Raw genomic sequence first — 72,089 nt, forward strand, 5'->3', positions numbered from 1 at the left:
GCCAGGTAAGGTGTCTTCTGGTATAACAGAGGGATGACTCCTATGGAGTTACTAACTACTTTCTGGTTGGATTTAAAATCTGCTCTTCAGGAAGAAATTTCATGTCCAGTCCTCTAACCCTGGTCAAAAGCCCATAGCTGTGGAGGTCACATGGAACATACTATTGTATTTTGCTGCCTGACCACAATGTCCAATTGCCTTATAACTATTTATGCTTATACCTATAGGCACGGACTGTTCTTAACCTGGTTCCAAGGGGTTTCTCTTGGCAGTGGTCCACAGTCAATCAGCCCTAAAGGAGCTGGCTTTATTTATCTCACCACCACCAAGGCTCAGGGAATACTGTAGAAGAGGAGGTGGAAAGATAATGCAAGAGCTGGGAGATACAGAGCACACTGTGAAGTGCTGTCTTCTGGACATAACCCAGCTACCACCATCATGATCTCATAGCAGCTCTGGTTACCTGAAGAAGACCCACACAAGATCAAGCAAGCTAAAACTCTAGCATGGAAGTGTTGATAATCTTCCAGCCCTGCCATATACTGAGGATCTATTGGCAGTAGATATTTGCTGGAGGAGGGAGCATCGTTCTTTTTTGAGGATGTGGCTACTGATAAGTTTTCCACGCTCCAAATGTTGGCCCCGTACTGATATACATGAGGTTAGCACTAACTGGACTTTGTGTGTTAGTTTTAAAAGTAAAAAAGAAGAAAACCCAATCACACAAGACATGAAGTTGTGAGGGGTACAACCTGAGAGGTACATTTCAGGAATCAGAAGGGAGGAGACAGATATGATCATAGTTTATTGCATACATATATGAAACTCTCCAAAATGAACCTTTTCATTAAAAAAAAATAGATCAAATTGTGACAATTCTGTATATTATTTGGATATGGAATTAATTTTTAGAACTCAGTTACTTGATATGTACTAGAAATAGCTAAAGGGAAGCTATAATTAAAAGTAGAGAAAGTCTTTTAAAAATGACAATAAAGAGGACAGAAGGGATGGACTTAAGAGGCAGTGTATAAAGCTCATTTAAAGAGGAAAAAAGCAGTCCTGGAAAACATCAGAGCTCTTGGGCAATTGGGAAAACATTCCATGTGGTGATGGAACATCTTTAAAAGGTCAACTTATCCTATGATAATTTGTAAGTATTACTTTAAAGTCAGTGCAATAAAACAGGCCCTTTTCCCTGAGTTTAGCCAATTAACATCAAAGTTTGTAAGGGGAAAATTTGACATTATTTTTAAAAGCACTAAAAACAAAACCATAGATTGGGCAAATGAAGCAATGACATCATTCTGAACTTGTAAATAATATGAACATTTAACAAAACCCTCAGATGTCCAAGAGATATGTGGATAAATGTATGATCAAAACCTTTATCACACTGCACTGCGTCCAACTTCACCTAGCCAGACTTCCCACCTCCTTCTCCAGGGTCTATCACTGTGAGTCTCCCTGACCTCTCCATCGACAGTGTAGAGACTACGCCTTCTCCCCAGCCTGCCAGATCTAGCCTGGGTCCCACAACCAGTGCCACAGCCTGGTCTAGCCTTCCCTGCCTGTGCTCCAGCTGATCCCTAAGCTTCTGCTATGACCCTCCCTCTCTATTCCCCAGAGTCTCCTCATGCTGTATCCAGTCTTTCCACCCAGCCAAATCGACCCCCATACTCAAGGTTTGTACCAGGAGCCACATCCTGCAGACTAGCCCGGTGGCCTCTGTCCACCTGACTTCATTCCACTCAAGCCATTTCCAAACTCTAGGCACAACTCACTTGCATATCCTCTCTGCCCATCCAAGCTGCTCTGCCCAAATCAGAATTCAGGCTAAGAAAAGAAGTTCACGTGCCCAGATCTCATTGCAAAAATACAAACAATATAGAAGAACAAGCCATTATCTTGTCTCTAAAACCTGCCATCTATTTTCCAGGGATGTTTTTCTGTCAGCTTAGTGACTCTCCATGAATTTACTGATATTGTAATTATCATCTACAGTCCCACGGCCCTGCAGTCAGTACCCCTCTAGCCACTCAGGCTGGAGACAGGTTGAGTAGCAACTAGTGGACCTTGTTTTTTGGCTGGAGACACTGCCAGAGATGCATCTCTTCCTTTGTCTCAGAACCAAAAGGAAACTCAGACTCAAGTCCCTGCTCTTCTCTTCCTGTGTGTCTTCTCTAGCAAATTTCTGGTTTCTCTATGGCTAATTCAAGTCAGGTAGTCTCTAGCTCCACCCCCTGATTCACGGTAAACTTTATTGACAGTCTAGACTGTCACAGTGCGATCAAAATATCCCACAGCATTCCAGTGTGTATTTCTGGCTTCTTTATCAAATGTTAGGTGTCCATAGATGTGTGGATTTATGTCTGACTCTTCAGTTTGATTCCATTGATCAACGTGTCTGTTTTTATGCCAATATTATGCTGTTTGTATTACTGTAGCTTTGTAGTACAACTTGAAGTCAGGAATAGTGAGACCTCCTGCAGTTCTTTTATTGTTGAGGGTTGTTTTTAGCTATCCTGAATTGTTAGTTTTTCGTCATGAAGCTGAAATTGGTTTTTGAAGATTTGTGAAGGCTTGTGTTGCAATTTCAATGGGCTGACATTGAATCTGTAGATTGCTTTTGGTAGGATGGCCATTTTTACTATGTTAGTCCTACTGATCCATGAGCATGGTTGATCTTTCCATCTTCTGATATCTTCTTCAGTTTCTTTCTTCAAAGACTTGAAGTTTTTAAAAATTTCACTTGCTTGGTTAGAGTTACCCAAACATATTTTATATTATTTGAGGCTGATGTTAAGGACTAGATTCTAGGCAAGTCACTTGATTGCCTTCCAAGCAGCTGGACGACCTTGAGTTGTATGCTGAGGGGCACCCTCTGTTTCTGGCTCTTCTTTGTCATTTCAGGAGAGAAAGGTGAGGTAATTGAATCAGTATTCACATGGAATTAGAGTAATTGCAGGACCTCTACTGAGAATCTGTAATCTAGATTTTTATCTTCATTTGCGACTTTGGATTCGGGCATATTATGTCAGCCCACACTCTGCCTTTGCTTTCGTGGTTTTTCTCCTCTTCAGATATTGCAGAGAACACAATTCAGACATGGTGCCAACCCAAGTAGGGAATTTTTATTATGCCAGAATCCCTTAGAGGCAAATGCTCAGAGGCAACTAGCTGTTTATATCAGAGTACAATCAGAAGAAGAATAATTCTCCATGAAAAGAATCCCACACATGAACAATTTATTTCCACTATCCATCATCTGTCCTGGACTGACATTTATATATTATTGCATGCTCATGGGAAGTAAAGGGAAGGGTCATTAGCAAAGTAAGGGAAGAACTGCTCAGACTTCATTTTAGAAATCCTGGTAACACTCTATGAACGAATGAGGCAATGACTACCGAGGGTAGACCGTTATTACAGAAGCATTTCAACACAATTTAAGATGAGGAACCTTTAACAAGAGTCTTTATAAGGTACAGAAAATACAACATATGCCTACTAAGGATTCTTCTTATTTACTGGAAATAATGTATTAGGCTACTCTGACAGATAGAGACTCAGATCACAAAGACCCAGGCAGGAAACCTTGATGTGGTTAATCTGACCTTTATAAGACCCAAGGCTCCAGACATGTGAAAATCATTACAAAAAGCTAGACTAGGCCTTGGTGTGAACCTTTTCAATTTGTGAATATTGTTTTCAAGACTTTAGCAGCAGGAAACATAGAAGACAAGACATGGAACAAAGCTCTGCTTTTTGGTTGTGGTGCTATAGGTTAAACAGGTCACTGGGAAGAAAAGATTACCCAGAATGCAGCACTCATGGAGAAAAAAAAACTGTCTCCTCTGTAAAGAGGAAAGCCACTGGGAAAAGGAATTTCCCGCAGTGTTAAAATGACCCCAGGAAGCAGCCCCCCTACCCCCCCCCCAGTGGTGAGGAGCAATGGATGCACATAAGGACTGAAGAGGCCTGAAGGCTTCCATGAACTTGAAATATCTACTTGTACTTAATTCCCCACAGCAACCCCAGGTACAACTGACAACAGGGAATTGGCTCAGTGATTTTTCTCTTGGACCTCAATGCTACTCATTTGATTTAATGACAAACTGGGAGAAAGGATACATACCATGACCTTAGTTAAAGGAGTGTTGGAAAAAAAAATCAAAGACAGATTTGTTTTTCTTCAGCTCCTTAAATATCAGTTGGGGATATGATTTTAGCACACATTGTTCTTTAGGTGCCAGGGTATCTGATTCTTCTTCTTTGACTGGGCCTATTTTGCAAGTTAAATGCCTAGAAATGCAGGCTATTCTGGAATGTTCTCTGAAGCTATAGATGTGCTTCTATAAAAAAAAAAGAAAAAGAAAGAAAGAAAGAAAGAAAGAAAGAAAGAAAGAAAGAAAGAAAGAAAGAAAGAAAGAAAGAAATTTCATAGTTGCTTCCTCCCAAGCCTATGAAAAATTAAGGCACAACTAGACAACATGTAGACTGGATCGGATAAAGAATTCACACTTGTGAAGATAACATTAAAGGGACAACAGGGGTCTCTACTCTCAACCTGAATTAATATCTGCTAAAGCAATAAGCCCAAAGGGGTATTTAGCTGGTCTCTGAATCATCTATTAAATAGTTTTTAAATGCTATTTGATTAGCACCTGCTAGCGTCCATATAATACAAGAATTCTAGCTAATATTGATTTGCCTAGTACCTACAAGTCATAAATAAAAGTGTTCAGAATCTCCACTAGTAGTATTAAGCTCTAATACTTTGCTAGCAAATGTCTTGGGACTATATTAATAATTCTTTGTGCTCCCTCCTGAGGGCTGCCTCTTCTTTTTGCTGTTGGAAGAACAGTCTCCATTTTTATTTGTTTCCAAATGGAAATCCCTTGACATTCTATCACACAACAATTTCATTAGATTATGCTCCCATGTGGGTTAAACATTGTCCCCATTCTATCTAGAAAAACCTTAGCTATTGACTTGCGTTTCCTTGAGTTAGCAGAAGAATTAATATTGCAATATGTGGATAACTAACTGATTGCTAATATCGCACGTAAGTTGTACATTATTAATAATCCTTAAGGTACTGAATTGTCTGAAAGAGGGTAAATATATATTATCAGAGAAAAGGGCTCAAAATTGTCACCAGCAGATTGTATATAAGATTTACTATTTCAAAATAAGAAAAAAGAAATTCTACCAGATGTATAAAAGGACTGTTACTTATCTAACAGTATCTACTCTCAGTGACAATTATTGATGTTTGGTGAAATGGCAAGGTTCTATTATATCTGTAAACAAAATTTTGTCTCATGGCTAAGCCTCTGCACTAGACCCTAAAATAAGTAGCCTGAGAACATATGGGCTAAATGACCAAGTGTCAGCAAGCTGTTGACACTGTGAAGATTAGACTAGGCTAAAAAGCCACCTTTGGGTTTAACAAACTTGGATGACCTTTTTAGCCTAATGCTATGGAAAACATAGGCATAAAACTCAGTATTCTTTCTTCAAAATTGGGATTTACCTCAAGTCTCAGTGGCATAATTTTCAAAGCAATTAGACTAAAGTGATTGGATGACCACTTGGTCTGAGAGCAGTTGCTGCTACATGTGACCTACACAAGAGGCTGAAATGTTTCATTTGGGTCAGCCCACTATAGTGTATGTCTCTATAATGTAACCACTCAATTAGAACAACCATGTGTGATAGAAGTGGCCAGAAAAGACCTCCTTGCCTTATTTTGAACCATGGGTAGAAAGTATGACATAGCTCACCAGGGAATACGGTAGTAGTGTGTAATATCTACAGCCACCCTTATCAGGTAGATGCCTTGTATTTCCAGTCTAGATCATTGAGCATTTTTTAAAATTATACAAGAGTGTCGACTTTTTGCTAGGTGTTTTTCTACATCAATTGAAATGATAATATGTATTTTTAAATATTTATAAAATATCAGTCCTCAGATGTTAATCCCATCTTTCAATGCTGTGAGAAATGCATCTGGGTCCTGTTGTACAATATTTTGTGTGTTGCTGGATTCTGTTTGCTAGTATTTTTGCAGAGGATTTTCATTCAAATTCATAAGGGATACTGATTGTTAATTTTCCTTGCTAACAATGTTTATGGTTTAGCATCAGGTAATACTGGTCTTAGAATAGTTTGATAAATCTTCCATCATTTATCTTTAAGCTTTATTTATTTTTAAATGATTTTATTATTGAGAAGATATATCTCTATAACTCCCAACTTTCCTTCTACCCTAATGCTATTTTGTCCCCACCTCTTCCTCCTAAATTCACAATTTCTTATTTAATTATTATATTACAAATTATCTGTAATTTGCTGTTGTTGTTGTTGTCAGAGATGAAGCCAGGTGTATTAGTTCCTTTTCTGCTGCTGTGATAAACACCATGACCAAGGCAGCATACAGTAGGAAGGGTTTGTTTGGACTTACAGTTTCAAAGGGTTGGGAGCCGTAGTGACAGGGACAGCATGGCAGAGGACAGCCGATATGGAGCTGGAAGCTAGGAGCTGAGAGCTCTCGTCTCACACAGTGAGCACAAAACAGAGAGAGCAAGCCAGGAATGGTAGGAGTGTTTGAACTCTCACAGTCCAACCCTGTGACCTTCTTCCTCTTTCATGTATGACTGGCGACAAAGCCTCTGTTCTCTCTGAGTGAAGTAATTTCAGTTATTGCTCCTTTTGTGTGGTCAAACTCACTAAAGTTTGTAGATTTGTTTCTCTTTTCGAACAACAAGCGTTTGGTACAGTGGCAAAGATTAAGCGGATTAATGCTACAAGTGTATGTATTGTCTTTCTGTTCTGTTCATTAGGTTATAGTTGCATCGGATTTTCTCATATTTCAGTATCTAATATAGTTCATCTCATTGATTTCAGAACTTCATTCTTCCCCACTCTGGGCCTGTAGAGCTCTAAATCGCCTTGGAAATATGTTTTAGCTGCATGTTGAAAGATGTTTCGATTTGTCATTCATCTCATGGTATTTTATGATTTAAATTCTGATTATTTTTTTAACTCATTCATTATTTAGCAGGCAATAGAATAGTAGCAATTATCATGAATTCTGTTTTCTGGAATTCCGTACCTGACTGTACCTCATCTGCACTTTATAAACACATCAACCATCAGAACACATGTATTAGCAATCAGTTCACTGTAGTGTTCCTGGAGTGTTGAATCCATAGGCTTTAACATTTCTCTGGAAAAATCCTAATATATATTTAGTTTATAAAACTATTAAGGAGATCAAGCCTTGTTAAATTCAAATTTTGCTCTCTTTTTTTCCTACTTTATTCTCTAGCATGAAAAAAATTGTATTCATATTCCTTATCTATGTTAGGATCAATAATTGCACTCACTGACTTCTCTCTTCGTATTTCTAGGTACAGGAGATCAAATTGTCCCCACACCTCCTGCTGAGGGATGATCTATATAGATACTGATCTAGTTATCAGTATTGGGAAGCATTTGGTAGGTACCTCTCATGACCTATTTTACAGCCTCTAGGGAACAAACAGCATACTTAGGTGTCTTACCTGCCCCAGGCCACCATTTACCCTTTTCAAGTTCTCCACTCCAGGACCCGGAAACAAGAGTTAGCTTGAAGGCTATATTGAAGAAGAGTGAGAAGCGAGCCGTCTCCGGAGGTTTGTACTTAAATTCACCACCTTTCTGCATAAGGTAGGTGAGGTGAGGTAACAGGAAGGTGGCCACAATACAAGCATTGCTGTGATATTATAGAGGAAGACAGCCCTGGTATACTACACTGCTGTCACTATTCAGAGAAAGAGAGCCCCAGGACCCAGCACTGCCGTTAGTCGTGTTTGAAGGAGAGCACAGTGTACATCACTCACAGTTTTGCTCCAGCGGAAGATAGGCCCAGTGTGCAACCTCGACGTCAGTATTGTTTCAGATACTCTTCTCTGAAATAACTGTCTTAAATGTCTAAACAAAACCCAGTTTCAAAGGATCATGTCTACTTTTAATGCAGCCAGACTCCTCTTAACAAACATTCTGAATGATTCCTCCTGCAGATTTGGTCAAATGGAGTTATTTTCACTATGGACCAAAGCTGTTTTCATCACCTTGACTTTTGCTCTTTATTCCGGTAAGTTTTCACTCTTGGGTAGAATGCCTGATGTGCTGCTGTAGGAAGACAGGACTAGAATGTTTGTATGGTTGTTTTATTGCCTTTTCGTTTCTTTCTGTTTGTTTGTTTGTTTGTTTGTTTGTTTTGTTTTTTGAGACAGGGTTTCTCTGTGTTGCTTTGCACCTTTCCTGGAACTCACTTTGTAGCCCAGGCTGGCCTCAAACTCACAGAGATCCGCCTACCTCTGCCTCCCAAGTGCTGGGATTAAAGGCGTGCACCACCACTGCCCGGCCACCTTTTTATTTCTTAAATTGGTAAAATAAGAAAAAGCAGGTTATAAATTCCTTCTAAATACCATGTGAAAAGCTGCCTTTCTTTTTTCCTATGGTGGAGAAAGAGAGACAGAATGCTGGTTTACTGTGTACAGTAGAATTTAGTACTTTGCACATTACTAAATTCAGGAACTTTCGACTGATTTTTTATAGTTGATATTTTTGGGGGATTTTATAGCCTGCTTGTTAAATGCAAAGTGCAGGGAAGGAATCCTCTTTTCTAGGTCTGGTATGCTTCACCACTCTGAATTGTTGCTTTCAGCTCCCAACCCTGAAATCAAAGATATGTATAAGGAAAGAGCACTTGACACCTCGGGTGATACTACCGCTCTATCATTAATATTTCATAATGAAGTAGATTTTAAGTACTGACAAATATCCTGATAACAGAAGACAGAGTTCTGAAGTCACCCTTTGTACAGCATCTTCTTCTACCCTAATTAGGTGTATCTGCTGTAAATCTTTTAAAAGCTGGCATTTTCACGTTTGTTGGAGACTTCCCTAGAAGTTATTGAAAACATAAATAATTTTTCACGGAGCTGCATGTGCCTGGCTACTAATTGTTTTTCTTAATTATGTAGATACGTTTGAGAATTTTGATTTTTGCTACTAGCATAGAATTCTCATCCCATTGGTGGGAGCTCCTGGACTGGATCACTGAGGCACACTTCTGCCACTGTTGTGTCTGTGGTGTGCTTATTTTTAAAACTGTTTTTGTTGTTGTAGAAACCGCTTTCCCAAAATATTCCACGTTCGGAATGCAAGTAAGTTACTTGGAATTTGAAATATAATTTTAAATGTTTGTCAAGTTTTAGAATCTCAGTAAGACTGTCTAAAGTATACAGAGTTTCAAAAGGTAAAAAAGAAAATACTGTTTATGCGTGTATTATTATACCAAAGTCAAGTAACACAAGCAAGTGAGCAGCATAAAACCACATTGGTATGATCTAGGTATGATTGAAGTGATAATGTGTATAGAAATGTATCTAGAAAAGCCATTGGCAATTATTAGCTGCTCTTTACATAACTGAGATGCTCTTTACAAAACTGATGCTCTTTACAAAACTGAGTAAAATTGTTCATCCTAACAAAGAGAAATAAAGTAGCATACCAATTATCAATATTTAGGAGAATAAATAGTAATGACCTCTATTATATATATATATATGTGTGTGTGTGTGTGTGTGTATAGATGTATCTGTATACATATATATATACATAATATATCATATTATGGTAGAAATAAACTCTACTTTTAAATGTCAGCATATATAAAGGTCACAAGGTTATGTTAAAAACAAATAATATACAAACACAACTAGCATTCCACCACACAAAATTGTCAAGATTTCTAAAGCTATATAAACTAAGTAAATGTAGTGAATATATGAATATTAATTAGCAAAAATTTGAAGAGAGATGGAATAGTAAACAACACATCTGACTTCATGCTTTTGTTAAGGTGGTGGGAGTGATGAAGATCTAACCTGAGAAGGGGAGGCCATTGGAGAAGGGGGGTGGCCACAACATTATACAAACACAGAGAGAAGCTGCTGCCTTCGCCCACACTGGTGACAGCACTTCATTAAATAAGTGGGAACTGAGAGCGAGCACTGGAAAACCCCTGCTTTAGTAAGTACAGAACAGAACTCTTCAGGAAGGTTCTTCATTTAAATGGCAATTTCACAATGGCCGAGTTTATGACTTAAAAACATTAGTGAACTTCATTTCTCAAAGATTTAATAACATCCAACTTTTTAGTTTTAGTAAAACTTAGTTGGTCATTTTAAAACTTGTCAGGTTGTAGAGAAAAAAATCAGTTGATATTATTGTTGAGGTCTTGACAAAGGATAATATTAGCATGACTAAAGGACTCGTGATAATAGTGTACATATTTAATACCCATATACCTAAAATATGATTAAAATAGGTGTCAGTGCTGTAGAACACCCACACTGGACCCACTGGCTTCTCTTTCATGCTTTGTTATGATTAGAATGAATGGTGTGCTGCAGATTTTCACTATCCTGCTTTATAAATAAATATCTGTAGTCACAAATTTGAGACTTCTTTACTAAGTTTCATAGCTGGCCAATGGCCAAATTTGTACGGTTCCCTAGGCCGAGAATAATTTTTAAAATTTGTAGATAGAAAAAAATACAAAAGGTTTTTCTTTGTATGTGAACCTTATAGGAAATACAAATTTCAAAGTCCAAAAATGAAGGGTCGAGCCACACTCCCTTATTTGCATATTATCTGGATGCTTTCCTACGTCATGGCAGAGTGGAAAGCAGCACCGAAGACCACTGGCTCCCCAAAGCCTGATTTTCCTACCTATCCCTTTATAGAAATGTCCACTCAGCTGCTCTACGGTTCAGATAATAAGCACATATGGTTCATCTCAATATCTACAGTATATGACCATATGTTAATATAATTCAAAACATAATAAAGACCAACAACTTAAGGTTTGGCTTTATATATCTCAATACATTTATGTTTATTTACCTGACATCAATTTTTTAACTTTTCTGTTCTAGTTTGTTTTTAGAAATTGAGTAGTCTGTGTTCTCTAAACGTTGATAATATTGCCAAAAGAATAGAATGCCTTGGAGGACTTCTACAAAAGTATTGAGACTACTTTATTAGTTAGGATAGTGGGTGTGTAGATATTTGTTTTTGATCCTAAATATGCATTATGCTATCTCTTGTTGAATGTATGATATATCATATTTCAATAATATTGTAACCAAATGCTCACTATTAAATAATTTTTACTGTATTTCTCTTACAGATAGACTGTCAACCCTATGCAACTCTTCATGACATGTGTACCAAAGAGTATTATCCAATCTGTGCAAGTAATGGGAAAACTTATTGCAATAAATGTATCTTCTGCAATGCACTGAGGTAAGAATGCAGCAGTAAATACTTGGTCTTCCAGTCATGAATAAAGCATTACACAGTGATTTAAAGATTCATGTTGTTGGTAATCTAGGCATATGGGATGTAGCAAAGTTAGCTATGTTTTATAAAAGCCAAAGAAATGTACTTCTAGCTCCTCTTAAGAGTATTCCTCGTTAACCGTCAACATATATGTGCTAAGTGTTCTGCAGATGTGTAAATGGATTAATTTAACTTAATTTGCTGAACTCCTGTCCCTCTGTCCTTTGTTCTAAGTGTATGCTGTCTGAAGGCTTATCAGCCTTCTTTTTTTGTTTCCTTGTGGGTGTATCTCCTCTTGAAAAATTCAAATATTCGCCTGTTTGCTTCCAAAGTTATACATGCCTCTTGGCAGACCTGGAATTCTCTCGAGCTCTTCTTGCATGGATCTGCTGTGGCTTTTGACTGAGAGGTGTCAAGGACCTCCACAGTAGCGAAAGGGCATATGAAGGAGCAAGGAAGCAAGCTACACAGCCACTTTTAGAATAACTCATAATCTCCAACTTGTCCCGAGTTCAAATCCTCACTTATAAATATTTATATAAGCATGTAAATTATCCAAAAAGTGTGATTAACTTTTAATGATTTTTTCCCTTTTTCCTTTTGATTCTCCAGGAAAAGTGATACTGTTTTCTCATTTTCTCATTATGGTAAATGCTGACATTTTCTGGAGCTAAACAACCCAATGGCCATAATTATGGTACCTTTCTGCAGTGAGTTCTAAAATTAGAATTTCTTGGTCAAAGACTTCCATGCATAGAAGACCAGATGAATCACACTATATGACAGAGGATTAAATACTGTGCATTCAAGGTTGCTCTCAACAATAGGAATCTATAATTTCAGAATTTCTATTTTCTATGTTCATTAATAAAATGACAATTTGAAATCTCAATGTCCAAGCGGGGTGTGATACTTACACGTACAATCCTAACACTTGGGAGGCTGAGGCAAGACTCACTGATGGGAATCTGAGCTTGAGCTACAGAGAAATTTGATCACAAACAACAAAACCCTTAGCCTAAAGTTATGTTCGGTAATGTAAGCCCTGATTCAATTTAAAGCTCTAAGTATCTAAATATTTTGCTGAATAAAATGTTAAACACTTTAAAATAAAGTGTTATTAAACGTATTAGAGTGGTTCTTTTTTCATTTGAGTGTATAATGACTTAAGATACATTTTTTTTTTTTTGGTTTTTCGAGACAGGGTTTCTCTGTGTAGCTTTGCGCCTTTCCTGGAACTCACTTGGTAGCCCAGGCTGGCCTCGAACTCACAGAGATCCGCCTGGCTCTGCCTCCCAAGTGCTGGGATTAAAGGCATGCGCCACCACCGCCCAGCCTCTTAAGATACATTTTAAGGCAGGGTGGTGGTGGTGCACACCTTTAATGCCAGCACTCAGGAGGCAGAGGCAGGCAGATCTCTGTGAATACGAGGCCAGCCTGGGCTACAGAATGAGTTCCAGGACAGGCTCCAAAGCTACACAGAGAAATCCTATCTCAAAAAAAAAAGACATATTTTGGTACCCGTTATCTTAGAGATATTCCCAAATATCACATTACTTGAGAAATTTTTAAATAAATGAGACATCTTAGATTCTCTTCGTTCTCAAGTTTCAGAACAACCAGAGGGGGATTTTGAGCAGTTAATAGTCTGAGAGGTCTCTCAGGTTAGCTTCTCATGAACCTTGGAGAATCATGATGGTATGAGACATAGCTTCATCTCAGTCAAGGTAGAAAAGAAAGAGGCAAATAGCATGAACTCACTGGCAAAAAGCTTTAGTTAGAGAGGGACGGAGGTTCGGGTTGAGAAAAATGGGACAATACCGATTTGAAGAGATTCAGGCTGCCAACTAAAAGGATAAGAAATAGGTCCTTTATCTGATCACTTATGTTCTCTGAGATCTCATAATTTTCCACTCATCCTCAGCATAAATTTTTTAACATTAATAAAAATTAGTCTAAGGTAGCTCTTTCTTGAATATGGTAAGTACCAGGGCCTGTTTGTCCTAGAGACATGATGGTGTTCCCATGTTAGGGGTGGTTTCTTCCCTGGGGTCAGAGTTGAAAATAAAAGGAAGCACATGTCACAGACTGGTAGCAAAGCTGGTTAGACAGATGCATAGTTAGTAACTCTATGTTAGCAGAGTAACTCTATGTTAGCAGAGTAAATCTATGTTAGAAGAGTGGATAAGTGCCTGAAAATTCTATCTGTCCCTTGTCCCTGTGAGGGTTTCTGTTTAAACCATTGATTTAGCCTCTAAGTTTTGGGGGATATATCTACTCACAAATGCATGCAGTTGCCATAAATCAAAATGAAAATATAGCAGATAGAATAGGAATCCAATCATGAGTGCTCAGTTCTGGTGAAGATTGGGAAGGGCTGTTGTGTTATTGTATGGGGGGGGACTATAAAAACGACAGCTGGGTACTATGTATTTCAAAAATCTAGGAGCACTCTGAAGATTTTCACCATAAAGTCATTATAAGTATGGTAATATATGTTTAACTGATTTTAAAATTACTCAATATATAGATGTATTATGCAAACATCGCATCATATTCCATTATTTTGTACCATTTTATATTTTATTTATATTTCTGTTTAAAGGTAAATTAAGAAAAATAGAGAAATTATAAGAGAAATTGTCTAAGGGAACAGTAAGAACTTATGGGAGGGGAAGGAGAAAGGAGGGCCAGAGGTATGAGATAAAATACATTTTTATAGAGCTATCCTATGCAACACAGTCCCATATACAGCGAGTGCACACGATGAAAATTTTAAATTAATTAACAGATACATATGTGTGTACTCATGGGACTCACGTTGGCTTCTTTTCTTAGTGACTTCTACCAATCAATCCATGTAAAGGCTGGGTTGGCCATGGTGTTGTAAGCCAGTAACCTCAGTAGTCATTAGGCAAGGACTGTGGATTTAGCCTAGCCTGTGCTACATAGTGAAACCATTGTGAAGCTTGGATATGGCATAGTGGTCATTTGGCCAGAGACAGGGTTAGAACTCAAGGATTTCAACTGCCAACACTTTCCCCAATGTCAGGCTGTGAGAAACTTCAGTAAAGAACTCCACGGAATCCCAACTTCATGTCTCACTGTGCCTCCCACTTAATTCGAGGACTTATCAGATCATTAACTTTTATAACTTAGGACACTGCCCACTGTGGCCTCAATCCCCCCTCTCTCCCCTCCCCACCGCCACTACCTTGTTATCCTATCTTCATCCTCTAGCCAGGATTCCCTCATGCTGAGTGTTTGGCGACTCTTCTGGGACGTTTTCAAGCATACCACAGCCCTGGCTTCTTAGAGAGACAACAGATTTTCTGTTTGGGCTGTGGAAATGGACATTGGTAAAAAGTCTCCAGCGGATGATTATTCCTGGACACATTGGGTCATGTTGTACTTAACTTTCTGCTGAGAGAACTATTAAGAACGAGTGAGGTGCATCTCATGAGCTATTTTGCCGCCTCCAGGAGGAACACAGCCTACTGCTATGATTGATCTGCTCTGGGCTTTTGATCTCGTTCCTGAACAAGGTTTTCAAGGGAAAAAACAATCTGAACTGCAGCTGGAGAGAAGCAGCTGAGAAGAGAAGACAAGTGAAACATTACTGTCCAGAGCTGTTGGTGTCTCTCCACTGTCTTTACTGTTCCAGGCAGGGGACAGAGAGGTGGCTGGAGACTGTCCAGGAGCCTAGAGTTCCAAGGTCTTTCTTTCTAAAAGAATTCTCAAAATCTGGGGTTCCAATGTGGGTATTTCTTGAAGTGCAGCAAGCCTTCTGCTTAGCTGAGCCGGTGGCTGGGAGAATAGGTTCCGTGAGGGCATTTCACGTCTCCAGGGGGACTCTGCACTTCTCTTACCCGTGTCTTATTGATTTTGAGGATTGGTAAAGGAATGGAGGAAGATTCGTGTTAACCATATTAGGAATCTGGGATGGGGGTGGAGGGGGTGAGGGGGAGTGGTTCCTTGGTCTGTAAGAAACTTTCCTTTGGAAATGTGTTATAGATGCTCTTAAATGATTGTTCCTCAGACTTGATAAAATGTCTTCCTCTTTATTATGGATCAAAATCGTTTTCATTCTGGCCTTGGTGTTTCCTCTTTATTATGGTAAGTCAATTTTGTGCTACTCCCTTCCCAGGCATATAATGCTGGAAGCATCCATTGCAATTCAGGAACAGATGGATTTTTACACTGGGGTTAGAAGCACCAAACTGGTGAAAGGAAAATCATTATCTTACGAATTTCTTTAGAACTTATGCCAATGAATCACTTTTACTCCTGTTCTGCCTTAGAAGACTGGAGCATAGAACCTGAATTAGAATATGTAGCAGAAGCTGAGCATATCCATGTGTGCCCATAAAGCCAGTTACTCAAAGGCACAAGGAAAGACAATTGCCAGCAGAGGTCAAGGCCAACTTGGACAAGACAGTTAGAGAGACGACCTCCTTTAAAAGCAAATCTTAAAAATAATACTTTGGATTTTTACGTTGGTGTTATTGATCTTTGGTTAGAGATATTTACACTCATCCCATTTTGAAGGACGCATTCCAGCATTGCTAAATGTCATGTGTGAGCTACATGGTTGTCTTCCAGATCTGGTGTTCCTTGACATTTTCATTGTTGTTTGTCAGCTGAGTCCTGTAAGTCAAGTTCTGTGCTTACAGAGAAAACTCATTGATTCTTCCACTGACACATCCTAAATTGCAGAATAAATAAAGGAATTGAGGAAGATTTAGATCCAAAATACTAACTCTTAATAATTATTAATCAAATTTTTTACATGTCTTTTACGCAAAGCAAATTAAGTGACTTTCTTACAAGGCATTTTCCCTCTGATTAGGCTACTTTACATAGAAAGGAAAACTATGGTATCTTTAAAAGGAAAGTTTTAGAAATTAATAAACAATAACAAACATTTTCAGATTTGAAACCATTCTGCAAATACATTATTTTACTGCTACCACAATTCCTCACCTTACTTTGAAGATCATGAATAAGCAATTTGTACAGGTTACTTCTGCTAAGTACTGTATTTTTCCCTTCTTCTTATTCTTGACTTTTCTTTTATCTGCTGGTTTCAGAAACTACTTGTGCATTTTCAACAGAAGTCCGTCATAAGGTAAGTTAACAGTGATTAATTTGTCAATTTTGTAGGAGCCAGAGGTGTTGAGGACACCATGAGAACTTGGCCCATAGAATCAACTAAACAGGGCTCATAGGGGCTCACAGGGACTGAAATGAAAATCATGGACCTTGCATGGGTCTGCTCTAGGTCCTCTGCATATATATTATGCTTGCTAACTTAGCATTTTGTGGAACTCCTCACAATGGAAGTGGGGGTGTCTCTGATTCTTTTGCTTGCTCTTGGGACCCTTTTCCTCCTAATGAGTTCTCTCGTTCAACTTTGATATGTCGTTGTCATTACACGAAGACAAGAATGAGTCTTGCCAGAAGCTGGAGAGATGACTCAGAGGTTAAGAGCACTTACTACTCTTGCAGAGGAACCATATTTGGTGCCCAGCACCTACTTGACAACTCAAAACTATCTGTAACTCTGATTCCATGAGATCAACTGCCTCTTCTGAATTTCGTGGGCTCTTGCACATGTGTGGTGAACATATATACACCCAGGCACATATGCATACACATACATATACACATATGCATACATAATAAAAGTCTTGCCAACACTTTGCATTGTTTAGCATTATAGACACGATAAAATATCCTATTATCCAAAAATTCCATTAATGAACCAAATCCTTATTGTATACAAGTATCTAACATATTTAAAAAGATATTTAAAGTAGACTTGTTTATTCTAGCAAGGAAAGAAGATTGAAAGTAATTGAATGATATATTTAAGGGTGGATTAATCATAATTTTTCAAATATTAACACTATTATGTTATATAGATGTGAGGAAGAACTATAGTCCTAAACAACTGAATAGATAAAAGTTACAAAGAAGTTGAAAGGCAAATTCACCAGAAAAAAAAACTATTGTCTATTTCTGCAAATCACCAATACTTTCATTATCTATGTCTGTATAAGATCTTACACATCTATACAAAGGCTCATATATATGAGTGTATATGTCTGTCGTGAATGGTTCAGAAGGGCAAGAGACTAAAAGGTAAATAAGTTTTATGATCTCTCATGACTTAAAATAATGAGAGATTTGACATAAATGTGAAGAGAAGTAGAGACAGGAAAACTCTATTCTAAAATTCAGATATCCAAATGCACGGCTTTTTAAAAAAATCAGGTTTACCCTGTCTGTGTCCCACCAATGTGCAACTGGATGCCCTCGCCGACCATGGCTATCCAGTGCAGCCTTGCCTGAGCTCAAAATGCCCGGCACTATATGCCCGACACTGCCAGGCTCATTGAGGACATGGACAAAGAGCACTTGGTCCTACTTTGATGTGGAAGGACTTAAAGGTTTTTTTTAAAGAAGCATTGATCAGTTTGCTGCATCGGTCCTGCATCAGACTGTGGAGTGCATCCATGTGGGCAAAAAGAATGGTGATATTCCTCGAGGGATTTTTGTAGTCAGAGGAGAAAATGTGGTCCTACTAGGAGAAACAGACTTGGAAAAGGAGAGTGACCTGCCCCTCCAGCAGGTATCTATCGATGAAATCCTAGAAGAACAGCGGGTAAAACTGCAGGCCAGATGGGAGGGAGAGGAGCTGAAGGTTCAGGCCCTTAAAGATCGGGGCCTCTCCATCCCTCGCGCAGACACTCTGGACGCATACTGAGGCCTTTGCTCTAGAGAGCGAGGGCTGTCACCTGGTCACCTCACACATTTGACCAGAGACTGTTTAGTGAAAGTGGTCTTAGTCATTCACATGGGCCACCATGAAGAAATCATGTGATTTGTTTTTTAAACAAAATCATTGTATGTTTTGTTTTGCTTTTCTGTTTCAAACAGTCTTGTTATATAGCTCTGGCTAACCTGAATCTCACTATGTAGAGCAGGCTGGCCTCTAACTTGTGGGATTACAGGTGTGTTCCACCATGCCCAGCTTTATTGTTTAAAGAAACAGTGACATGACCCTCCCTCACACAAGTCACTGTGGAGCCAAGAATCACGTCTTTATATAGCTTTTCTTATCTCAGAGTTTACATTTCTTTCTAAAAGATATTTCTTCATTTATTTGTAAATAAAGAATGAATCCCATAAAAAGTAAAAATAAAAATCAAGTTTATAAAAAATATATCAATAATATAATGTATTTGGGTCAGCAAGATTGTTTAGTGAATAAAGGTGCCTGCCTCCAAGCCCCATTTCCTGAGTTCAATCTCCAGGGCCTATATGGTAGAAAGAGAGACTGATACCAGCAAGTTGTCCTCTGATCTCTACATTAATGTCATGGCATGCATGTAGATATGCATGCACGAACACACACACACACACACACACACACACACACACACACACACACCTGTGAGCACACACGCACACATAACACAAAATAAATAAATGTAATTGTATATGTATAACATATTTAAGTTTAGGCACCTCAGTGTTTATATTTAAACTATTCTGTTGTGTGTCTTTTTTTCCCCACAAAGATCAGTATATGATAAATCTTGTATTGTCTCTTTATCTCTGACAGCCTGACTGTGAAATGTACAGAAAAGTCCCAAATAAGTGTACCAGGGAGAAGAATCCAGTTTGTGGAACTAATGGACATACTTATAGCAATGAATGTGTTTTCTGCAATGCCATGATGTAAGAACACATGATTAAATATTGGCTTTTCCTAAGTAATGAGGAAACTGTAAGGACATGATAGAAAACCCTGTTTCTGATAACCCAGATATAACATACAGACAGTAAACTCTGTTATTCCTAAGACCATAGGAACTCACTTGCACCCTTCCTTTAATTTCTCATTTGCAAAACTTGCTTTTTTATTTGACCCTTCAGTGTGACTCTGAAGAATACTCTGCAAATGTATCCACTGGTTAATTTAAATGAATTATTGATGAGCTGCTAACAGCATACTGGTAAACAAGATAACATAATTCCAAATGCAGATGCTGAATAATAATGATCCTGCTGTATGAGCAGAATATTCAAGTATAGAACTCTGAAATCCATCACAATTGAATTTAGTACTAAGGAGGGATGTCTCTGGTGATCCACTTTGTCTACTGAACTTGGGGACAGCTTCCTAACGTTCCTAAGGACCAGGGCAGTCTGGTAGCACTTCCTCTCTCCTTCCTCCCTGCCATATCATTCTGAATCACATTCTTTTATCATATAAGGAGCATGTAAAAAATTGCTTAATGAATGGTAATAAATTCATACATTTTTTAAAACTTTAATTCAGCTGTATTCCTACCTCACTCCACATTTTCTCTCTCCCAAGTGTTTCCTTCCATAAACATTTCTGTGTAGTTTATCTCCAAAATGTATTCAGCTTCTAGAGGAGAACTAAGACAATTTCTAGTCCTCTTCTCTTTTGGATTGAAGATAGTTGCAAGGCAGAGTCAGGACTGGGCTTTTAGGAAAAGTCAAGAACTCCAACATGAGAGATAGGACACGTGCGAGGGTGGAGAATTGGTGAGCTGTAGCTGCTGGTAGGTGGCAGCATCTCTGTGTCAATACATGCCAGAGCCTCCTTGTTGTAAAGCAATGAATGCAACAAAATCTACAAGTGTTAACTGAAAATGGTAGCTCAACTCTGTATTTTCCTTCTGACTTCTTTATTTCCAGATCTGCTAAAGATAAATTTGATTATCTGCATCATGGTCCTTGTTGAATTTTGTATGGGTCACGCATACATCATCCTTTTCCATAGTGGATCCTGCAATCAAGTAAAATTTTCTCAGTTGGTGCTTCAGATTCCTAGCAACAAATGAAGTCTTCGGTGGTTCATAGAGTGGAAGATAGGATATTAAAGAATTTCTCCAACCTGTGATGGAAGGATTTTATTTCAGTTATTTGACGATAGTGTTAAAAATTGTTATCTTAATTTTGTGTTTGATAATATTCAGTGTGATTGTAATCATAAATGTTTCGTTCAATAAAATGTTAAATAAATTTCATCTTTATTAGGAATTCTTTATCTTGGAGGCAGATGGTTAAGGTAAATAAATACTTTTAGTAATCATAATTTGTTGATGCAAAAAAAAAATAGCTCTCACCTTGAAGGAAATAAGAGATATTTCTGGAGTCCTTTTGGGTAACTGTGAACACAGATTTAGATTACCCCAAATTCCATGATCCAACATGGAAGCAATTTCATAAAATTTACAGTCTTACAGAACAAAAAAAATCACAAACCAAGGCAAGTTTAAAATAAATTAGTGGGTACATCAGAGAGATGGCTACAGCCAGCAAGACTGGAGAAGCTTTTCTATAGGCTTCTGTGGAGGTTTGGATAAGAACAGCCTCAGAGGCTCATATGTTTGAATGGTTGGTCCACAGTTGGTGGAACATTGAGGAAGGGTTAGGAGATGTGGCCTTGTTGGAGGAGGTATGTCACTTGGGATGGGCTTTGAGATTTCAAAAGCTCATACCGTTCCCCTTAGCTCTATCTCCCTTTCCCTCCCTTCTTCTCTCTCTGCCTCATGCTTGTGTATCAGACTCAGCTCTCAGATATCGCTCATCATCATGCCTGCTTGGTGCCATGCTCCCCACCATAAGGGTCATGAACTCTTCCTCTGAAACTGTAAGCAAGGCCCCACATTAAATGCTTCATTTCACAAGTTGCCTTGGTCGTAGTGTTTTGCCACAGCAACGTCAGAGTAATTAAGTCAGCCTCAGATATTATCTGATGACATTCTTAGTTTTGGGGTTGGTGGAAGCTACTAGTTGGTTAAGTTAGCAGATTTGAAAGGGGTTTCATCCATTAGTCATAGGATGTTAATTCTGGCACAGAGGTGGGCAAGGAATGGGTATGCAGGTGGCTAAAACTACCTGATATAAGGTAATTAGCCTCTGGACAGATGACATCCCAACCTCCGTACATCACTGTTTTGAATCAGTATTGCAGACACAGCTTCTTTCCAGGAATTATCATTCACAAATTCAGGAAGCATTTTCAAAAATGAATACATAAAGCAACATGTGAGTATTCATCAAGAGTGAAGATCTAGAATCTTCTTTGTACTTCACGTGAACTCTAGTGAGATATCTGGAAACTTGAATTCTAATAAGTACTTCCTGGTTAGTTAGAGTGAGAACCTAAGAGTCAGGCAGATCCCTGTTAGGCAAACAGTCAAGGAAAAGAGGCTCCATGTGGTTTCATGAATATTCACTTAAACATTTAAGATGGCCATCTTCCTGATTCTTCTATCTTTCCAAGACAAAGGCTTGGTGAGATGTATCCCCTCTTTGGTAGGCCTTCCTTGGGATAGCTCTTGTGCTGAGAACCAATCAGCTTCCCTTTCTTTGTATGGATTATCCAACCCCCTGTGACAGCCCACATCAGCCAATTCTGAGGGATTAGGAAACCCATTGCATCATCAAACATACTATTTTGGCTTTTTTGGACACCATAAGAGGTCCCATCTCCACCTTGGGGAGGATGCATCTGTGTATTTTGCTGTGCATTTGTATTTCAGCTTTCATTAAACTCTGGCTAAGTGCTGGGACCTGCTGTATAATATTATTTTAAGATGTGTTACTTTTGTTTAAGTTGCATTTGTTTAACTCTGTGAAGCTGTGTTACTTTACCTGTCTTAAACACCTGATGGTTTAATAAAGAACTGAATGGCCAATAGTGAGGCAGGAGAAAGGATAGGCAGGGCTGGCAAGTAGAGACAATATATAGAAGGAGAGATCTGGGAGGAAAGGGAGAAGTAGCCAGAGAAGGAGGAGGACCCAGAGGCTAGCCACCCAGCTACACAGCAAGCCACTGAATAAGAAACAAAGAAAGATATACAGGAATAGAAAAGGAAAAAGACAAAAGATAGAAGGGATAATTTAAGAAAAGCTGACTAGAAATAAGCCAAGCTAAGGCCAGGCATTTATAATTAAGAAAAAGCCTCTGTGTATTTGAGAGCTGTGTGGTGGGTCCCCCCCCAAAAGAGCCAAAGTAGAAAGAGTAAAAGAAATTCCAATGAGAGACCTTTCTTTTTCCTGCCTTTTTTTTTCTTTAAATCAGTGGAGAAGAATACCCTGTACCCCTAGGCGACCTCACCATGATGGAGTCAGTTGGGAGCCTGTTCTGGGTGAATACAGGGTCAGTTCTTGCTAAGACAAACAACAAAGGGTTTGGAGAGTGCCCTTGTAAACTTCCAGGGCCCCTCCAATATCTTGGAATGAGGGGAAGGGAGACGTTAATAGCAGAGCCCTAGGCTGATTTTTTTCCTTCTCCTTTCTTTGAAAGGCTAGCAAGAAAATGCTCCCATGGGCCTCCCCTTCTAACTCCAATGCCTTGTACTAGAGAGCAAAAGAATTCTTCCAGACAGTTCTCACTGAAATTAATTACTGTAAGAACTTACTGAAAGTTCTTACTGTCCAACTGGCACCCAGCCTGTGGGCTGAAATTGGTGATGTCCTAGAGCTGGTCCCTGAACTCTGGCTTCAGGGAGACTATACAAACATACACCAAAGGAGAGTGAATTTTATTATTTTACCGTAGTACACATAATCTTTTTAGATTGTTTCAATCTTCCCTTTTCACCTCAGTAGTTTGAATCAAAATGAAAGGGATTATTAACAAGGAGGTTAGGGATGTGCAAAAGTTCTTTAAGAAAGTCAACCATTTAGTGATATTAATGTAGTTTGATATTCCTACCAAAGACTTGGGACAGAGATAGAGCTAAGGCCTGGCTTACACTTGGGTGTGATCACACTGCACAACCTGACTCAGGTGCTGGAAGGAGAGGTACCTCAGATCCAGGGCCAAGGGTTGGATGGCTGGGAAGGCACATTGCCTATATCATAAAGGGGGAGAAAGGACAAAGACAAACACCCAGTTCCTTTTCTTAGAAAATGAGTGGGAGAGCACGTTGCCTAAGATGGCATTGGGTCAATGTTCTTTGAGGACTCCTGAGCAGTCCTTAAACAGTCCAGAAACAGACATACCTTGGCTTTCTTTTAAGGTTCCTATATTCCTCTATCCTTTCTGCAATACTGAAAGAGAATGGACACAAGATCCAGGAGACCCTAAGACATCAGACTCTCTCTGTTTCATTTCACCTGGGGCACCATGTACAGGCCAAGAGTAGGGTACATTCCTCCTTCTCCTCTTCCTCTTCTTCTTCTTGATATTATAATAAAATTACCTCATTTCCCCTTTCTCTTTCCTCCTTCCAAATCCTTCCATATACCCCTCCTTGCTCTCTTTCAAATCCATGGCCTCTTTTTTTCCACTAATTTTTTGTAAAATGCATATATATATATATATATATATATATATATATATATATATATATATATTCATGTGCGTGTATTGTGTATACATGTATATTCTTAAATATAAACTGCTCAGTCTGCATGATGTCATTTGTGTACATGTTTTTATGGCTTACCATTTGACATTAGATAAACAATTGTTGTGCTTTTCCCTGAGTAAGAATACTTCTCTTGTTCTCTGTGTTCCTTAGTTGCCTGTGTAATGAGAAACCAATGAAAATGGTACCTCTGGAAGGCTGGCCAGGATGAGCCACTAAGAGATCATGCCATTTGTAGCAGATCTAATACAAGAGGTTTATTGAGAGAGGGGAAAGAGAGAGGCTGTCTCAGAGTGGGGACATAAAAGAGAGAGACACAGATGCCCCAGCCAGCAGGGCTTCAACGGGTTCTCGACCACCCTAAGGACGGAATGATAGGGACAGGAGACACAAAGGAAATACACCAAGACCAGATTCTGATCAAGGTGCAACTTTATTTTTCTCCAGGAGGGTTTATATAGTTCCTGCAGGGTAGGGGGAGCAGGAAGCTGTTATCTGCATAGGGTGGGGCAAGCTAACAGGATGTTTATGTAGGATGTTTACAGGGTGAAAGATCAAGGGCTCTGACTCAATGTCCTGTTGCTAGGCAACCTGACTGTAAGATGATCTAGTTCCCTGTCTTATGGGGGTCTGTATTTTTCCACTAACTAGAGATTCTGTCCTTGTCCCTGACATGCAGACAGACAGACAGACAGACAGACAGAGAACAAGAAATCAAGAGAGCAAACTGTGACTGTTGGACCCTTTTAAGAGGTGCACTTGTTGCATAGGGGATGCACTGCACCTGGAGGGGGCAGGTGATGACATAAGCTGCCCCCTCCACCACGGCCTCTGCCACCTCATCACTGAAAGGCAGGCAGGTGGGGGCTAACCACCTGTAATTCTTACGTAATGTTGAGAACTCATGGTCTTCCCCAGTCCACTTTGTCATGTCTATTGTTCTTGTTCTTGTTCATCTCACAGGGACAGTCAGTTGTGTTGATGAGACTTTATGGCTGTTGTTACTGACATGAATCTAGCTAAGGCCATGGAAGTTATGGATATTGGAGATGAACCTACGACTACCACCCTACTAAACCAGCATACCCCCTAACTACATTCTAAATATCTGTTCTTCCACCCACAGGTGATTTCTTTGTCTCTTTTTTTTATTAAGAGATTTTCTATTTATTTTACATACCAACCACAGATCCCTCCTTCTCCCTCTTCCCGCTCCCCCAGCCTTCCTCCCAATGCTTCCCCCATTCCCACCTCCTCCATGTCAAAGTCTCCCATGGGGAGTCAGCAAAGCCTGGCACATTCAGTTGAGGCAGGTCCAAGCCCCCCTCCCTGCACCAAGGCTGAGTAAGATGTCCCACAGGTGATTTCTTATTGGCTGTTGTCAGAACACAGTCCAGGGATGGATTTGTATGAGGAGAATTATGAGTATTTGTGAGAACACTCCAAGAAAACAAGAGTCTTATGACCTCAGTTTCTTCAAAACATGGAATAGTTCTTGGGACAGGGTTTCATGCTCCCCCAGGTGCAGCCGATAGTGGTGCGTTTACTTCTAATGACTCATTATTGCTTGCTGCTATTATTCAATTAAATGTTCAAACTATCCTTTATATGCCTCTATGGAAAAACATGTTCTTGGCATGTGTGGCATATCCATGTTACTGTATACAGCTTGAACTCATGAGAATATTACTTATGTGATTTTTTCTTAACCCTCCAAGTACAAATTGTCTGATGTTCTGAATAAAATTGGCTACTGCATAAGACTTTAGGCTGCTTCATTTACAGGCTCCATCCTCCCAGGTCCCACTGCATCCAGAGTGGTGACAGGCTATGACTTGTTCAGGCTACCATTTGTAATGCCCTAGAATCCCACTTCCCTCTTCACGAGACAGGAGGTCACTTTAGTCTACTTTTCCTCAAATATTAGGATCCTAAACTACTACATAGCTTCAGGAGAAGGGAAAGAGTTCTAGCTGTGAATGAAAATTCCTGGAAAGCTGCTGTGTCTGCAAAGGCAGATTGATTGATTAGAACTGCAGTGATGTGGAGAGATTGGGGGGCTGCAGATGCAAAGCTAATTACAGTTTACCTTCGGCCATCTTCGCCCACCTGTGTGTCAGACCCCGCCCGTGACTAACAGATGAAAACCTCCTGGAGTGTATTAACTTAACAAAACCACAGTTTCTACCAACCAAAGACGGAGATTCATCTGATACAGCATCTGAGGCGTAGAGCTGAGGTTTCTCTAATGTCTTATACCCACCCATTTAGTGTTTCCACCACTGTATCTGAACAGCATCTTGACTGATGACTTTCTGTTCGGTTGCTATAGAAATGTCACAGAACTATCTTCATGTTGGATTATGATGTTGTAATAATTTAAATCTCTGTACCCAGGCCATGGTCACTCCCATTTGGCTCCAGCATAAACTACCTCATCCTCTTTGAGGTGAGAGTTGTGGTTTTGCATCAATGTATCTTTCAAGCATCAGGCTCTCCTTTCCGTGATCTATCCTTTCATGGAAAAGGTTAGGAGGAAATTCATATGCTCCCAGGAATGGAGGCATCAGAGATATCTATGTCACAAGTGAAAATGTCAAGCATTAAAACCATGGGATGGGTAAGTGAGTCACTCCCATCCTGGGTACCAGACCTGAGGAAAATTCAACCCGATCGTGATCATGACCCTCTTCATAGATGAAAGCCCCAGCTCCAGACATAGGACTGAGAGAGTGCAAAAGGCATAGGTGACCCTCCAGAGATCTCTCCCATCTTAGTTTCACTTCACAAGGGGTATAGACAAAGCTGTTAGTGACCAGGGCTGTGGGCCACAGGTAAACACGGACCAATCTTGCAGCCAAAGCTGGAGTCCAGAAGGTACAGTCACATCAGTTTGTCTTGTGATCTTCCATACCCTAAGCTTGACCAAAGCTGGAGTCCAGAAGATACGGCTACATCAGTTTGTCCTAAGGTCTTCCATACTCTAAGCTTGAAAATGTCTAGAGACAATGGGCTGGGAAGGAGAAAGGGAAAATAGCACTCAACTCCCCACCAAATTCGCCCACTTGCTTTGGCTTACAAATGGGAACTAATGCTTCCCTGGTGGTTTCTGATTTCCTGCCAGCCTGCCTCTTAAAGAACTGGAGAAATTTATATTCTCAGATCCCCAAGATACTAGCTTCTTGTCCCTGCAAGTAGAAACAGTGGGAAGTTGGGATGTGGTGTAATGGCTATTCTTGGTTGTCCACTTGACTACATCTGGAATTAACTAAAAACACAAGCAGTTGGGCACACCTGTGAGGAATTTTAGTTAACTGGGTCGTTGGAGGTAGGTGGGTCTTCCTACCTCAAATGACCCACACCTCCTTGTGGCAGCCTATATAAAAGACATGGAAAAAGAAACTTTGATTTTTGCCTGCTTGCCCTCGCTCTCATGGGCAAGTTCACACATCCCGAGGCTGAGGAATTCCTTCATTGGTATTAGAGCATACTTCACTAAAATTCCGATGTATAGTGAAGACCAGTTGATGCATCCGGTGTAACTGGAGTTTTCCTGCCAGTCCCACAGTCGCTCAGACCCGACCAAGTAAACACAGAGACTTATATTGGTTACAAACTGTATGGCTGTGGCAGGCTTCTTGCTAACTGTTCTTACAGCCTAAATCAATCCATTTCCATTAATCTATACCTTGCCACATGGCTCGTGGCTTACCGGCATCTTCACATGCTGTTTGTCATTGTGTCAGCTGGCAGTGTCTCCTTCCGCCTTCCTGTTCCCTTAATTCTCCTCTCTGTTAGTCCCGCCTATACTTCCTGCCTAGCCAATGGCCAATCAGTGTTTTATTTATTGACCAATCAGAGCAATTTGACATACAGACCATCCCACAGCAATCCGGCCTCATAGATTGAACAACTATTGGATTATTGAACTTTCAGTCAGGAAATAACCATTATTGGACTAGCTGAACCTCAGCCTGTAAGCCACTTTAATAAACCACTTTAATAAGACAAAATGGAAAGGCATGCTGAGCATAAATGGTTATTTCTGAGGAAGAAGAGGAAAGCTGAGATTGGGAAGTGCAGAGGCATTTGACATTTTGGTAATGTTCTAATTTTTTGGGGGGGTGGGGTTTTGGGGTGTTTGTTTGTTTGTTTGTTTTGGTTTTTGGAGACAAGGTTTCTCTGTGTAGCTTTTGAAGTCTGTCCTGGAACTCACTTTGTAGACCAGGCTGGCCTCGAACTCACAGAGATCCACCTGGCTCTGCCTCCCGAGTGCTGGGATTAAAGGCGTGTGCCACCACCACCCAGCAATGTTCTAATTCTTAACCTGCATATGTGTGTAGCACTGCTCTATATAAAGTGGAAATACACTGTACACTGTGTGTATTTATAAAGCCAAGCATGGTGACACATGCCTATAAGCCCAGCACTCTGGAGACTGAAGCAATATGATGTGAGTTTAGGACAAGCTTGGACTACATGGCCAAACACTGTGCAGAACAATAAAACATCCTTCTGTATATAAAAGCTTTGTGGTCCGAGGCTTATTTGAAGCACTGATTTCATAATATAAATGATGGATATAGTAGAATTATTGGAAAATCATTATGCTACACTTATGGAGAATATTTGCCCATTAGAAAAATATATAATTTATCATGCAAATTACGAAGTTTCTCCTACAGTGTTTGTAGAAACAAAAATTCTAAGAAGAAGAAAAAAAGACAAAGATAATTGTGTGTGTGTGTGTGTGTGTGTGTGTGTGTGTGTGTGTGCGTGTGTGTGTGTGTGTAGAAGTCTAAGAGGATATACTCGATGGAATTTTCTGTGAGGCTCTGAACTGCCACTGGACACACCGGACAGGTGATGGTGGATCTTGTAGAAGAGCACCATCTGCTGGCAAGGCTCCATTGCATACTCAGTCTTAGCATCACCTGATAAAGGATTGAAATTAAAATCAAGTCAGTGGTAGGAGAAGGTGCGAAGTCAGTAGTAACGTTTGCCTTTTACTGCCCTCTCCTTAAGTAACACTGTGCAGTTTTACTCTATGCTTACGCTCAGCACTTTGTGGACGTGGAAAACTCTGAATGTTAGAACTGTACGGATTGATGGTGGGCTACTTGCCACCATAATGATTAACAACAGGTCCCGTTCTAGAAAGGCTTGTGAAATCTGTGTTTAGTATGCCCATTGGTGTTTATATAACTACAAATATCTCTCTCTCTCTCTCTCTCTCTCTCTCTCCTCTCTCTCTCTCTCTCTCTCCCTTCCTCCCTCCCTCCCCCTCTCTCTTCCCCACGCCCGCCCCTGTGTACATATGTATGTGTGTGTGTAATGTTTTAAACCTAGAACTACTTTGAAAGAACATCTGGGAACTCCTGTGGGAAATTTTCCATTTCTGTAGTATTCGTGGGTAAAGTTTTTGCTGTGGAAGCTCAGACAGTTATCTTTCCTCACATTAAATTAAATAAAAGTACAAGCCTATTTTATTATAATTGATTTGTTCAATTAAAATATTTCCTGAACTAATGATACAAGAGGTTGTTAAAGCCTTGTTTGCCAGGCATAGTGATACATGCCTTTAATCCTAGCACTCAGGAGAAGCAGGCAGATCTCTGTGAGTTCGAGGCCAGCCTGGTATAGAGAGCAAGTTCCAGGAAAGCCAGGGCTACACAGAGAAACCCTTTCTCAAAAAACAAAACAAAAAAAAAATTTACCAAATAGTCTTTTTTATAAAACTTTAAATAATTACCTTTATTCTGTGTATAAAATCATGGATATTTCTTATTACTAACTTTACCAAAGTCTGTAATAAACTATCATTATTTAAATATTTAATCACTTGTCTTTGGTAAGAATATTAAAACCTTGATGTTCCAAATTTGGTGTATTTCTTTATTCTTCATTGTAGGAGAATCATTGAACATGAAAATATGGTAAGATGGAAGACTCTGGAATTCTCAGTTTTTGGATGGTCTTCTCTGTACTGTTACTTATTATTTAACTGTTTTTATATGTGAATGGCCACAGTTCCAGTTTCTGAAAATATGTTTTCCCCTAAATAAGTAGATACTTACTAAGAAAGATGTGTAGTTTTAATTTTTATAAATGACTTGTAGAATTTTGATCTTGTGGCTTTACTATTCACAGGTTCATTCTGATTTACCTCTCTAAGCTTAGAGACCCTTCTCTTCAGGTGCACTCTTAATCACTTGACTACTTTCAGTTATTGTAAATAACACTTGTCTTAGCAGTCTGAATAGGAAAGCTATGCCTTTCACTTGTATGCACATATAGAAGACTGCAGAAATAAAATTATTCAAACTAGATGAAATTTAGTACTCTAAACCTCTTTCCATCTATTTTTAAAATTTAAAGTACCATTTTTTTCAGTGTGAAGATAAGTAGTAAAATGTAATGTTCTTAAAGTGGAGGTCTTTGAAAATATAGTAAATTGTAAATGGTATCATCATTACCCCTCTTTACCTGGTACACAGTCAATTCCCATTTGTCTGATGCTGCCTCCTGAACTGCTCCTGGCATCTTTGAGATTCTGATTGATTACAACTCTAAACTGTTGGTAGAGGGAAGAGATTTTTAGATCCAAGAACTTGGGAAATATTCAGAACTGGAATGAACTTGTTCAAATTTTGAAGTGCTCTTTTGGAAAAAGTGACTAGGAGTCAAGGATCTTGGTTTAAATGACTAAGGACTCTGAAAGTCATAGATTCAGATCACATTATATATAATGCACATATATAAATATTCCTAAAAACACCCTGTGTTGAAGTAGTTGTATTTATCTTATTCTAGTGCAAGTTATAGCATGGCTCGAAGTCTACCACAGAAGGCTATTGACTTTTTCTCCATTTGATTAAAGCATCTGCATTCATGAAAATAGGCAGAGGTTCTTGGGGAAAGATATTTGAATAGACGATATAAAGGAAATAACAGAGGCAAAAGGGATAACTTCATTTTCCTGATGTCTTTCCCACCAGGTATTCTTACTCTTTTGTCATTCCGGAGAGAAAAGGCAAATAAAACTGAAACCATATGAGGATAAAAGACATTTGTCTTTGTTTTTGTCAATGATGGAAAGAATGTGGGAAGTGTTTTGGGTGTAGGGATCATCTCATTGTTCCTTACAAAAATGTGCATCTCGAGTAGAAAGTGTAGTAAATGTCAGTGAGAAGCAAAATTACTCGTGATCAATATATTGGTTGTGCTTACAGTTAAAAGACTTTGAACTTATAAAGATATTTTGCATTTTTAGCAAGACTTGGACTTTTAAGGAGACTTTGGACAGTTTAAAGAGATGGAACTTTTAAACTGTAGGATTTCAAAGTTTATAATATGTTTTATATTGTGATATTTATTAATATGACGTATTGGGGACAACAAGAAATGAATGGTTATCAGTTTAACATGGATGTGTTTGCATGTCAATTTGACAAGGAGTCAATTGTTCTGGATAGATAGGATTAAGTACTGCAGTAGCTTTTTCTGTAATTTGTTGTACTAATGTCTAAATTATGTGCACTGAAATTCATTGTAACTTCAAAATTTATGTGAGCATATCAAGGTACTACTATGACTTTTTTGTTTGAGCTGCATAAAAAATTCTTGCATGTTTCAAGGGTATCGATTCTTCAACATTATTTTAAATACTCATTAAGTGATTGCCTTAATACAGAATACCAAGGAAAATGGGGGGGGGTGACTTGTGTCTTTGGCTGGAATCAGCACCACCAATGCAGCAAAATAAGCTGTTGTTAAGGTAAGTAAAATATTGAATGTGAGCAGAAAAGTATTTAAAATCTTAACATAGGGAATGGGTATGGTGGTCCATACCTTTACTCACAGCATTTTTAGCTTAGGGCAGATCTCCTAAACATAAACAAAGCCTTGCCTTGTTTATGTTAGAGTTTCTAGACCATTCAGGGCTACATAGTGAGACCCTTCTATCTATCTATCTATCTATCTATCTATCTATCTATCTATCTATCTATGTATAAATATATATGTGTATGTGTGTATAAATATATATATATACATATATATATATCAGTTGCAATAAAGTACTTTTAAAAATAACCTATAAAAATATAAGGTCAGGTTATATTTAATGAATATTGGAAAAATAAGTTTCTATTGCTAAATAAAAAAAGATCATGTAGTTTCTTTGTAAAAATGTTGACCTTGCAAAAAAATGTGACTCACAAAAGGTACATGGTAATACATAGAAGAATACTTCAGACATATTGGCATTAGAAATAAGTCATTGTTTTTATATTCTCAAAATTCTGAGCTCAGGACTCAGGAAGAATTTCTATGCTGTGGTCTCAGGAAGCATTCCTCATTTTTTCATGGCATCACTGTCCCTAGTGAAATGTGGGTGCCTCTTTACATAGTACCCTATGGTTTAGGGTGAAAATCCAGCTTCTCTATGTTCCACTTCTCAGATTCAACAAACAGATGCTCTTGGGATGCAGTTTTCCTCCAGGAGGAAACACAAATTGATAATTAACATGGGTCTCATGCTACTATTTGCTTAATTATAAAGAAATAATTTTGCAAGTGAAAGGAGAATATTTATTTAATTTGAAACGGGTGCTTGGGCTGTAGTAACTGTGAATTCTTTCCTTTTTCCTCCAAACAAATACCACGTATGGGTGGCTTTGGGATTTTTTTTAATGTCTTCCAGCTTTGAAAACTGTTATGATGAGCAGAGCTGAAACTGCGGCAGTAAGATAAAATATTCATTATAATTTGAAATGAAAGAAACATTTAAAAGTTACATTCACATAAGTTCTGGCTCATCATATAGCCGGTTTACTGGACAGGAACAAACCTTCCATGTGGCAAAGGAGCAAAAAGACCAGAGGCCAAGATTGGTTTCACGTGTAAATGAAATCATTGCAGACTGTATGCAACACACATTTTTACCGTGAAAATCCATTTTCTTTTTTAAATGAAAGAGATTTGATTTTTTTTTCTTGGAAAATGAAGATGTTCTTGACTTTTTCAGAAGGAGTTGGAATTTTTGGTATTTAAAAAATTCTTTTTGCTGGGCGGTGGTGGCGCACGCTTTTAATCCCAGCACTGGGGGGGGGGGGGAGGGGGCAGAGCCAGGCGGATCTCTGTGAGTTCGAGGCCAGCCTGGTCTACCAAGTGAGTTCCAGGAAAGGTGCAAAGCTACACAGAGAAACCCTGTCTCGAAAAACAAAAAATAAAAAAAAATAAAAAAATAAAAAAATTTTTTTTCATTCTTCTAGGGAAGCACCAGCAAGCTCTGGGAGCTAAGTTGAGAGAGTGGTAAGAGAAATTACAAGTTGAGCATGGTGAGTCTTGGCTTTAATTCCAGTACTTGTGAAGCCATGGCAAACCAGAAGTTTAAGGCCAGTTTGTGCCATATGGTGCTACTCTATTATATATATATATATATATATATATATATATATATATATATATATATGGAGAGAGAGAGAGAGAGAGAGAGAGAGAGAGAGAGAGAGAGAGAGATAGATGGGAAACACAATTTTGACCCTAGTGACACAACTATTGGTAAACTGTTTGGGAAGGATTAGGAGGTGTGGCCTTGTTGAAGGAGGTGTATCACTAGGGGTGGGCTTTGAGGTTTCAAAAGCCCATGCCAGGCCTAGTCTCTCTCTCTCTCTCTCTCTCTCTCTCTCTCTCTCTCTCTCTCTCTCTCTCTCTCTCTGCCTGCTCCCTTCGGATCAGGATGTTAAGCTCTCAGCTACTCCTCCAGCACCATGCCTGTCTATCTGCCGTCCCACTTCCCACCATGATGATAATGGACTGACCTTCTGAAACTGTAAGCAAGCCCCCAATTAAATGCTTTCTTCTCTAAGAGTTTTCTCAGTCATGGTGTCTCTTCACAGCAATAGAGCAGTAATGGAGACAGACTTCTATTTTGTGGGCACCTGGCTCAAATGAGGTTCATAGAAATAAAAGTAAGGAACACCCATGCACATAAAATAGAATTTTTAAAGAGACCATGATAGAATACAAGTCCCAGTTGTAAATGATCCAAAAAGCATTCCCTAGGAAGAAGAACTGGGAAGTATAGAGGAGGGGAGATGGGGTGTTTTCCTTTGCCTAACTAGAGACACAGAATGGCAGAATTGTGCAGCCAATCAGAATTACTTGCAACCCCAAACCACAGACTTGTCCTCATTTACATAGCTGGAATTGCTTGCAGGGAAATTAAATGCACAGCAACTCACCCTAACCTGCAGAGGACTCTTCCTGTATGAATGGCAATGGATCCTGCCACACTGGAAGTAGTTTTTTTATTACCGTCTTGGTCCTTCCTATGTGTTGTGCTCTTTATTATTGGGAACAATCAATGTCATTCTTTAAGTAAATAGCAACCCTATTTCCTTATTTGAAGCTAAGTGGGCAGTGGCGTGTTCATAGGTTATGTTTCTAAGCAAACACATGAAAATTCTCTAGTCTGTTTATTTCTGCTTATATTATAAATTTAGCTGATGTGGCTTAGGAAAAGACTGTATGCAATTTTTTTAAATTGAGATAAAGTCTCAACTACATATTTCTGGTTGTCTTGAACTCACAGAGATTAATCGGCCTTTGCCTACAAGTGCTGGGACTAAAGAGTGGAGCTATTAAGTTCTTCTCAATTCTTACAAAGCTTTACATTCTTATATTAATGTGTTGTCCACCTCTGGTGGATGGGGGATAGAACTGACATCAAAAGAGGTCTGGTTGTATTTCTGCCTACAGTGAAGTGATTGCTAGGTTTCTAAATGTGTCATGAATGTTGTCTAACTTCAGAGATGAAGTCCAGTCTCTCTGCCTACAAAGGCACCCAGTTCTCTTCACGGTATCTGCAGTGACGAGTTCATCTGTCACTTACTGAAAATACATCCTAGAGCAGAAGGACTTCCTTTTTGTTTGTGTTCATTTTTGTGACTGATCTGAAATGTGTTACATAGATCAGGATGGCCTTGTAATCCCGGAGATCGGCCTGCCCCACCTTCCTCCCTGAGAGCTGGGGGACTAAAGGTTTGTACCATCATGCCTGCATGGAGTTTCTTCTTAGTGTCCCACAGCCACAGATGATTAAATTTTTATTGGACAACTCAGATGAAATTTGTAAAAATACTTTTTGAGGTGAAGTGCTGTTTATGTACTTCCATCTCCTGTGTACAGTGAAGTTTAAGAAATAGAAAACTCATAAGCCTCCATTGTAACTCATTATAAAATACGCCGTCTATTTGTGGGATTCGGGATAACTGACTTTGTACTGAACACTGTGACTTCTGGCATGGCTTGTAGACGTGAGAAGGTTAAGTTGGCTATTCGGAGGTCAATGTCCCATTGGATTTCACAGAAGACACTGCCTTAAGTTCTCCAAAGCCTACTGCCCTGGGGCTCCCTAGCCTTATCTTTGAACTTTTGGCTGACTAAGGGGTGAGTGTAGATCTCACTAGAGAGCCAGTGTGCCTTTGCCTCTTGGCCAGGGTTGGGTTTCTGGATGTGAGAGGAGCTATGTGCCCATGGTGAGGGTGACCCAGCTCTACCCTGACTCTCAGCTTTAGAATGGACTAAAGCCAAGTGTGGCAGCACTGTCGAGGCGCACTAAAATCTTCCTTCCACAAGGTGGCGAGCGAGGCCTGCTTTGCACATCCCGATACTCGTGTGAAGACCTTTTGCCAAAAGAGAGTGCAAGAACACCACTCTGAGTTCTCCCACCTGTTGCGTGAGGGATGCTCTTTACACGATGCACAGACCTGTGGTCAGGAGGGAGGAAGGTGATGTTTTTAAAGCCTCATAAATAAGCATAGATGAGATGCTGGCGTGGCGGTCTGTTCTATTACACAATGTTATAGTGAAAGTTTTAGCAAATATTCTCTGATAGAGAGGCATAAGAATAGAAAGGGAATGGTTGGATTATTTCTATCTGCAGGTAGCATGACACCATTTCTGAAAAACACAAGGACATTCATGAAAAAGCCACTGTCAACAGTAAGGAAAGGTTGAAGCTGATTGGGCATTACTATATGTTAGTTAGTTGTACAGAGTTGCTTTTTTGTTTGTTTGATTAGTTGGTTGGGTTTTGTTTTTGTTAAGGCAAAAGGACATCATAAAAAATATCAAACAAGGACTCCACGTGTTTTTGTTTTTAAAATTCATTTTTGTTATTACTGTCTGAGTGGCACACACACATGCAAATACATGAAGTGCCATGTGATCTTGTTCCCAAAGTGTACTGCCACCTGCAGGCAAAACTCTCTCCTTCCCAGGTGGCATCCCTGGCCCCTCTCCAGGGAGAGCACAGTGAGCCATGTGCTTCCCTGTGGAGAAGTTGCTTCAGCTGACAGTGTTCCATGGTTTGTTTGTTTGAGTTTCATGTCTAATTCTAAGTAAGATAGATAGATAGATAGATAGATAGATAGATAGATAGATAGATACATAGATACATAGATACATAGATACATAGATACATAGATACATAGATACATAGATACATAGATACATACATACATCTATCTATGTATCTATGTATCTATGTATGCATGCATGCATGTATGTATGTTCTGCAACTCCCCTTTCCATAATATACCTTTCCCTTCCATCCTTCCCTGCTCCACGGATCATTTTGGATTCTTCCTAGGAACCCCTGCCATTATTCCACAGACCCAAGCAGACCTGTAACTACATACATCCCAACCTCTCTCCACAAGTGACAGCACCCTAGGGACACTGCTTTTGCTCCTGGTTTGCTCACTGCCACTGTCTCGGAAAAGCCCTCCTCGCGGCCTCTGCCTTGACAGTCCCTGTGATGTGGGTCTTTGCCATTAGGGGGCAGAGGAGTATCGCTTTCAGAGCAAGGAGGCCGTGAGTCTGTAAGCTTGCTTGCTAGACTGATGACCCTGGACATGGGGGATTTCTTCTTCTGCCAGTAGCAACCAGCTGTGCCCTGTCCTGTAAACCAGTGTGGGATTCAAGCTAGCTAGAAACAGCCCTTGGTGTCATGCCTGCCAGCCACCACTTGGAGCACCTGGGGAAAAGACAAAGTGAGAGGTATTTCGGGTAGATGAACCTCCCCTCCCCAATATTCTTTTTAAAGGGGTCAAAGATGAAGGAGAGTCCATTATATCAGAGTAACCCAAATCCTTACAAACACTGAATTTAAAGTGGATTTCACAAGGTAACTGATGACTTTGAATGAAACAGATGTACATGAAATCATTCATGAAAAATGGCCGGATGAATTCACTGCTTGGACACGTAGATCAATGGATGGAATAGACTAGAGACTGGAATAGAATACCGAACTACAAATACAGTCACCTGATGTTTTATGAAGAAGAAAAAATACATATTGAAAACAATACAGCATGTGGTGGTTTGAATGAGAATGGCCCCCAGAGACCCAAATGTTTGAATGCTTGGTCCCCAGTTGGTAGAAATGATTAGGGAAGGATGGTGAGGTGTGGCCTTGGTGGAGGAGGTGCATCACTGAGGGTGGGCTTTGAAGTTTCAAAAGCACATACTATCTCCGTTAGTTCTCTCTGCCTCCTGCCTGTGGATCAGGACGTGAGTGCTCCGCAGCTGCTCCAGCACCATGCTTGTCTGCCTGCTGTCATGCTCCCTGTCATGATGGCCACGGACTCTAACCCTCTGGAACCATGAGCCCCAAACTAAACACTTTCTGTGAAAACCAACTCAAAATAAACCATAGGCCTTAACATAAGGCCAGCCACTCTGAAACTGTTAGAGGGATAACAAAGAAAAACATTTCAGAATGTAGTCATAGGCTAATAGCCTTCAGGGTGGCCTCATATTTAGCATCTTGCCTATAGCGTAGTCCGGGGGCTCTCCTGCAGCAGCACATGTTTGTATGAAAAATACACATGCACACACACACACACACACACACACACACACATATTTATACACACATATGAGTGTATACACACACACACTTGTGGGATATCAGCAAGATGGTTCAGCAGGGAAAAGAATTTGCTACACAGATCTAATACTCTGAGTTCAATCCTCAGGACCCATGGTGGAAAGGAAGGACTGGGGGTCATCGTACATTTGCACATACACAGTAATAAATGAAAAATTTTAAATTAATAAGCATTTCGAAGGAGGGGGCACAATGCATCAGGAATTTGAGATAAACTCCTCCAATTACCATTTTCCTCCAATAGCCCCAGAACTCAGCCTAGGCTCCATGAAATCCTATTAAAAACAATGACTACTGCATCGTATTAGAGAGTTGAGACTGAAAATTGAACCTTGTAAAAGTGTTTGTCTTGCAGAGGCCACAACAAATGTTAAGTTAAACAAATGTAATTACTGCTTCTTTAGTTTAGTAATATTTACATATCCATTCCTAGAAACTGTGTAAATGGATCTTACAAAACCAGAACCTTGTAAATATGGGAATCTAGTCTATAAAAATATGGGAATTTGGTCCATAAATTAAAAATGTATTTCATATTGTTCAGGGGGAGATGTAGGGGAGTAGATTGCTGGGAAGTGTCCTTGAGGGCCTGTCTTTCCTGATCCTTTCCTGTCTCCCTCTCTGATCCTCTCTGTCTTTGGCATGAACTACTCTGCTCTGTCCCACTGTGCCCTGCACATCATGATGGACCAGAACTTTCAAAACTATGAGCCTAAGTTGATTCTTGCTCTATTAACTTGTCATCAGGTATTTTGATAACAGAGACAACAAAACCAACACGTGTATATTGAATCATCAAATTGTATTTTTGAATGTGCAGCCTTTAAAACAATGGAAATCGGGGCTCTGGAGATAGCTCAGCTGGTATGGTGTTTGCTGTGTGAGTACCAGGACCCACGCATCCCCAGAATGCATGAATGGCATGCCCTTGGAATCCCTGGGGATGTGGAGACAGGTAGATCAGTGGGAGCAGGTTGGTGAGCTAGCCTGACCTAATATTCAAGCCTAGGCCAGCAATGTATTTGGATTCATAAAAGAGAATAGAGGCACTTGAGTAGTGGCACCAGGGGTTGACCTCTGTCCTCAATACATATGTGAACACTGTTGGACCCTCTCACACATCAACACAAGTACAAATAAATACTCTTGTACTCACACAAAACAAGAAAAAAAAAGAAGGAAGTCCTGCCTCTCAATTAAATCCAATTTTAACTGTAAAATATACTTAAATAAAATTTAAAACATTTTCAGAAAAAGAGAATGCATCTTTTCAGGGTCATGGAAAGGGTGATGTACATTGGATACATACTCATATAAAGATTTCAAAGGTTATGAGGCCCAGGGCTCTGGCTGAGTGGGTAAAGGCTCTGTGTTGGAAGCTCCAAGAACATCTCTGCTTTCAAAAGAGTGGCTGAGCAGTGGGGTCCGTTCTCCCTGGACACCAAGTACTTCTCACTCCAGCTCTCCAAGATACTAGAACTGTTTAGACACCAGGCCAACCAGCAGATTCCAAACACACCTCCCTCTCTCATTCCTCAGCCACACTCCCCAAGATACAGCCTGTCAACCCTGTTCCTTTAGGAACCATGCAAAAAGAAGCCCTGTGGCAGCTCTAGAGATGGCTCAGCCTGGAAGAACACTTACTGCTCTGGCAGGAAACCTGAGTTTGGTTTCCAGCACCCATGTCAGATGACTGAGAACAGACTCTGTAACTCAAGCTCAATGTGATCCAAAGCCTCTGGCCTCCTGAGGTACCTACTCTCACACGCATCTTCATAAACACACACACACACACACACACACACACACACACACACACCATATAAAACAATATCATTAACAACAACAATAATAATTACAAAACTGTGGCCAAGGAAGAGCAGCACCATTGGCTTAGTAAGGGGATCCGTTGTGTTGACCTTGGAGAAGGCTTTTCACTGTATGAGCACAGTTTGGTGCCGTGGGAGGAAAGTATTATTTCTGTTTGCCCCCTCAACTCACAAGAGTCAACAAGAAGATAGGCTCTCAACTTGACATGCCAGACTGTGTTGACTCCCCATGAGAGGCCTTACCCTCTCTGAGGAGTGGATGGGGGTGGGGTGGGGGGAAGGTGGAGGGTGAATGAGCAGAGGGAAGGGAAGGGGAACTGTGGTTGGTATGTAAAATGGAAAAAAAAAAACCTTTTAAATAAAAAAGAAGAAGAAGATGAGCTCAAAAGTCCAATCGTCTGGCTTTTTAGGATTTTGCTTCCAATTGTGTGAAGTACTGGAGGTGATGAGGCTGCGGTTAGATCGTGGAGGTAAATGAGTAATTGAGGACTGGATAGATATAACAAGAACTTGCAAACAAGCACAAAACACTGCACATGTGCACACACTACATACACATGCACACATCACTCACAGGCTAAGAGACACAAATCTTTTGTAATATATGAACAGATACCTGGTTTCCACACATTAAAGGGCTAAGAACGCTGTCAAAGCCCCCCATAGCATCAAAGGCCCCCAGCAGTTTCCTCTGATTTGCTGTAACTGCCTACCTAACGTAGCCACCAATACATTTTAGAAAAAGTCTTGATTCGTGGCTTTCTTTGTCATGTTACCATAAAAACAGCAGAAAACTGCATTCACATTGGAACATGGAATTTGAGGTGTGACCCTAAACCTGTGGTTTGAGCCACAGTCCCTCACGTTTGGCTCCAGAATGAGCTATCTGTCATCCTCTTTGAGATGACAGTTGTGTTTCTCTGTCACCAAGCTCTTGCGCAATCGTGGTGGCTCCAGGTTTTATCTTGGGCCATTGTGTTCTCATCCAAGGCACTCCCAGGGCCACCCTGTGATCTCACTTACCAAAACAGAAGAACAAAGAGGAGGAGAGAAAATGTCTCACCAACCCTTAAAGATGGTGACGGGAGGGCTCTAGAAATGGCGCACGTGGCTAATGCTAAGCAAGAGAGCCCCTTCTTCGAGAAGCCACAGTCATGATCTCAGGCTGATAAATGCCAACTCTGCTTCCTACTGGCTCTTACTGAAGTGATTTGTATCAAAGTCAAATGTCTGGATTGATCGGAGTCCAGGTCCACAGAGGCTGCTGCGGGCAACAATGATAATAATAAAAATGTTTTTAAAGGAAGAAGAAAGAAAGAAAGGAGATGTGGAAAAATCAAATATTTGCAAAGAGAAAAAGAAGGCTTCAGAATTAAGGCACAGAGCAGAAAAGAATGGGCTGGGGGTGGTCGTGTGGAATCAGTGCTGTTAGTGTGATGCCCAAGGTTCCATCCCAAGCGCCGAGTGAACAGTTAAAGGAAAACAAACAGAAAAATAGAAAAGAAAATGAAAATATAAAACAAAAATAATATTAGTAGCTACATAGAAATATGTACATATATACCCGTCATTGCAAACAGTGTGCCTGTATGCATATGTGTACACACATATACATGCAACCATAAGTATATATACAGGTTTTTGAGAGAGTGTAACAGCCCTAGCTACCTTAGAACTCACTCTGTAGACGAGGCTAGCCTCCAACTCTCAGAGATCCACCTTCCTCTGCCTCCCAAGTGCTAGGATTAAAGGCGTGCACAACCACTGCCTGGCAACCAATACATATTTTTTAAATTCTTGCTATAGTTTATTCTTTTGCTAACATTCTTTTCTTTTTAAACTCTTAAAAGTTAGGATAGAAAGTAACAAGTTTCCTTGTGTCATTTTCTTTCTTCAAAAACCAATATATTCCTCTCTCTCTCTCTCTGTGTGTGTGTGTGTGTGTGTGTGTGTGTGTGTGTGTGTGTGTGTGTGTGTGTACACCACATGCGTGAAGGGGCTCTAGGCAGTCAGAAGAGGGCATCAGGTCCCATGAAACTGGAGTCACAGGCAGTTGTGAATCACCATTTGGGTGCTGCTGGGAAGCGAACCTGGATCTTCTCCAAGCACAGGAAGTACTGTTACAGTAGATCTTCTCCAAGCACAGGAAGTACTGTTACAGTAGATCTTCTCCAAGCACAGGAAGTACTGTTACAGTAGATCTTCTCCAAGCACAGGAAGTACTGTTACAGTAGATCTTCTCCAAGCACAGGAAGTACTGTTACAGTAGATCTTCTCCAAGCACAGGAAGTACTGTTATGGCTGATCTGGCTCTCCAACCCCTCACTGTGTTTGCAAACTCTTCCTTCTGGCTGCTCCTCCACCTCCCTCCTCCCTCCAATCTTCCTGCCCTTCTCCCCACAGTTAGCCTTCTCACTGGTCCTCCCCTTTTCACTTTCATGTCACGTGAGATCTACTGCCCCACCCCTTCTCTTCCTTAACCCCCCCTTCCCGTTCCTTTACTACTTTCATGACTTAGAAACCACACTCGCTACTGTGTAAATACACACGTACAAAAGGGGGCAACCAGGCATATTAGAGAATGTGCTGTATTTGTCTTTCGGAGCCTGGGTCACCTCACTTATATGTTTTCTCTTTCCATCCACTACTGTGCAAATATCTTCAATCCAATTTGGGGAATAAAATGAATAAAATTCTGCTATGCTTTGTATCAAATTCTCGGAGTGCTGGGATTTCATTTTAGATCTTTACTGGAGTTCTTTGGATATTACATACTAGTTGTTTTGGCTGAAAGCCTGTTGCTTAAGCTGTCCAAGGAAGGACAGGTATTTTGCTATCTGTGCTGTGGCACAGAACTGGTCACCAAGCCGCCTCCACAGACTTCTGCCACGTTAGCTTCCAAAATGCCTCAGTCCCTCAAGGCTGGACAACAATGAACAATCCTGACCTGTCCGAGGGGATCATTTTCTTCTCTGAACATGTACATGAACCCACAAGATGATGCAGCTTTAGTTAGGCAGTGAATATTTGCTGACTAAGAGGAGGAAAGGATGCTCCATGTAGCTGTGTGTTGTTGAAGCTCCTGGTACCCAATGTAAAGGTATTGGGTGGCCCTTTACACAAAAGGCAGGGAGGGAGGGAGACTTGTAGAGAAGGGCCAGCGCCTCTCATGAGCACAGGTGGTTTGTTGGATGATGTCATCTTAAAGCTGTCCCAGACCTGCTTTCCTTGGCAGGTGGGTGGATCAGCCATTTCTCTGGGATCTCATGCTGTGCCAAGGATTGAAGAGGATATGAACAGCCTGTGGAGGATTCAGATTCTACCCCTGCTCCTTGTTCCTTGGTGCACCCTGGCTCTCCATGGCCTCTTCCACACTCTCCTCCCTTCCTCCTTTCTTCTTTGTGCCCCTCCCCATCTTTCTTTCTGTCTCTCTAGTGAAAACAGGACCCCCGCCTCCCCCAAGCCAGAGCATCTGCCTCCAGTTGTCTTTGTTCGGCCTGAGAAATCCCGAAGTTGGTCTGTCTTTCTGCTTCAGCGAAGATCACACAGATCTGAGAGCTGTCTCTCTGGATGCCAGGTTGCCGTAGGACTGAGGAAGGCTGTGGGGCCCTTGAGCTGAGCAGCCCTGCAGAAGGATGATTTTGAAGGTGGAGTTGGAACTTCCAGACTGGTTCTCCTCTGTTCTTGGTATGGTCCTCTCCTATCTGGACCCTAAGAACCTTCTGCAGGGGGATTCTAGAGTAGTAGGTACCTAGGGAATTTGGCCAAGCTGGAGACACCCAGAGAACGAACTCTGGGCAGCGTTCGGGTCAACGGTACCCCTGCCGCTCCACAGACACAAAAGCCAGAGGGAAAAATCAGGCCCTCTAGATGATTAAAAAAAAAAAAAAAAAAAAAAAAAAAAAAAAAAAAAAAAAAAAAAAAAAACAGGAAAGGGTGGAAGAGAGGAGAAGGTGTGATTGGAAGGGAAGAGGATTCCCACGTACCACCAAGAATTCAATGGAGGTGAATTGAATTGAATTCAACGGGACTCTGAGGACTGTTACCATCCAGACCAGACTGCCACTGAGGTCACACCACCTGCAGCAGCCCCTTCCCCCTCACAGATACTGGTGGGCAGCCTAATGAAAGCAGTGTCTTTGGATCATCAGCTAACAGATTGCCAGGCGCTCCCATTCCTTGGTGTTCTATTCCTCATGGGGGTGGGGGGGGGCAGTGTATAGGCTCAGACACATCAGATGGGTACTTGTGACCATGCATCCTTCTTCCCAAACCTCCTTCCCTGCTGCCTGCTGAGGAATCAGAATATCTAGCTACAGGCTCTTGCTGGGAAACCTCTCTGTACTGGTTGGTTTTCTGTGTCAGTTTGACACAAGCTAGAGTCATCAGAGAGGAAGGAGCCTCAATTGAGGAAATGCCTCCATGAGATCCAGCTATAAGGCATTTTCTCAATTAGTGATCAGTGGGGGAGGGCCCAACCCATGGTGGGTGGGACCATCCCTGGGCTGGTGGTCCTGGGTTCCATAAGAAAGCAGGCCGAGCAAGCCAGTAAGCGGCACCCCTCCATGGCCTCTGCATCAGTTTCTGCCTCCAGGATTCTACCCTGTTTGAGTTCCTGTCCTGACTTCCTTCAATGATGAACAGCAATGTGGAAGTGTAAGCCATATAAACCCTTTCCTCTCCAACTTGCTTTTTGGTCATGGTGTTTCATTGCAACAATAGAAACACTAACTAAGACACTCTCTTCCTCAGAGAGCTATAAAGAATGGACCCTTCTTCAGAGCCCCCTCCTCTGTGATGGTGCTCTGGCCTGGCATCTCCTTAGGTCCCTGCAGTGCTGTGGTCTGTTTGTCCATGGTATTAATAAACCTTTCAATAAAACTAATACTCCCAACAATCCATCTCAGTGTCCTCCTTGAATCCTACTTCTGAGACCTATCAAAAACATAGTCTGAAATAGGTCTTATTTAGACATTAGAATATAAACAAGGGAATTTTTCTCAGCTTTTAAGGGAACTGAATTTTATAGGAAAATGAATGAATCTCGAATGTATTATATTAAGTGAGATGACCTAGTATCGGGGGTAAAACATTGCATGTTCTTTCTTATATGTAGATTCTACACTTAATACTATATAGAGATAGATAGATAGATAGATAGATAGATAGATAGATAGATAGATAGATAGATAGATAGATAACGGACTGAGTATAGATTATGAAACTAGACAGAGGACCATGAGGAAAAGAAGAGTTATTGGTAGGGAGATCACATGTGACATGAGACATGAGTGCAAGGGAGGGAAGGTGTCGGGAAAGAAAAAGGAGGAAAAACAATAAACAAATATTGTTTGGAAAGATGTCATATGAGACTGACACATTTAAAAACTAATTGAAAAAAGAAAATTAGAAATACCAAAATATTGGTTACAAAGGCCTTCTCCCTACTTTAATAAACAATCAGGATCTGGGCATGATGTTGAATGTCTGTAATGCCACCAGTAAGGAGGCTGAAGCTGGAGGATTGTTAAGTTTGAGGACGGCCTGAACAACAATATAAGTTGAGGGACAGTCCCAGCCACATACCACGACTTTGTCTCAGAAAACAAAAATAGGAAAATAGTAGATGTATGACAATGAGAAATTTTGTTCCTCCAGGAGGAAATGTACCTGTGGGAACTTAGTTTGAAAGAAGTGGGAAACATGACCTGAATGTGACTCTTGTGGACATGCATAGGTTGTGGGTTCATAACACAGTGTAGACTATAAAACCCAGCCCCCATTTCACAGTTGGGAAAATGGCTGGGTACCTGATGTCATAAGTTCACTCAGATCCTGGGTGATGCTCTGGGATCCAGAACCTAGCCCTTTTCTTCTTTGCTCTAGACCCACTGTGTCTAGACCCAAAAGTCTAGACTACTTTAGTACAGTTCCTCATGTTGTGGTGACCCCCAACCATAAAATTATTTCATTACTACTTCATAACTGTAGTTTTGCTACTGTTACGAATTGCAATGTAAGTATCTGATATTCAGGGTATCTGATACATGAGCCCTCTGCAAGGGTCATTGGACCCCCTCCCCCAAGGGGTCATGACCCACAGGTTGAGAACCACTGCTCTACCCCAAGGGTAGAAGGCCAAGAAAGGCCTGGAACAACTGATTGGTGTTAGACTGAGGTGGATGGGATTTGTCCCCAGCATTTAGTTCCCTTGCTTGGTGACTTTAGGCTATCCTGACTTCTCTTTGTGCAGCTGTCATTGATGACCCTGCACAAGATGTGAGGGAGGGAGGCGAGCAAGCCATCTCGAGCTCTGAGCCTGCCCACACTTGTCTGTGTTCTTTTGGTGTTGTATTGCACTGAGTAACTTCTTTCCTTAGTGAAATAAGTATCCGGACACAAATCTCTCTCTCTCTCTCTCTCTCTCTCTCTCTCTCTCTCTCTCTCTCTCTCTCCTGGATCATTTAGCTTAATCTGGTTGGTTTTAATGTCAACTGGCTACAAATTAGGGCCACCTGAATAGGGAGCCTCACCTGAAGAAGTGTCCTGGTTGTCTTTACAGATGTGGGAAGGCCCACCTTGACAAGAGGCCACACCTCCTGTGAGGCACAGCTACTCTGGGGCTACTCCAACTGCGGAGGTAGCCACCCAGCCTCAAAGATGGAACCTCAGGGTCTCAGATGTGTTTGGACTAGCATTGTTTGAAAGCTCACATGTTCAATCTCTTTCCCCTCGATTACACTCCTCTAGAGAACCTGACTAAAACAATCTGTGGTACCAGGAGTGGTTCTGGAGAGATGGAGTTATAAGGGCCAGTTTCTCTAGCAGGCTTAGCAGAATTTGGATCTGATATTTCGGCTTTATGGAACCTACAGTGGATAAAAGGTACTTCAGTTGTCTCCAGGGCACTGAAAATCCATAGTGTGCACTGCTTAAAGAGCTTCTTGAGACAGGTAAGTTTGATGATCCAGATTCACCTCCCGTGTAAGGAATCCAGTGACTCTGTAGGGAACCTTTGAACACTGGTAGGAAAATAACAATCATGTTTGGTTTCATTTAGCATCTTTGAGCAAAGTCACAGAAAAAAAGAGCTGAGTAATAAAACTGACTGGCTCCAGATGCACACAGACAGTCTAAAGGTCACCGAGTGTTCACTGGGAGAGAATCTTTTCCCCTGCCGCCAGCAAGCTGAGGTTGTAGAAAAACAAACCCAAGCCTGGTTCACTGAGTTACAACACAAATGTAATCGCCAACCTCAGAGAGTATTGATTTTGGACCACTGTAGTATATAGGCAGAGATGTATGGGTTGAAACACATGCAGTTTTCATACATGTTCACAGGTATATAACTTCTGAGCACTGCCATATGTAGGTATGTACACACTTGTTCACACTCATGCAATTTCTGACCACTGACCATTGTAGAAGTTAAGGTACATGTACACACATAGAATTTCCAAATGCTGTCACATCAGTATTCATGTACAAGTTCATGTGCATGCAGTTTCCAAGTGCTGTCATATGTAGGCATGTATGCACATGAGTTGTTATATTTTGGCACAGGTATGCATATTAACAAGGGTACACATTCCTAACATGGTCACATATTAAGTTCCAAGAATGTTCATATGTCTGTGCAAATGCACTTAGTTACATGTGTGCAGTTCTGAGCACAGTCACATGTCAGCATTTATGCACCTGCTCACACATGGCCAAGTTCCAAGCTTGATTACAGGTTGGCACATATGTGTTTATTCACACTTGTGCAAGTTCTGAACTTGATCACAGTTTGGAGCACATATGCATTTTGACATGTGTGCAACTTCTGTGTATAGCAACCTGCTACTACATATCTTTTAGTGGATATGTGTGCAAATGCCAAGTCTGGTCATATGTCAGCACATATGTGCATATTGACATGTGTGCAAGTTCTGATTATGGCTGTGTATGGGCACATCACATTGTTAACACATGTGAAAATTTCTAGACCTCTCATGTCAGTACATATGCAAGGTCACATATTGGTGTGTAAGTATGCATGTATTCACACAAACACAAGTTCTGAATGTGGCCACATGTTGACACATGTGTACATGTTCACACATGTGCAAGTTGAGAGTGCAATCACATGTCAGTGTGTCTTAGTTACTTTTCTGTTTCTGTGATAAGACACTATGACAAAGGCTACTTCTAATATAAAGCATATAATTTGGGGCTTACAGTTTCAGAAGGTCAGAGTCCTTGACCATCATGGCAGGGAGCATGGAAGCAGGCACAGTGCTGGAACAGTAGCTGAGAGCTCACATCCTGAAACACTGCGACAAGACAGACAGACAGACAGACAGACAGACAGACACACACACACACACACACACACACACACACACACACACACACACACACGGAATGGATCAAGTCTTTTTGAAACCTCAGAGCCCGACCCCAGTGACACACCTCCAATCAGGCTACACCTTTTAATCCTTCCCAAACAGTTCCACAACTGGAAACCAAACAATCAATTATGTGAGCCCACAGGGGCAGGCCATCCTCATCCAAACCACCACAGTTTGGCTTGGCTATGAAGAGGGAGGGGGGCTGGGGCAGGTAGAGCCATGTTTGTTTTCTACATATGAATGGACATCTGGCAGAAACCCACAGCCCTGGATCCCTCTGTTTGTTCTGAGACGGGATCATTATTTGTCAATAACAACCTGAGATCTCCTGGTCTATAAATGATGATCTAGCACATGCCCAACAGTGTGTTGAGCCCGGGACCTTGGAGATGCCCTGTTGGGACAAGGGCAGCTAGTAGTGAGAGAGTGCCACCTTGGTTGCCTGTCATGGAGGGAAGGCAAAAGGGTCCAACCTAATAGATAGGATACAGCGCTCTGTGCTTTGTCCCCAAAGCTAAAATATACCCCCCAGCATAACATGCACTGTCCCTGGACAAGGCTTGGGAAGGTCAACTGTTAGGTGTGAGTGTGGCTGAACCCCTACCAAGTGGGAAGGGCTTATCTGTCTTAGCGCAGACTCTCTGTCACTTCAAATGGGAGTTAAAAGCAAGGCTCTAAGTGGATTAGGCTGGGAGATTAACTTGAGTATCCTGTGTTGAAAGGCCTGGATTCTACTCTCTCCTGAGACCTTGAAGATTTACAAGGCCCAGTGCTTTTCCAAACTTCTGCAGCAGGGGCCTTGTAGTGCCCTGTTGTTGAGAGCCAGCGTGGGGGAAGGAGAAGCCACCCTTCTGTGCTTGTTTCTTCTGTTTGCCCTCCTCCCTTTCAGAAGGTCCCCCACGTTCTTAACTCATTCTGATGGGATGACCCAACAGGGAGAGACCAGCCATCATGCTCTCCATGGCTTCGACTTTGATAGTGCAGCTCAGTGAGTCAGCTGTTCAAAGTCCTGAGATAGGTCTCGCTCCCCATTTGTTATTAGGCTATCAGGAGGCTGGCTTACAGGAAATTCCCAGGGCTCTCGGGCTCTTGGCTGAAGCTTACAGCAAGCCATTTGACATGTACATTGGAATGAAATGTGGCATTGTCAGAAGACCTGTAGCTCTCAGGTTGGTCATGACTGATTTTCTTACAGGGATCTTCTTGGCTAGCCAAAACCAGAAGAGAGAGTCGGTGTCTTCTGCCCCCAGGGGGGCACATGATCATTCTCAGGGTGAAGGGCACAGATGTGATTGGCGGAGACTGAAGATTCTTGCTGGGCATGCTAGGGTAGAAGAGGCCCTCACTAACAGGTTCAGCTTTTCCATCCATTATTCCTACTGAAAAGGAAAAGGTCGTAAATGATAGGAACACCCACGAGGAGGATCCTGCTGTGACTTATGTATTACAGGGACTTTCCAAGTGATCACATTATATATGCTTAGAGCAGCACCCAATACAGAGAAAGGCAACTCCGTTTTCGGGCCACTGGCGAAAGTTGGCTGAGGATGACAGCCAGCCAGTAGGTGAAACATCCAGGACCTGAGTGCCAGATTCTAAGATCAGAATTTCCCCAGGGTCGGGGGGTGGGGGGTAACCTGACTTGCTGCAAAGAGGCCCCGGCAGTGTGCCCATCACACTAAGCAAGTGGATTTTCCACTTCAGCTGTGGAATCCACACTTGGCTCAGAAGAAGCGCGGCTCCCTCCCCCACCCCTCCCTTTACACATGGTGGCCAGCTGTGGCTCCTGCCTGGGGTAGAGATGGGATGGAGCCAAGAGTGCACATCAAAGACCAGCAGGGAAGTGTGCACTGTTTCTTCCTGATTCTGGCCTCAGAGGCATGCTTTGTGGGCTGCATAAAATTAACCGTGGCAAAAGGATTGAGCAAATCTTGTTGTGGAGGGCCAACGCTGTTTTCCTGGCTTTGTGCAAGCTGATCACAACTGGTGATAGGTAGGGTAGGCAGGTTAGGAGGTAGGTTGCCGATAGAGAAAAACCTTCAGAGCCTCCCTGATACTAAGTTCTTAGTTTTTACGGGGAAACGAAAGAGTCCTTGGCCAAAAGGTTTGGTCTGCTTAAAATAAGATCTCAGAGATCAAAGCAGCGCCAATTCTTAGTTATTTAGCAGTGTCATGCAAAGGGGGAATTTGACCAATTTTCAAAGAATTAAAACAGTATGAACTATACTTAGAGCATTGTTTTTTTGGTGGACTACAATCATTCACAAACAAAAACTCACTGAGTACTAAGCTGGGCTTTGCATAAATGCTGCTCAAGGCACCTGAGAGCTGAGCGAGTGGGGTGATTGATTTTGAGCTATCACAGTTCCAAACCCTGAGGATTCCAGTCGCACACATTCTGAAGAGAGAGTAGACGCAGCAGACGGGGCAGTCTTCCCCCAAATGATGGTGTTTTAGTTTAGGTGACGGCTATCTGGGACTACAGCAGATGGAACAAGAGGGGAAAGATCCTCTGGCTGCAGGGATAGGAAGGGTCTGGAGGGAACTGGAACTCTCTGGCTTTAGGACTGTCAATGAATGAATGATGCTCTCCAGTGCATGGTAGTGTGGAATTCCACCTAATCACATGAGACCACACTCTCCCTATCTGGCGTTTACAAAGATCCAAGTTAGAACTGTAGCTTTGTCTGACCATTCATTCATTCATTCATTCTCTACTCATCCATTCATCCAAGTACACTATCAGCAATGTCCTTAGTCTACATGCAAAAGTTAAGACATTGTAACTGTGCTTTAAAATCTGACAACTGTAACGAAATACACAAAAAAGCACAAATAAAGTCTAAATGAGGGCTTCGATGGAGTTAGACTTTGGGGTTAGACTAGCCTATCCAGAGCATATGCCTGAAACATATGCCCAGAAGGTACTCACGAGTTCTTCCAGTGACATAGACTTCCCAGGGTCTCCTCTGTTACCCCAAACTTCCATAAACCATTAAGAACAGCCACAAAGACGTTAGCCTATCCTCTAACTCCCAGTCCATGACGAGGCTTCAGTGAGAACAACAGTTCTGGAACTTTCCTGTTCTGACTCATCTACTGATTACAATCCAGGATTCCATGTGGGCTTTGGAACAACAACAAGCAATCCACCAACAGCTGTAGTGAAATAAACAGCATCCTGTAGGAAGTACACGTGCACATGCTTCAAACAAATACAGAAAACAGGTTTCCTTCTACGTGTATTTGGTTTAGAAAGATCCAGTCCAAGGAAAATCCTTCAGGACCTACAGTCACATGCCAGCAATCATTTTTGCTTTATTTAGCAAAGAACAAAATACGTTTTCCTTTAAAAGTTATTAATAAAGCAATATGAAAGGTAAGTAAGGGGGTGGGGGAACTTTTCAGAAGGTGTTGCACGTCTGTCTTCTCCTGTGATCATCTCTCCAGCCTGAACAACTCTGTGAGGCCAATGAAAAGTTTCCAAACATCCTCTGACCCGGAGTTTATTACGAGTTTGGATATCATTTTGTTCTATAGCCTTTTGTAATGGAGTTCAGCTTGGCCTGGAACTTTCCAAAGACCTGACAAAACTAAACACCAAGTGTGAAGAGGGGAAGGAACAGGCGTTTCACCTTCTCACACACAGGGACCAAGACTGTGGCTTTCTTCTCTGGTCTCGACCACATCTCCACATCTTACACATTTAAAAAATGGAAGGAAGGACGGAGGGAGGGAGGGAGGGAGGGAGGGAAGAAAAGAGAGGGCAGAGAAGGAAGGAGGGGGAAAGGGGAGGAAGGAAGGAAAGAAGGAAGGAAGGAAGGAAGGAAGGAAGGAAGGAAGGAAGGAAGGAAGGAAGGAAGGAAGAAGTGTGGAAGAGAAAGGAGAGGAGGGAGGGAGGGAAGGAACCTGGAATCTGGAGAGGGAACACCCCTGGGGTGAAGGCTGCTGCACTAAAAAAACCACTCTCCCCCGCACACAGGTACTTACTGTGTTGTCTGTAAAGAGGTGGATCTGGGGTTCCCACCCCAAGTCTTCTCACCCTCCCCCCATTTCTCATGTCAGTCCTGCACCTGTACCACCGGAACATGCGCTGCCTCCATGCCGTCTAGTCTCCATTGAGGCCTCTCAGACTGCAGAACCAAGCCCAACCTCCTCAGGGAGCTCACTTCCAACCTGGCATGAGGATACTCTGCCGGCCTGCATTCACCACCATGCAGCCCTTTCGTGTCCCTTCACATACCCGTACGCACAGTCTGCTCTGCCTTGTAGTGATGCTTTCTCTTCCTACTGTCTCGGAATTTTTTTTCTTCTTTTAGTATTTATGTGTGTATTGTGTGTATGTAGAGTATATATATATATATATATATATATATATATATATATATATATATATATATGTGTGTGTGTGTGTGTGTGTGTGTGTGTGTGTGTGTGTGTAAACATACTCTAGTCTATGTATAGACTAGTCAAAGCTAAAGAGTTAATCTTAGAATACTTAATCATAGAATAGAATAGAATAGAATAGAATAGAATAGAATAGAATAGAATAGAATAGACCATGTAGTTATGGAAAGATGTGGGGGAGAGGCTGGAAAGGGATGATTAAATGGCAGGGAGCAGGGAGGGCGTAAGAGAGGGAATATATGGAAAGACAGCTAATATTAAGGGCCATTTGAGGGGTTGTATGGAAACCTAACATAACAGATGCTCCTTAAAATATCCACATGTATGAAAGAAATCTAAATGGAATCACCAAATAGCAGGTGAGACAATGTCCCCACTAGACCTCTCTCGCCACCAAATGAAACTTCAGTGCTGAGAATGGGTCACATCTAACTGAGCTATTGGCCAAAGGGGCCTGTGGAAACCTCCAAATAACTCAGGCTATTGCCAAAACTATTGGTTGTTTCCCACAAGTTGATGGTAAGGTCCTATTGCTGAAGACAATATCTACATAGCTCATTGAACATGGAGAAGTCAAGCTGGTACCTAACTAGAGCCTTCGCCTCTACTGACTGATGCTCAGAGTACTACAAGCTACTTTGTATGCTACCAGAAAATGATAAACACCAAACCAGCTACACACTCTAAACACCAACCCAGCTACAGACTCTAAACACCAACCCACCTACAGACTCTAAACACCAACCCAGCTACAAACTCTGAAGTCTACAATGATGACCTGCCTGTAATATATGCTGATACAATAGAGGCACAAAAGTTGTGAGAGTCGCCAGCTACTACCTGATTGAATTTGAGGCCCACTCCTTGAGATAGAACCCATGTCTGACACTGCTTGGGTGGCCAAAAACCTGAGACGAAATAGGTCAGGGACCTGGTGGGGGAGAACAAACACTTGTTCTGCTGAGGGAACATAGCACAGAAATGACTCTTAATGACATTCTTCTGTACCCATAGATCAGTGTCTCACTCCGTCATCCTCAGAGAATCTTCCTCTTGCCATAGATGGGAGCTAATAAAGTGACACACAGCTGGACAATGTGCAGAGAGTGGGAGACTTTGGGATACTTACTCCTAAATGGGATGTCTTTATCAAACCCCTCACCTCAAAGATCAGGGAGTTATGTGCAAGAGGAGATGGAAAGATTGTAAGAGCCAATAGAAGTGGCTGACATCAAGGAGACAGGGTCTTCCAGACACAACAGGACCAATGCAGTATGAACTCATAGAGGCTACGGCAGCGTGCACAGAGCCTGCACAGGTCTAAGCCAGATGCGGGGGTTCCAGAGCTGAGAGGAGAAGGATATGGCCTCCCATCCCTAACCAAGAGACTATCTCCAATTGACTACCACTCACAAAGGAAAAAGATACTCTTTTCCAATGGAGTCTCACTGGGTATGCAAACTACACCCAAGGCAGTCCCCATACCCAGCAGTAGAAGGCCAACACCAAAACAAACAAACAAACAAGAAAAATTTCAGGGGTATTTTTTATAGATTTTATCTGTTTCTTTCATGTTGCTTTGTTTGGGCATTTTTATCTTAGTGGTCTTTTCCTTATATATTATGGTTTCTGATTGAGTATTTTTATGGTGTGTGTTTCTGGCTTTCACAGTATAGTCTGGTTAGTCCAACAATGGCTCTTTCACACTGGACAATGGCTATTCACACTGGAGAGGCTGAGAACCCTGCAGTTGCTCTGTTCCACGAACGAGGTACATCAGCAGTCCAAATATGGCACTGAAGGCCTGGAGAATACCCAGGGAGTTGCTGAACTTCAGTCCACATCAGAGGCCCAAGGAGTTGGGTTCTGGTATCAGGGAGGAAACACAGTGACAGCAGTGATCGTTTAGGAACCATCTCAGTTATCAGATTGAGTATGGCGGCATCTTGCTCACCCTCATTTCCTGTATTTAAGAGTGGCACAAGACTAGTTATGATGACAATGTGGATGCTCCAAAAAGAAGTGGTGAAGTACTTCCTTACTATGGTCCCCCCTTTTAATATATATTCATTCACCTTGAAACAGAGTTCTGAGTTCTCAGTGGGCATCTTCCACAGGCTGGCGGTGCTCCTCAATGGTCTGCCCATAGAGGGTGCTTGGCTCCTTTGGGCTATGTGTTAGGACAGAGACAAAAGGACAGGCTCCAGAAGACACTTTAAAGAGGACTGAGAAAAAAAATGTCTTTTGTTTGTGTGTTAGGTTGGTTGGTTGGTTTTGGCCTGTTTGTTTTCTAAAGCAAGAGAGAAAGAAGGTGTGAAATTGGATGGCTAGGGAAGTGGGGAGGATCCGGGAAGAGATGGAGGACAAGGAACTATGATCAAAATCTACTGTATAAAATTTTATTTTCACTAAAAACAAAACAAAGTAACCCCTTGAGTACTGCCTTACCTTTATAGTTACAATGGAATAAATTGCTCATGTGGTGTAGGGAGCATAAAGCTTGTCCAACGTGGTTGGACACTAGAGAAATCTTTAGGAGGTGGAGCCTAGTGGATGAACCTGGGTCACTGGGATCTGGCCCTTTAAAAGGATACTCTAGCCCTGACCCCTTTCAATTTCTCTCTCTTCTTCTTGGCTGCTATGAGACAAGCAGCTTCCTCTACCATTGGCTCCCACCATGATGTACTGGTGCTGCCACGGGGCCCAAGTGACCAAGGACTGGAATCTCTGGAACCACGAACCAAAAGTAAATCTTCTCTCTTTATACTCTATGGTTGATTATCTCATCTATTTTATCACAGTGACAGGAAGCTAAGTAACATATATAATAATGTAATTTAATAAATAAGAACATCTGCAGGGACAAATATGTACAATTAAAGCTTAAATTTTGCACTTTTGAGAGCTCAGTTTTGAAGTTTCTATGGAAGCCAATTTGGAAATGTCCAACATTATTGAATGCTTGGCTGACTACAGTCAGGTTCCATCTTAATATGTAAACATTAGGGCTGTCATTCTGAGCCCCTTCAAGCATCCCTTTTTATCTGTAGGGTCCTCAGAGTACCCAGGACATAGTCCACTCTTCTCAAGGCACTTGGGAGACAGAGGCAAGCAGATTTCTGTGAGTTCAAGGCCAGCCTGGTCCACATATCAAGTTCCAGGACAGCCAGTGCTACATAATGAAACTCTGTCTCAAAAAAAAAAAAATTCCCCCAAAATTAGTACCTGTGGAAACCAAAAACAGTAATTAAAATGATTTTGGAAACTTGGGTCCAAGACTAGATCCAGAAAACTGTGTCGTCCACTATGCATCTGTGACAGAGCAGGACATGGTGGTGTGTACCTGTAATCACAGCACTTGGGAGGCTGAGGCAGGAGGATCACTAACTTGGGCCACCTGCACTGCCTTACCAGATCAAGACTCTGGTAGAACACACTATCACAATGCACACAGGGAACTTAACAGAAATCTTTCTTATCTCTCTTTCTAGTTTGCTTTTCTTTGCTGAGCTAAGCACCATGACCAAAAGCAATCTGAGGGAGGAAAAGGTTTATTTCAGCACACAGTTCTCGGCCTAAGCCCTGAACCACCAATGCAAGAAGCAGGTCTGAAGCAAGGAAACAGGTGCATCTGAGTCACGTGTGGCCACAGAGTTTGGTGGCTTGGAATAGCATATCCATTCTTCTTCAGTCTGGAACCCAGAGGTCTCTGATCAGTTTTAGTTTTTTACTGGTTGGACGCCATCAAAATTGGCTACTTTTTCGAGCACCGGGGTGTAACTCAGTGGTAGAGTACTGGTTTGGTCTTTATAAGAGCTTAGATGTGATTCTTAGCAAAATCAAGCAAACAAGCGAGCAAGCCTTGTGTTGGCAAGAGTATGGTACAATTGCATCGACCATACACATACACGCTGGTAGAAATGCAGCATGGCAAAGCCACTGGGGGAAACATTTCGGTGAGTTCTTTAAAGCTGAGCATGCATCTTGGTGACTCAGCCTGGCCTTTCCTTTCTTACATCTTCAGGAAGACAGTGTCATGATTGAGCGTCCTCCTAGCCAACCAACTGCCATCTTGGGGTGTTGAGCTGTGTCCCTTGCCAAAGGGTTGTTGTTTGCTTGTACCCCCTCATAGAGGAGTGGGTAGAGGTCATGAGACCCTCACTTGCGTATCTAGTTGCTCCCTACTCATCGTACACAATGCTGCCTTACTTGTACAAGGCCTGGGGAGGGACTAGAGGATACAGGCTTGGAAGGCTGGGGAGGGAGGCTCCATCTATGGGGCCATCAGGAGGCCCTCATCTCTGTGGAGTATAGGTTTTTCAGGTACGGCCAGCTGAGGGATGAGTTCCCACACCCATATAACCCCTCACCTGAGCTCTTTAAGGAAACCCAACAAACTCACTGTTTCACCAGAGCGAACTTGGGTAGAGTCCTGCCTCAGTTTGAGCACAGGACCTTGGGGGGAGGGGTAGACCTTGCATTACATTTCCCCCAGGGAAGTAATCTTAGCAACAGACAGACATGTGTAGCCAGACATGGTTGAGTATGAGTGATCATAGAAGCTTTATTTGGAATAGCCCAAAGCAGAAAGCAAGCCATTCATTGGGAGGGTAAAGGAAATCACTTTCTTTCCTTTCACTCTCTTTTAGAGTGTTTTCCTGGTGAGTCTGGGCCTTGTAATGACCTTTGAAATAAAGATGGATCATTAGGGACTGAGCCCAATCTCCAGTGTTTACAGTGTAAGGGTATTTCTTGGGTCTGTTCAAATAAACACACCTTAGGAATTAGCTCATGGCTCTCTTGCAGGAAATGTACAGGAGACAGCAAGAAGACGTTTAGTCTCCTGAAGATAAGAGAAGGTATTTTTTTTCTTCTCTTTTTTTCCCATAAAATGTGTTAGATTGCTTCTCCCCACTCTCTCTCTCTCTCTCTCTCTCTCTCTCTCTCTCTCTCTCTCTCTCTCTCTCTCTCTCTCTCTCCCCCTCCCTCCCTCCCTCCCTCCCTCCCTCCCTCCCTCCCTCCCTCCCTCTCCTCTCTCTCTCTCTCTCTCTCTCTCTCTCTCTCTCTCTCTCTCTGTGTGTGTGTGTGTGTGTGTATGTGTGTGTGTACCCTTGAGTTTATTAGAACACAGGCGGATGTATGTATGGTTGATAGCTCACAAAAGCTGGAACTCTGGAGCATTCGGAATGACTTACAGGCAGTTCAACAAATAGAAGTATCTCCTCTGCTTAACAGTCCTTGCTGCTTCTATAATCTTGGGGAGGAGGGGCCTTATGAGATTGCTTTCTTAAATAGCCGTGTGTTCAGCAGGCCTTTCACAACTACGTCCCCGCTTACTGCATAATGAAGTGGCTGCTCGTACCAGCTGATATCAGGCATCTTGTCCTTCCGTCAGAGTGCCCTTTGTCCCCAATACCCACCACTTGAATGTTTAGAGATACTTCTGCTTAACAAAATGTAAGAATGCCTTTGGGAGCTAGGGTTCAATGTCAGCACACTTATCTAGCTAGCATGCACAAAGCCCCGGGTGCAACTTCCTGCCAGCTCCTAAGGAATTATTGATTTGTGCAACAAGACAAATTGATTTCAGAATGATTAGGCTCAGAGAAAGAAACAGACACAAAATGTATGATCACAGTTTTATAAGTTTCTAGGAAATGCAAATTATATCAAGGAAATACGAGCCGAGATTTCTAAAAGTGTATACTGACAGGCACAGGAAACTTTCAGGGTGATGGGAGCTCAGGCCTTTTGGAATGTCATTATTTTAACTTTTAAAAGTTCACCTCTTTCCCTCTTTTTTGGTTTCACGTTTTTTTCCTTTTTAAAAATTACAGATTCTACACATGAGAGAAAATGTGGTGTTTGTCTTTCCAAGTCTGGCTTATTTTACTTGATATGATGATCTCTAGCTCTGTTTGTTTTCCTGCAAAGAATGCAATTTCCCTTTTCTTTATGGCAGAATAATACTCCACTCCACACACACACACACACACACACACACACACACACACACACACACACACAGCATGTTGTCTTTGTCCATTCATCTGTTGATAAGCATGAAGCTGGTTTCATAGCTTGGCTACTGTGAATAGCACTGCAGTGAACATTGGGTAACATATTCTCAAGAAGGGGATACTTGGGTCCTATGGTACTCTTATTTTTATTTATTTATTTGAGGAATCTTATTAATGATCCTGGAAGTGGCTGTGCTTTTTTTTTTTCCTCTTAGAATGTGTAATGGTTCCTTTTGTCCTTGGTTTCCTCCATGACAGCCATTCTGACTGGGGTCAGATGGCGTCTCTGATTTGCAGACATGACTTGGGGCTTTTTGAGGAGAAGATTTGGAGAACACTTGAGACACAGGAGCAGGCGAAGAGTCTCTGAGGATGTTTCTTCCGTCATAAATTTAGGCAGCACTGGTCTAAACAGTCAGAACAATTAAGAGTCGGTGGTTTTATGAAGCTCCATGTCCCCCGATGTTCGTCCAGCACATGCCTGCATCCTAGAACTCACTCATTTGAGAGAGACAATTAGGAAGCTGTTTTTAGCTCCGTTTTAGAATCTTTTTTCTCAGTTTTTAGGTGGAAACTCTTGCCACCACGTTGGACGCCATTTGTAGCTAAAGTTTTCCTGCCTGGCCCATGGTCAGGGCAAATCTCTCTCACCTGCCAGTCCCACAGCCGCTCAGACCTGACCAAGTAAACACAGAGACTTATATTGGTTACAAACTGTATGGCCGTGGCAGGCTTCTTGCTAACTGTTCTTACAGCTTAAATTAATCCATTTCTATACATCTATACCTTGCCACATGGCTCGTGGCTTACTGGCATCTTCACATGCTATTTGTCATCATGGTGGCTGGCGTATTAACAGTGTGTCTTTGCTTATTTTGAGCAAGAACAAGCATCACAATTGTACTAATCTAACACCTAGTACTCAGATTAGCAGGGAATATGCCCTTGATAAATATTTATTGAGTGAACAAATGACAGTATTATAGATGAGTGCATTCTTAAAATTCATGATATGGAACCCAATGAAAAGCAAAGGGTTAGAAATTCTAATCCAGATTTTCAAGGACAAGGTCATCACACAGTGCTCAGAAGTCATCCTTCAGCTTTGTCACGGTCTAAATAAAGTTTTAGTCATAGTTTTATATATATATATATTTAGTATACTTTAAAAGAAGATATGTAAGGTTTATAAACTTTATTCCAAAAAATGCAAATAAAAACAATCTCAGTGAACCCTATACAGTGAGAATAGCCACTTGGAATGGAAGCTGTGTAACTTTACATTAGACACTACACTTCCACTTATAGTAGAGTTTATAAAATTTAAATAAAAAAAATAAGCCAGGCAGTGGTGGCCCAAGTCTTTAATCCCAGCACTCAGGAGGCAGAGGCAGGCGGATCTCTGTGGGTTCAAGGCCAACCTGGTCTACAAAGCTAGTTCCAGGACAGCCAGAGCTGTTACACAGAGAAACTTTGTCTCGAAAAACCAAGAAAGAGAGAGAGAGAGAGAGAGAGAGAGAGAGAGAGAGAGAGAGAGAGAGAGAGAGAGAGAGAGAGAGTTGAATTGTTTATAGGAACTATGTGTTGAAAACACACAGATTTATTTTTCTGGCTATTTCTTATTGGTCTGTGACTGTCTCATACTTGATGCCTGCTGCCTGTCAAACAGATGCCTTGGGTGTCTCAGTAAGAATTTCAGAAGATTTAGAAGAAAACTGAGGGTAGAAATCACCAAAAAAGAAAAGAAAAGAAAGTTTTAAATGTTCTCTTAAATGTCCCCCAGATGGTCAGATGTTGAAGTCTTGGCCCCTAGGTGGTGGCACCATTTGGAAGCAGTAGATCCATTCTTAGACGAGGCCCAGTGTTAGTAATCTTGAGGTATTCCCCTGATGGAGTTTACAGGAAAGGCCATCTTTTCCTTGTCTCCTTTTTCATTCTGGTGATGAGGTGAATGGGTTTCCCTGGCCCTATACTCTCACAGTAATGTGCTGCCTTACCCCAAGCCCAAGAGCAATGGGGCCACCTGACCGCAAACTAAATCCTCTAAAACCTTGATCATACTAAACCCTTTCTTTGTATATATTATCTCAAGTGTGTGTTCCAGAGACTGAAAGCTGACTGACACTCTTAAGCAGAAGTTGGGGGACCTGTCTTGGTCTTTTTTCTTTCTTCACTGAGACTCTGGGGGTGTCTAGTTGGCCTCCAACCATGCGGACCTACACAATACGTTCTGGCCTCAGGCGCTACTGTCGTCCCAGAGAGACCATTGGTGCTGACTGTCTGGGAGAGGCAGTCAGAAAGGCTGTATTTGGTCTGCCAAGGTTGAATCCTGTTAATAGTTGGGGATTTCCTGTCTTAAGAGCAAAAAGGTGTAGCCACGCCAAACGTAATTAAACACTTACCCTCAGACGCTTTTCACAATTTATTCATAACACCAGCATATGGTTTATGTCCTTCTGGGAATTTAAGGTTATTGCAATGAGAGGAAAGGGAAGACTTTTTTTTTCCCCTCCTGAAATTTCTCCCCTGCTGCCTCTGTGATGTCTTCAGCAGGAACAAGTAGCTTCTGAAATGACACGTTTCTTTAGTCCTGTTCTGGCAGAGCAAGGGGCTCAAGGTGCTTAGGCTGTAAGTAGTCTGATGTTTCCTTACACTCTTCCAGGGTTCTGCTAACCCTTCTTGCACAGAGAGTTGGTTTGGAGGAGGTGGGGTGTTGGGGAGGGTAATGATGATTAAGTTCACACATGCTGTGAACACTGCCTGTGAGGTACATCCTTAGCTTCCTTCACTTCCAGATTGTTAAGGCTTTGCAAACAACCCTTCCATTCTGATTGTTGAGATGAATAAATAACTCATTCTTTTCTTATCTTTGTCACAGATTTGAAGTGTTTTTAGACTACTGACTTAAGTGTTTCTATTGCTATCTGTCTGTGTAGATATATCTAGCAATCATCTGTATAAACACAGATAAACTTGGATATATTTATTAAGCACAAGGTTCTGAAATATGTATATATTATAAATTGGCCACATCAATCATATATATTACTTCACATGCATATCCTTTTTTGTGATGAGAACCAAAATAGGTTTTGGCAGTTTTACGGTTGAAATACTTTTTTAAATTTTCTTTCTTTCTTTCTTTCTTTTCTTTTCTTTCTTTTTTTTTTTTTTTTTTTACAAAGTATTATGCAGCTCTGGCTGTCTCAGAAATGATTATGTAGACCATACGAGCATCAAACTCACAGAGATTTGCCTGCCCCTCTCTTCTGAGTGCTGGGGTTAAAGGTGACACCACACCCAGCCAGTTGTAATACATGTTCATTAACCATCTGTCACCATGAGGTACATAAAAAATCTTTCTTAGATCTCATGATGTACATAAAGCTTTTCTCTTAGATCTATGCTAAATTTTCCCTTCTTCAAATTCTGATTTCTGATACCTGCTGGAAATAAAAGCTAACCTATTTATAAACTATGCGTACAAGCCTATGTCTATGATCATGGAAAAGATATATGAATTGACAGGGAAGGGAAGCAATTGCAATTAAGTAGTGCTGAGAGAGAGAGAGAGAGAGAGAGAGAGAGAGAGAGAGAGAGAGAGAGAGAACCAAGGCTAGCTGACAAAAATTAGCAAGTACTAGAGGTTGGGGTTCAATGGGGGGCTGGCCAAAGAGAGGCTGGATTTGATTGGTACATGAAACATACACATGTATTAAAATGTTACACTGAACCTCGTTAGTATGCAATGAACTCATGGTAATGAACACCACTACCAACATCGAGCTACAGACATTGGGAATTGTATGGGACGAGATAAGGAGCCTACATCAGTCAGCACAGGCTAGATCAGGTTGAGTTGACAAAGAGCCTACTGTGGCTCACAACTGCCTGTGACATCTAGTTCTAGAGGATTCAAGGTCCTCTTCTGGCTTCCACAGGCACCTGCACACATGTGACACATAGACACACACGCTTACATAACAAAAATGGGGGGAGGGAGTACAGTGCTTGTGGCCAAATCTCTCACTGAGAGGTGACTGGCATTGCCCTCTGGCCCCCTGCCCCACATTTCATTAGACAATGAGAGATTCAGCTCTGCTGTGGTTTTAATATATCCCCTAAGCTTCATGGACTGGAAACCTAATTCCCAATGCAACTGTGTCTCACTGTGTAGTATAAAACCTAGTTGGTGATTAGGACTAACTATTGTTATTGTGGAAGTAGATTAATTCCTACAAGAGTTAAGTGGCTCTGTTAGGAAAGCAAGACCAGCTTTGGGGGATCCCTTTGCTTCCGTGCCCTTCCACCTTTGTGGAATGATGCCTCATCAGATGCCAGGGCCGCAAGACAAGTAACCTTCCAGGGTTTATAAATTACCCCATTTCAGGCATTCTATTATAGCACCAGAACACAGGCTCAGGCAGTGTGTGAGCAAAATCTCCCCCTACACTGAGAGTAGAGGGGAAGTGAAATCAGTGGGGAAAGGGAAACCTTGAGTTTATGAAACTGGACACCTGAGTTGGGGCCCTGTGGGCAGGACATTGAGTAGAAACTTTTGAGTGAAGACCGGAGCCCTTTGGGAAGTCTAACCACCCTGTCACCACTTACTTTCTGATCCAAGTGAAAAGTGGGGCATGCTGATGGAAAGGTCTATGCTAGAGGCAAAGTGGGTTCTGCAGTACCTCCAGGTCTTCTGGGACCTAACTAGGGCCACTGCATGGATAAGAAGGACTAGCTGTCTCTTAAGAACTCTCCAAGGCTACTCTTTTCCCATGGATGCTGCCCTAATGGAGGTCTTTGCTAATGGTGAAAGTGTCATGACCCCAAGAAGCATCCCTGGTTCCTGAGAGAAATATGTGGATGGTGCTGCCAGCTCCTATTGGGGCCAGTCCACCTCAGGAATGGGAGTAGGGCCTTGTGTCCCAAGAGCTGAGGAGCCAAGAGAGAAAAAAGGGGTGAGGGAAGTACTGGAGACAAGCATGATTTAGATAGCAGGGACACAGGGGAGAAACACTCTTAGAAATGGGAAATTTGGAGAAGCAAAGGGACTTGTAAAGGAGAGCAAGAGCACTTAAGCGACATCAGGCCTTTTGTGGAGCCACAATAACATCAACAACAATAACAATAATAATAATAGTAAACAAACATGTTCCATTGATCCAGGAAGCCTCAAGTACCTGAGAAAGGCAATCTGGAGGTCTATTTGGCTTGTGGCTTGCCTGTACATCCAGGCTGTCCTGCAGGGTCCCCCTACAGTGCTCCACAAACCTTCAAGTAGGGACCTCACTGTCCAGATGGTGACCAGGAGGAGCCTGTGCCTTGACATTCTTGCTCCTTGGAGCTGGTCTGGAGGGAGCCACGGGGGAGAGGAAAACCTCCTGGTTGGTCTGTGGCTCCATCACTCAGAATTTAGCTTTTTGGTTTTTTTCCACCCATTTTGATCACAGGCTTTTAGGACCTTGTTATGGCTCAGATTAAAGGTATGTCTTCCCTCCTCCAGGTCCAGATTGAAGATGAATCTTCCTACCTCAATGGTCCTGACTAGAAGTAGATTCACCTACTTCAAACCGAATAAAAATCTCACAGGTGTGCCCTCCATTTCTGGATTGTAGTTCATTCCAGGTGTAGTCAAGTTGACAACCAAGAAGAGCCATCAGAAGTCCATCCCCTGTGAACTTGACACACAATCATCCCTCCTTGTGTCATGATTAATTTCTAAATGAAAACAATACCAGGTTATAACAATACCTAAACATAATATAACTATCCCATGTACAATTGTAAACACATTATATATTTAAACAGGTCATACCGATGCCTAACATGGTATAACTAGCCCTGTACAACCACAAACACATTATAAATTTAGAATAGGTGTCGATGTTCCTTGAGGGACAGTCCTTTAATATCTCAAACTTAAGTATGATAATCATTGATATTCTTTTAATTGGTGTTACAATACATGATAAAGAAATGAAAGAAAACATAAATATCTGTACAAATGCATTCTTCATAAAATACAACAGAAACACTCAGGTCAACTATAATCTTCATTTCTGCAACTGATCATACGGTCTTAGCTGGTATTTATAACTACCCTCCTCTACTATCCATTCTGTCTTTCCTCCACCCTCGGCAAGAACCTCACCAGGTCTTGGCTCTTTTCCTGGAGGAGTGACCCATAACTTCATTCCTGACAGGTCTGTCCTGTTGACTTTAATCACACCCTCCCATGGTGTGGAGAGAGTAGCTGAAGTACTTCCTGGCCTCCCGGGCCCTGACAGAATCTGTAACAGGTTTCCCTAGGCACCTTCTCCTTTCCTTTCTCAAGGACCTGTTTTCCCAGGGAAATGTAAACCTTATGTGTCGGACTCAGTCACATGTCATTCTGCAAGCTGCTGATGAGTGAAGGCTTCTGATGCTCTGGGAGACCTGAGGAGCTTCCACAGGCTGGAGACACATAGGGCGGGCCTAACCAAAGTCACACAAGCTGCCTCTCCTGCTATTGAAACCCAGAAGGAATCATCCCAGACCAAACCACACAAGTCTCTGCTTCCCCTGTTCCCATCCCCCACCATCTCCTCTTTCCCTTAGAAAATTTCATGGCTCAGGGTTATACATAATCTCAGGTGACAGAGGGCTCTAAGGAGCTCCAGCTTCAGCTGGCTTATTAAGGTCCAGCCTGGTCTCAGTTTCAGCTGCAATTGGGCTTCTGTCATTAGCATCTTTCCTTCCACGTGAGAGGATGAGGAGGCACCATTCCTGAGGAATAAACATGTTGCCAATGACCTGGAACTAGCCCTCAATCAGGAATACAGCCAACCCCTCCAGTCCACACTGATAGGCAACAGTCAAGTGCCAGCGAAGCACTCTGGTATCAGATTTATTTTTCTAAAGACTATGGACTTTTAAGGGTAGCTGCCTGTCCTGGAGTCTGCACAGCTTCTCCTGTGTGCATCCCAGTGCCTAGCGAGCTGTGAAAAGCCTCATTGCAGAACGGCTGCCTCAGTCAACACACACACACACACACACACACACACACACACACACACACACACACACCATACATACACAGATCTACAAATCTGCTCCGCTCTGTTTTGTTTTGTGGAGGAAAAATAAATGCATGCACATGTTTTAGGGGAATCTTTTACATGGAGGATAGGAACAACTAGTTTTCTATTAAAACAAGCTCAATCATAACCTTCATTTCCAGTAGAATCACAATATTCCCCTACCTCCAAGTGGATACAAAGTCACCATTTCTTAACCACTTATGAGTTGGGAATGAGTTTGGTCATGTTCAAGGGCTGATGCTATGTCTCTGTGGTTCGGAGACAGGAAGGAAGTACAGCTCAGAGCGGCACAGGGATGAAAGACAAGTGTGATCCCAGGACCATTCAAGGCCCTGGTGTTCTCTCATCCATCCACAGATAGGAAACAGCTGCCTCATTCTCCTTGGGCTACCCCAGGGCTCAGTGAAAGCATGGGAAATAGCCTGTCACAGGGCTTGTTCACACCGTTTATTATATCTGAGCTGCATTTGGACCTATAAACAGCTCATATGTAGGTGAGGAATTGTCATATCAGCATGGAGGCCTGGGGGTAGGCTTCTGGATAAGATCATAAAGTCATTTTCCCATTTAGTTTTGTTCTCTGTGTTTGACTGATGGTAATGATGGGTTCATTTGGGGATATAAACATGTCCCACAGTATATCACCTAAGAACTGGCCTGTGCAGTCAAGCTAGATACTTGTGGTGGAGAATGCTGTGGTTTGACTATAACCGGTTTCCTTTGAAACTCACGTTGCTGCTCAGTCTCAGTTATGAAACATTAAGAAGGCTAAGACTGCACCCAAGTGTGGTGTGTAGAGGTGGGGCTGGTTAGGATGAGAGTGGCCAGGGAGGAGTCTCATAATTGAAGATGCCTGTGTGTTTGTTCAAGTGTGAGAGGTGGTTGTGTGTGCTGTACATGCAGATGTGTTCCTGTGAGTGGGGTCAGAGGAGAACCTCAGATGTCTTTTCTCAGGTGCCATCTACCCTTTTCCCTCTTGAGACAGAGTCTCTTTCTGGACTAGAACTTACCAAGTAGGTCAGGCTGGCTAGTCCATGAGCCCTAGGAATCTGCCTATTCCTACCTCTCCAGTGCTGGGATTACAGGCATGCTATTTTGGGGGTGGGGGGGGGATTCTGGAGATCAAAGTCAGGTCCTTGTCCTTGTGAATCAAATACTTTACCAATGGAACCACCTTCCCAGTCTCTATGATTGAATCTTTTCTAATAGTGGGGCTAGGGATGCACCTCATTGGCAGAGTGGTTGCCTAGCATTGGAGGACACACACACACACACAAGCACACACACACAAATGCATGCTCACTCACACACTCACACACATGCCTATTTCACCATGTACTGCCTCAGGACACTACCAGCCTATGCAGACCCTTGGCCTTGAACCAGAACTGTGAGCTCAAATAAAAGTCATCTTTATGAATTCCCCAGCTTGTGGCTTTGTGTTTCTAGAAACAGGAAATGGACTAAGATGGGCAGCCTCCAGCCTCCCTGCTGGAGGCCCTTGGGCAGTCGGGGAGACAGGTAAGCCCTTCCACCTGCTCCTCCAGTCATCAGAGAAGCTGAGCTTCAGATGCACAGTTTACAAATGCAGAGCAAGACCCACATCTCCTGAACAGTCTCGGTTTCCTAAAGTGTGTATGGATTTTCCAAGAGAATAAAGAGGGCTGGGAAGGTGGCTCAGTGGTTAAGAGCACTCACTAGCTGCTCTTCCAGAGGACCTGGGTTCAGTTCCCAGCACCCAACCATTCCTAGTCCAGTTCCAAAGGAGCCAATGACCTCCTCTGGCCTTCTTGAGCACCAGGCTTGCAAGTAGTCACAGGCATACATACACACAAAACACCCATATGCCTAACATAAAATAATGCTTCAAAAGTAAGGAAAGAGATCTGGCTTCAATATTGGTGGAAGTTGTCATGATTATTTATCGAACCAATTATAGATCAAGTGTAAGATTCTAGAAAAGTCTTCCATAGCTTATGTAAGGCTCTAAAAGCATGTTAGTTTCTCCTCTCACTGTGATGAAATATGCAATAGAAGTAGCTTAAGGGAATATTAATTTTGGCCCATGGTCTTTGGGAATACAGTCCTGGAAGGGAGAACATGGCAGAATGTCTCACAGTGGAGGAACTTGTGGCTATTACTTCTTGAATCCTGCTGGGTCAGGAAGCAGGTCTCTCAGGCCAGAACCAGAGCAGCTATAACCCTCAAGGCCCACCCCTGGTAAACCCCTTCTGTTAGTTAGGCCTTGTTTTAGTTGTTTCTGTTGCCTTGATAAACCATTGTGGAGGAAAGGGTTTATTTCAACTTACAGGTTGAAGGAAGGAAGGAAGTCAAGGCAAGAAGTGGAAGACAGGCCTGTTTGCTATCTCACACAGCATCACCTCCAACCAAGGAGTCACTTGACAGTCAAAGAAGTGCAGCAGGAACCATCAGGATGCTGCCCTGGCTGGCTCATAGGCTAGGCTGTACTTATCAGGATACCACCTGCTTAGGGGTGACACCGCCCACAGTGGGCTGGGCCCTCCTACATCAATTCACAATCAAGACAATGCCCCACAGCCGTGCCCACAGGCTAATCTTATCTAAGCAATTCCTCATTGGAGACTCAGATGAGTCTAGACTGTGACAAGTTGACTTGAATGCTAACTGGGATAAGCCCTATGTCCTCAAGATTCTATAATGTCCCAAAACAGGACCCTTGGCTGAGGACCAAGTGTTCAAAAGTATAAGCCTAGGGGGAACATTTAGGATTCCGATACAACACTAGGGAGGTGTGAACTTCGTCTTTATTCATTGGGAATTTCATATATGTAGAAAATGTATTTTGGTCACGTTCACTTACTTCTGCCATTCTGGTTCCTCTCTGACTCTCCCAATAGTCCCTCCACCTCCAAACTTGATGTCCTCTTCATTTCTGTATGGCCCACTGAGTCCAATTAGTGCTACCTGTGTGGGGGCGTGTGAGGACACCAGTTGCAGCAATGACAACCTACCAGTGGCCACCCCCCCCCCAAGAAGAATGACTCTCCCCAGTCATCAATTGCCAATAGCTCTTCAACTAGGGGTGGAGCCTTGTGCGCCCCACCCCCATCCATGCTGACAAGCTGACTAGCTTGATCTTGTAATGACAACTTCTTACACAGGATGGAAGGAACCACAATGGAAGTTTGTCTATCTAGATGAAGCTTGAGCTCAGTCCCTGCTTTTTCATATTGCCCCGGGGTGGGTGGAGCATGCTCGGAGGCCAGCTGTATGTGTACTGTCGTGTCTTTATGAGAGGCTTCCCGCAATAAGATGTGGTGGCTTCTTCATTCTTTTTTTTTTTTTTTTTTTTTTTGGTTTTTCGAGACAGGGTTTCTCTGTGTAGCTTTGCACCTTTTCCTGGAACTCACTCGGTAGCCCAGGCTGGCTTCGAACTCACAGAGCTTCTTCATTCTTAATGAGAAGGCTGGACTTGAGAGAGACTACGGTGGTCTCCCAGCGGTCTCCCAGCGTTTGTGCTTTGCAAGCGTGAGTGTTCCAAAGCCAAGCGAGGCTCCTTCTGTGCTCCAGCCTTTCGGATGAGGTCCAGATGACAAAGCAAGACCGGCTTGAGACTTGATAAAAAGTAACACGACCAACTCGCACGCACAGAAGAACGAAATGAATTTCGGACCTGCTTGATCAGAGTCCCCTTCAGCCCCCTCTGCGGTAGTTGGCTCTCCTCGCGTGACAAGAACCACTTTAAATTAGAAAAAGACTGCTTTTTTGCTGACAGGACCAAATGGATCTGCTTCTCCATGCTGGGCAATGTGGCCTGCTGTTCACATCCTGAGCTCCCCAACAGGGTGTTTAGAGATGGGATCCTTGGAAGAGAAGTCTCTGGTATCCAGAGGCTGAGGGCAGATGCTTGGGGTTATTTTTATTTTAGGTTGTAGCAAACATAAAGGAAATGTGTGGCTTTTGTTTCCAGCCATATGTGCAGCGCACACAATAAAGGTCCACCACGCATCTGGGCGCGAGGAGGGTTTGCGGCCACGAGGAGGAAAGGCATGAAAGAGCTAAGGGAGGGCTCAGGATGAAGATTAAAGCACAACTTCTAAGGCTCCTTTAAGTTGGACCGTGTGGGGAGAAGAAAAGCCTGAATTATGTAAAAGCTGGCCAGGAGCCCACATCTGGCAACAGTCAGATTGTTTGGTAAGAAGCAGCCTCCCCCGCCCCCACAGCAGGCAGAGCTGGGTCCCGTCCCAGTCGGTATGGCCCTGGGGCCCTGGCATCACATGGGATCTTGGTAGGAGAGAAGGCTTCTGTCCACCTGGTCTCCTAGCCCAGCTTGGGGCACATGGTTTGTGCTCTCCTTTACCCCAGGATGGTCTCAACCCCAGGCTCACTCCTGCATGACCCTGCAATCCAATTTTTCTCCAGGTCTTCCCGACTATCCCAGAGGTAATAAGATCCTTTCCTGGGGCTGCGACTCTCTGAGGGGAACCTCCTCCCTTGCCACTCTCTCCCTGCCCCCGTCAAGTAAGTAGTCATTCTCCAAAACCTTGCCAGGGTCATGTCCCTTGTGTTCGCTGTCTTTGTCTGCTGTTATTGGGCCCAGACGCTGATCCCGGGGGGATCAGAGCTCACGGGTGTTGACCCCCATGGGCTTTGCCTGTTGGAGAGGGCATCGTCCCATAAACGCTAACCTGGACCGTGCCTGCAGCTCAGACCCACCTAGCCAGTGGAGGTTAACTGTAGAAATGAAAATAAAATTTCCCTGGAGGAACAAGGAGCCGGGAGGAACTGGGATTCCCCGACTCAAGCCTGTAGCCCAGGGCTGCTGTACGATGGGACAAACAGACACCACAGACAGGAACTGGTCAGACAAGCCGCACTTCTGCCCCAGCACATGCAGGAGCGTGGGGGGGGGGGGGGCCGCAGTCACAGAGAGAGGTCTGGGGGCCTCTTTTCAAAGGCAGCCCTGAAGTTTCTGTTCTGATTTAGGTTTGCTCATAAAAGGCACAGTTGGTTCCTGTTAAGTCAATAGCGTTTGAACTGTTGCTTAGATATTCATCTCCAGTAAGATCCGTCCTGACATCTCTGCATGCGTGCTGTATTTCACGAAACCTGGCCAGCGCTTCCATTTGCTCCTTTCTGTGGAGAGAAGGGAGTTGAGAGTGTGCAGATTCAAATCGCATTCTTGCTGCTAATCGTGAGCTTCCATGCTGGGTGCCTTAGCTGCTACTTCAGAAGATGGGCTTTGCCTTTTCTCTTCCCTACAGCTTCAATTTCCTAAAAATACAGTGTGGAAACGTGCCCGAAGCTTTAGCTCCAGGCGTAACCCTGAAGGGTAATTCCAAAAGGCCCAGCAAGAGCTGGTGACTGTAGCCAGCCCATCTCAGAATGGCCTCCTTGGGGATGCTATGGTAGGGTTGAGTGTGTGTCCCAAGGGTTCCTGGGCTGGAAGTTTGGTGGTCATGTTTAAAGCTGAAGGGACTTTAAGAAATGGAGGCTTGTGTTCTTAGGTGTGCAGTCTGGGGAAGGCTGACATCCTCAGGTGTGCAGTCTGGGGAAGGCTGGCATCCTTAAAAGTGTGCAGTCTGGGGAAGGCTGGCATCCTCAGGTATGCAGTCTGGGGAAGCCTGGCATCCTCAGGTGTGCAGTCTGGGAAAGGCTGGCATCTTTAGGTGTGCAGTCTGGGGAAGGCTGGCATCCTTAGGTGTGCAGTCTGGGGAAGGCTGGCATCCTCAGGTGTGCAGTCTGGGGAAGGCTGGCATCCTCAGGTGTGCAGAATGGGGAAAGTTTAATATTTTCTCCTGGTATGAGTTAGTTCTCTTGAGAATGGGCTGTTATAGTATGAAGCCACCTCTCTGCACCTCTGCACATGGCATCTTCTGCAAGTCAGTTTCCTTTTCTCTCATTTGTGACATAGCCAGGGAAGACTTCCTGGAAGCTGACTGGTACTTGATCATGAACTTTCAACTTCCAAAACTATGAACTAAACAAACCTGTTGATATATATATATATATATATATATATATATATATATATATATATATATATAACTCAGCTTTGGTTACTTTGTTACAATACAGGGAGCATCAGCCTGAGAGATCTCAGGCAAGGCAGGATACATGAATGTCAAAAACATTCCACAACGAAGCAGTTTATGTCTCCACTGTCCTGTGACTTTTGGCTGTGGAAATATCTTAACTAATTTCAATATAACCTTACATCTAGAAACCTAGGAAAGTGAGGCTTCAGCAACTATGAGCAACTATCGTGTGGCAAGGTCCGTGCAAAGTACAGTTATGCATGTAGCATATGGAGTGGGTCTGTCATCCTTACACACAGAGGGTTGGGACAGGTGGTCCGCAGTGGGGCTGATGTCATAACATAAACAATAATGAAAAACAAAGACAACGATAATAAAATATTTTAAAAAATCTTTAGCAAGCATCAACTGGGAACTGGTTGGGAATGGCACGTGATCTGCCTCATTCCCAGGGTGACTCATTAGCCAATAGCTGTCAATCAAGGAGAAAAGAAATGACGGCCCATGTTCAGGCAGGACTGCTCTGGGCCCTTGTCTGTATTAGCGAGTG

The 72,089-nt window shown here is 42.2% G+C and overlaps 1 protein-coding gene and 1 pseudogene across 1 annotated transcript; both read left to right on the top strand.

Annotated features, from left to right (window-relative positions):
- The first annotated feature begins 7,443 nt into the window (after window positions 1–7,443).
- Window positions 7,444–20,471, top strand: LOC131895859 (serine protease inhibitor Kazal-type 10-like). Its single transcript, XM_059246406.1, has 8 exons — window positions 7,444–7,716; window positions 8,070–8,143; window positions 9,184–9,221; window positions 11,252–11,367; window positions 15,443–15,519; window positions 16,494–16,531; window positions 19,034–19,149; window positions 20,140–20,471. The coding sequence occupies exons 1-8, from the start codon at window positions 7,520–7,522 to the stop codon at window positions 20,183–20,185; spliced, it is 702 nt and encodes a 233-aa protein (XP_059102389.1). The 5' UTR covers window positions 7,444–7,519; the 3' UTR covers window positions 20,186–20,471.
- On the top strand, window positions 17,520–19,027 carry LOC131896102 (U6 snRNA-associated Sm-like protein LSm1; annotated as a pseudogene).
- Window positions 20,472–72,089: the final 51,618 nt, after the last annotated feature.

This window comes from Peromyscus eremicus, chromosome 19 (assembly GCF_949786415.1).
Source record: "Peromyscus eremicus chromosome 19, PerEre_H2_v1, whole genome shotgun sequence".
Taxonomy (NCBI): Eukaryota; Metazoa; Chordata; class Mammalia; order Rodentia; family Cricetidae; genus Peromyscus; species Peromyscus eremicus.

Coding starts and splice junctions, on each gene's coding strand:
- LOC131895859 (XM_059246406.1), top strand. CDS start 7,520: ATGACCTATTTTACAGCCTCTAGGGAACAAACAGCATACTTAGGTGTC. Junction 7,717..8,069: donor TCACCACCTTTCTGCATAAG/GTAGGTGAGGTG, acceptor TTCCTCCTGCAG/ATTTGGTCAAATGGAGTTAT. Junction 19,150..20,139: donor GTTTTCTGCAATGCCATGAT/GTAAGAACACAT, acceptor CTTTATTTCCAG/ATCTGCTAAAGATAAATTTG.